General features: G+C 43.6%; 1 protein-coding gene across 20 annotated transcripts; it reads left to right on the forward strand.

The window, feature by feature from the left end:
- The first annotated feature begins 37,911 nt into the window (after window positions 1–37,911).
- On the forward strand, window positions 37,912–58,730 carry LOC103714320 (uncharacterized). 20 transcript variants are annotated; one of them, XM_089925873.1, is made up of 8 exons: window positions 37,912–41,516; window positions 41,612–41,691; window positions 53,346–53,427; window positions 54,006–54,110; window positions 54,281–54,334; window positions 54,909–55,174; window positions 56,137–56,223; window positions 56,296–56,557. In XM_089925873.1, the coding sequence occupies exons 1-6, from the start codon at window positions 41,285–41,287 to the stop codon at window positions 54,998–55,000; spliced, it is 645 nt and encodes a 214-aa protein (XP_089781999.1). In that variant the 5' UTR covers window positions 37,912–41,284; the 3' UTR covers window positions 55,001–55,174; window positions 56,137–56,223; window positions 56,296–56,557. The 20 variants fall into 20 exon arrangements, 10 of the variants coding, with proteins under 10 accessions (XP_089781999.1, XP_089782014.1, XP_089782018.1 ...); XM_089925872.1 differs by having other exon boundaries at window positions 39,217–41,516; window positions 54,281–54,388; XM_089925888.1 differs by lacking the exon at window positions 54,281–54,334.
- The last annotated feature ends 2,218 nt before the right edge of the window (window positions 58,731–60,948 follow it).

The raw sequence follows: 60,948 nt of genomic DNA on the forward strand, positions 1-60,948 counted from the left end.
AAAAGCATGAGTCGACTCCCGCTACAGCCGAGTCGACTCCAGATCGCGCGAGTCGACTCCGACCCCAACGGACATATTGTCAGGATGTGCAGAGTGTGCAAGGTAGAGAAGCACTATTCCACTCAAAGAAATCAAGCATCCTATCTCTGCCAACTGGTTTTCAACAGAAAAGAAGGAAGAGCGCCATTAACTCCATCCAGCTACCTCTTCCCAGCATTTAAAGAAGTCTCCTCCTGCCTTCAAGTGGACCAGACATTCAAGAGGAGACTCACAGTTCAAGAAGCCCTACTCTACTCCAACTCAAACGTGTTTGAGGGCTCTTAACTTCTCTCTAGTTTATATTGCTGTATATCTATTTTTTAGAAGCTCTGTTTTTCTGTTTGTCCTTGTTCTTTCCATCTTGTCTTTGCTTGATTCAATCAGGGGATTGAATCAAGAGTGTAGAGGTTGGTTGGTGAGCCGAGGGTAAAACCAACGTGTAAGGGTTCGATTGTGATCCCGGGAAAACAATCGGGGTGATTCTAGTCGGTGAGCCTGGGAAAACCGACCGAGTTCGTTGTGAGCTCGTAAAACAACAAGTTGGGTTGTGAGCTTGTAAAACAACCGGCTGTAATCTAAGGGGTTATAGTGAATTCCCAAGTGAGACTTGGGGAGTGGACGTAGGAGCAAGGGTTAGCTCCGAACCACTATAAACATTGTGTTTGTGATTGCTTGTGTCTCTCTCTCTCACTCTCATTTCACTCACAGCACATAGCAACTAATTAATCATCTTGCAAAAGTATTAATTAGTCATCCACAAACGTTTTAATTGCAAAATTATTTTTAAACCCAATTCACCCCCCTCTTGGGTTGTCTATCTGGGCAACAGTTGCTGTGCTGTGATGTTGCAGTTACCGCTTGGGTACTCGAAGGGGAGATGATGGGATGGGATTTTTATTAGTTAGATGGAGTGAATTTCTTATAATGCCCCTTTACCTTGACCATGAAGTGCCATGGGATAACCTATTCCTATTCTGCTCTTGTGCTGTGATGTTGCAATTGCTGCTTGGGTACTCGAAAAGATAATAGTGATGACAATGACCTTGAAGAAGAGAAAAGATTGATGCAGAAATAAAATTGTTCTCCCAAGTGCAGGAGAATCGCACAAGTAGTAAATTCTCGGGAGTCCGAGGTCGAATCCTCAGGGAACGATCTATAGATTATTAGCGTAATTTTTAGATGTAATTTTCAGTTGAATAAATATGTGGATTAAAATGATGTTTTGATTTTCAGAAATTAAATGCAAAAAATAATATATCAATAAACAAAGTTCTATGAAATAAAGATGGTAGGGATCTGGAATCCCCCTTGATGATATTGCATCCAAGGAATAAACTTTATGGTTCTTGATTAAAGATTAAATGTAGGATAGATCTAATCATGGTATATGTTTCATGAACATATGAACTCAATTTCTAAGCATCCGTCGTGCTTTCTACGTCTACGACGAATCAAATACTAAAGCAATCCATATATCAATAATCATAATCCATTAAAGATCTATCTATGAAATAACTACACATGAATCAAGAACATATCAATAAATATAAACCATTGAAAGCAAAAGTTTAGAGTTTACTTCAAAAAGCAATACATCAAAGGTTCCTCCATCTCCCTCCCTAAGAAATCAGCCCTCCATTAACATAAAAGAAAACTCCTTTTTTTTTCTTTTCTTTTTTTTTTCGGAAACAGGGGCTCCCCTGTTTCCCTAACAGGGGCTCCCCTGTTTCCCTCTCTTCTTTTCTCTAATGACAGGAGGAGCTCCTCTGTTTTTTTTTTTCAATGAAGGATGGTTCCTCCCAGCCGAGAAAAAACCTATATATGCCGCGATGGATCCTTTCTTCAAACGGCTGGGATTGGGGAGATTACACGCGGACGGTTGAAGATGAAGCGCGTGAGATGCGTGGGATCCTGATCTTCTTCAAATGGATGCACAGAGCGCTCGGGAGCTGGGATTTGGATGATTGCGAATCCGGGAGAGGTTAACGCGGAACGATCCTAGTGCCTTGGATGCGGGATCTTCGAACGCGGACGGCTGGCTTGCAGACGCGGCAAGGATCCGACGCTGGGAGGTTACACGGACACGGGAGATGCGCTGGATGGTTGCCGCGGACGTGAACAGATGCTGAGATACGGGATGCTGGGAACTCGGCTGAACACGTGGACTCGGAATGGATTGGGAGAAGCTGGATCGTTGGAGATCTGAGAGGAGCTGGAGCGTGGAAACTTTGCGGGAGGAGCGGACTTGGATGGAAGTTGGGAGCAGGGCTTTGGAATCGTGTGACGGGCTCGGCTGAAGATGCTTGCAGACGGCTGCACTGGATGAGGTCGGGGCGCAGGGAGAAGGCTGGCCAGCGAGTTGCTCGCAGAGGCTTGAATCTGGGTTCTGTTGGGATGACGGCTGGGATCTCGGGAGAGCTGAAATCGCTGGGGAATCCAATGCTTGAGATCTGGACGCGGAGGATGCTTCGTGGGAGGAGCGGACTCGGATGGATGAAATCTGGAGATACTTGCAGACGGCTGCAATGCTTCACGGGTCCTGGGATCACGGTTGGATGCTTGAAGGAAGCTGGGACGTGGTGGAATCGCCAAGGACGGCCGAATGTTGGGCTCGGGACGCTGAGATTCGTATGATGCCAAGGTGACGGCGTGGACGGCTGGGAGCTGATCACACGCGCTGGGAGAAGTGGATGGGCTGCACGAGGGCTCTATCGGGAGAAGCTGATCGCAGGACAATGTAGAAATCATGGGATGCTGGGACCTGTGACACGAAGGGTGAATCACGGACGCCTGCGGGATTCCTTCAAATGGACGCACGAAATGGAGAGGACATGCTGCTGCTGGATGTGGCTGCACCTAGTCGGCTAATGCTCCTTCTAGTGTGCAACTGGGACTGACCCCTGCATATTTTTAGACCCGATGCGCAATAACTTTGATTTACGATCACCTGCACCCCACAAAAATATAATATTAATGCAGCACTTTTATCATTTTTTTGTTAGCAATAATACTAATTTAAATGATGTGTAGATCGCACTTTTGTGCTCTCATCAAAGATCTTCCATCTTTAGATAGGTACAGGTTATTTCACCTTGAATTATAGTTTAGTATGAAGTGAGATCTAAGGTTAGAGCACTATTGCTATCAACCATAAATAGATGGAAACTGTTATTGGAATTTGGACTTGAGGGCGACCGTCGGCTGAGGAGGGGGAGCTCCGGCGAGACTCGACGAACGGCGGTCCGGCTGGCGCGCGACGTCCTCTGGAAAACTTGCAAGAAGCCGGTGGCCGGGGTTTCCGGCGGCGGCCCTCCGATACTTAAGTTAGAGGGAGCAAGTGTATGAACGAGAGTAGTCAATGTTCAGAGTTTTTTCTCCTCCCTCCCTGATAAGTGCTAAATAATGTATATATTTAACTATTTTACACAATACTTATCATTATTTTCTTTGCACATATTGTAAATTTAATATAAGAAAATGTGTTCCCCTCCATCATTGCATTATTAAAAATAATTCGATTTTGCTTGATTTTATTGGTCGAATTTAATCTATGCAGGTCGAGTCGAACTCATTTGGGATGATTTCTGAACCCAAATCGCAGGCACCCCATGAATCAAATCCTCTCATATCTCGATTCAGTCCAATTCTTTTATTTCTTTCCCAACATTGAGCTCAACAACTCAGCCTCCCTCCGGATCACGACATTCACCCAAAATCATTTCCCCTGTTCTATGTCATCCCACCTTTTATGTGATTCACCCCAGCTTCAAAACAGAACTTATTTCCAGCCGTCCGCATACAAACCTCAGGTTCTCATCCAATTTCTCCCATTCGTTAACCAAATTCTTCCCACGTCTCTCTACCAAACACAGCCTATCTACATCTCCCAGCCATTTCCTTCTTTCCGTGAACCAATCCATATCTTTCCCAACTCATCCCGCGATGCATACCTTCTTCCGCATTCCATCAGCGTGTCCTCCCTCCCGTCCGCATGAACCTAGCAACATCATTCCTGATTCTTCCTTACGCCCGTCGTCATCTCAGTCAACGGCAACACCTCCGAATCCCCTGCATCCTCATCCCAATCCTCTCAACGTTCCAGTTCCCTCCGCATATCTTCCCAGCCGAATCAAGCCAACCTCCTTCGGATTCGTTTCATCCATATCCCGATGCCAGCCAGGAAAACTCCCGGATTAATTCCAGCATCCTCATCTTCTTTCCGTTTCTTCCCAAGTTTATCCTCCCGCGATAGAGCCATAATATTCTCCCGGATTCGTTCTAGAGAGCTCCCAAACATCCGCAGCCAATCCCATTCAAATCAAGCCTCCCCTGCATCCCAGAACAGAGCTTATCCTCTCCGAAAATCAAGCATCTTAAGCTTCTCTTCCTACTCATCCACGACCTTAAACAGAGTCCAGCTCCTCCTCGAGTCCGTGTTCATCTTCCCATCGTATCTTCATCACTGATCCATGTCCAAGTCTCTTCCACATCGTTCCATCCTTATCTAAACAAATTACCATGCATCTGCCACGGAAAACGGAATTCCCAAGGCTCGCGATAAGCTTCCTTGCTTCCGCAACTGCTCAACGCGTTCACAACTTCTTCCGCATCGTCCACGCAAGCCAACTGCAAGTAATCTCCCAGGATCCACAAACCGAGCCATATCCAAGCTCCTCCGCATCTCCTCCGCGATGAAGAAGCGTCGGCCTCTTCCGGATCATGTCCAGATCTCCCGTGGCCAACAAATCGCAACTCCATCCTTATCCCGCATCCAAGCGTATCCTTCTACCCATGTGAAGAAACAGAGGAGGATGGAGGGGGAGCTTGCGGCCTATAAAAGGAGAAGGCTTTCCTTCTTCGGGGAATCAATTCTTCTTCCCCACCGGGGGGGGGCTTCTCCCAACTCTCTTCACAGGCCGAGTCCCATAGAAATAAAAAAATAGGAGGAGAGAAGTTTGGGTATTTTGGGAATGATCTCCCAAAGAAAAAAATAATAAAGCCCTAGAGGGAGGAAGAGAGGAAGCTGATTGTGATACCGATGGGAGCCCGCTGCTGTGCCACTGCTGCTGTCGTCCACGACTCCACGGAAGGCTGATCTCCTCTCCAGGGCCGGATGCAGTCCTAACAAAAGGATAAGGGTTTTGTATTTTTTTTATTTCTATTCTTGGGGTTGTATGAACTTATTATTTTCAATAGATATCTTCTTTTATCTCACGTTTAATTTCTGTGATTTTAAATGTGAAGTTTATACAATTGTTCTTCATGATCACTAAGTAAATATAAGATAATCCATGCTTAAGGAAGATGAGGTGTGCTACCACTTTAGATTAGGGTAGACATTTCATGCCAACTGAAGATGGATTATTCCCAAATTGCTTTTGTGAATTTCTATTTAAATGCTTATTAGGCTTGTAGCCAATTTGCATGTTAATCCAAGAATAAATTAAAATATAAATAATTCTTGTTCCGATGTTAGTGGTGAATTCCTTGTCCTAGGTTCTTCCAAACTGATATCCTTTTAATTGCATATTTTTTATTAAATTTCTTAGTTTAATTTTCTTCACAAACTTTCTTTTTAAATATTTTTAAGAAAACAACTATACCCAAATTCCTGTGGATCGATATCCGTAATCACTATCCTACTAGATACGTGCTATTGTGTGGTCTTTAAAGTTGACTATCAATTTTTGGCGTCGTTGCCGGGGATTGTTAGCATAGTTGTTTTTCTTTTCATAAAAATAAATAAAAAAAACCTCTTTAAAATGGGTTAGTTTCCTTTTTATAGAGGGGGTTGGGTTACCTGTAATGTGACAGGGCAAATAGTCTGTAGTACGATTGGGCATGCAGTAGAAATCAATGCTCGATCGTGTGAATCAATACCGTTACTGTAGGAGATTAGGCCGAAGCTCTCAAGTCATCATGGAGTCATACCATCATTCATAGCCAAGCAGATTTTTTGTAAGAGGCTTGATGTCCGTAGACAACAGAAGCCATACGCTTTAATTGCTGAGTAAGCTGAGTGCCTGCAGGAGCCATACGCTTTGATTATCGAGTAAGCTGAGTGCCTGCAGGAGCCATACGCTTTGATTATTGACGAAAGCAAAGCGTGGTTTTTCGGTCGCGCTGCGGGGGGATGTGACCACAGCGCGAGTCGGGCGTCTCTGGGTCAGTAGGGCTGCTCGGGCGCTTCCGGGTCAGGGGGTCTGCTCAACACCGACAGGTCAGAGGGTCTGCTCGGCGCCTCCGGATCGGAGGGTCTGCTCGGCGCCTCCAGGTTGGAGGGTCTCGCAGTCGTGACGACTTATATTTTTTCCCTAACACTCCCCCCCGACTTCCGAGCTCGAGCTGCTCGCAGGCTCGAGCGCGGAAAGTAACTTCGGTCGTATTAACGTTAACTAGGAAAATTTTGAATTATCGCGCGCTTCAAGGCGCTTTTAATGGGCGGCGTCTCCTTTTTCGGAAACGTTTCATCAGGGGATACCTTTTCATTTTTCGAAGCGTCCTCGCGTCGTGGGCTCATGATGGGGCCACACGACCCGACGAGGCGCTTCCATACTCGAAGCGTCAGCTCGAATTGAATGCATCACTTTAATTTTCGAGGTCGACACATGTCGTGATCTGGACGGAGAGCAGTGCTCCGCCTCGCAGATCTGGGCCGTCAGAGGGATTTATATATGAATCCATACTTGGCCGTCTCTGACTTCTTTCCCATCGTCTTTCTCTATCTTCTTCCTAGTCCGAAGCGGTCGATCCTCCGTTACCTCCGACAAACTCCCAAAGGTATCCTTCTCTTCGTTTGCTCGGAACCCCTTCTTTCTCCCCTTCTCTCTTTCTTTTCTTTTCCTAATGGGTCTTGGTCCGGACGAAATCGGGTCCACAATGAGTGAGGTGGAGGTTGAGATGGCCGAGGAATGGTTTTTTCCTCGGCGAGGGTTCCGTTTGGAACCTGCTGAGTTGGGGGATCGGGTAACGAACCCTCCTATGGGTCGGATCGGAGTGTATTTGGAGGCACTCTGGGCCGGCCTACGATTTTCCCTCCATGGGTTCGTGAATGAGTTGCTCGAGGAGTACCAACTCGTCCCGACGCAACTTGCTCCGAACGCATGGAGGACGATTATCGGATTCCTGTCCTTGTGCATTGCATACGGGATCCCGTCTTCCGTGAATGTCTTCCGGCGGCTCTTCATGTTGAAATCCAACCCGGGAGATGGAGAGTGGCTCTATATCGCCCTTTGGGGGGAGGGGGTCGGCCACTCTTCCAGGGCGCTCCGACGTCCATTCACGACTGGAAGAAAAAAAATTTCTTTTTGGGTTCCGAGCGGTCATGGGGGTTCCACCCTAGGTGGAGGCAAAGCCGGCTCAAGACCGCCAACAAACTCCCTAGGCTTTCCATGCGCGAGCAGGGGATCCTTAACGCCGTTCGCGGCCTCGCGGATGGTATTCTTTTGAGCGGCCTCGTGAGCGAGGACGCTCTAGTCAATGTCGGTCTGAGCTCGGCGCGCCCTCAGGGTAAGGGTAATAGTAACTTAAAAAATTTTCTTTCTTTTTCCTTAAAAAATAGTAACTTATTTTGCTCGTCCTTGCAGACATTGCGAAGATGGTGACCAAGAGCGGAGCTTTGTACGCTCGGTTCCGAAAGAGGGCAGCCGAGCTCGGAGGAGTCCTGCCCGAGCCAAAGAAGAAGGCCAAGGTCTCGGCCGATGGGGCCGCCGAGAGGAGCGCTCCCCGAGTTGAGCCCTCCGAAGCTGCTCGGAGGGGGGGCTCGAGCTCCGAGCCTGGGAGCTCAGCAGGAGCCACTATGGCGCTCAGATGCCCGGTGCCAATCTCGCAGGTCCCTAGTCGGCTGCCCGTCCGACCCGAGGGCTCGGCATCCGAGCCGAGCAGCAGCCGAGGAGTCGCGAGGCCGCCTTCACCGAAGGCGACAAGGCCCAGCCTCCCCGAGCCACCGGAGGATGAGGGCCAACAAGAAAGGCGGCCCTACATTCCAGAATGGGCAGTGTTCGAGGGCGACTCAGCCCTCGAGAACGTTGAGATGGCGCGGTAGATCTTCCGCGTCGCACTTCTTCTAGACGATAGGGCAAAAATTCAGGCCATGAACCTGAACAATTTTTTGGAGTCAACTCGCCTCTCTGCTATTCGGTTAAGTCTTCATTAGTTACTATTATTTATTCTTTACGCTTTTAGCTTTTATGCCCTAATTCTATCCTCGGCATAATTTCTCTATCTTGCTTACAGCATCTCTACGAGATCGAGACACTGATCTCGATCGGTGCGGACTACAAAGAACGAGCTCGTCGGTGTTTACGGGCACAAGAGGAGGCCGAGAAAAAGCTGGCGGAGCTCGAGCTCCACAAGAAGGAGCTTTTGCTTAGAGTGGGGGCCACCGAGGACGAAGTCTGAATTCTGACCGCGGTGCTCGAAGAAGAGAAGGCCGCTCATGCTCTGACGAGATCAGAGTTGCGGGCCGCCGAGGCTTGCTTGGCCGAGGCGCGGTCCTTGCTCGTCGTGCGCGAGCAGAAAATAAAAAATGCGGAGCTGAAGGCCGAGCAACTCGAAGCTCAACTCGGAGCTCGGGAGAAGGAGGCCCAGGAGCAGGCCCAGAGCGCCGTTCAACTCTTCTGTGAATTGGAAGAGTTCCACGACCTACTCGAAGAAGAAGCCATGAACAGGCTCATCCAGGGCTTCAACGACTTCCACAATCAACTGAAGCGGCTCTGCCCCGACTTCAACCTCGACCTGCTTCAACCGGGAGCGGGGGTCGAGGAGTTCGAGGCGGATGACTCGGTTGAGGCGGGGACCCGGGCGGTTGAAGAAATCGCTCAAGAGGTCGAGGCCGCTGCTGAGAAAGGTCCGGCGGGAGCACCCGAGGCTGCTCCCAAGGTTGCTGAGGACGGCCGGGCCGAGACCGCCATGGAGGAATCAGTCGCTGCCGAGGAAGGTTCGGTGGGAGTTCCTGAAGCTGCCCCCGAAGCTACTGAGGACAGTGGGGCCGAAGGGATCCCAGCTGCTGGTGCCACGCTCGCCCCCTAGGCTTCCCTTTTTTGTTTTGTTATTTTTGTAAAGGAGGATGGCCTTCGTCTGTTATACGGCCGAGCCTCGATTTTGTACTCAGCCTTCGAGCTTTTCTTCTAAATGAAATTCCTTTTCTAAATTCGTGTAAATTGATTTAGGTCGCGCCTCTCAGTAGATCTGGGGTTCTTCGAGTCCACTCAAGTCCATGGACTTGGGCTCTGCGGTTTCAACCACGTTCGCTACGTAGTCAGACTTAGGTCTGGCATATTTGCCAAGTCCCTAAATTCGGGTTCAAAGTTCCCGCTGCTCGGACCCTCGACCAGCGATCTCGTCAAGCCTTCGAGCTTGGCACTGAATCCTGCCGAGCCCTAGAACCTGAGGTCGCTAACCTGACTCAAATTTCATGAACTCCGTGAGCTCGGAGCTCTAGTTGCCGAAGCGAATTGTCGGACCCTCCCCCCAACCTAAACAAGTCTAGGTACAGGCCCGATACAAGTCCCCAAGCTCGGGATCAAATTTCACCGAGCTACCGGTATCAATCGAACTAGGGTTCACTGACGAGTGGTGCGCGCGGGGTCGATGAGGTCGGCCCGTGATTGATCCGGCAAAGTGCTATCTAAGCATTCAACCGGTGCAGAAATGAATGAAACAACGTAAGTACTGATTAAAATGTACCTTTTGTACTGTTGGAGTCGAGCGTCTCACGCCGAGATCGGCAGCTTTGCTCCTCGGCTAGCTTTTGAGGACGCTCTTTTGCTCGGGGTCCGTTTTCTGGGGACGTCGGCAAATTAGGAGAAAGTTGCCATTGAAGATCTTTGTGGGCATTGCTTTGTGGTCATCCACGAATATTTTGGGGGCGCTTTGTTGTCAATCATGAATATTTGTTGCCAACCACGAACGTTTATTTTCGGAGGACCGCGAAGGTACTACCCCGTCATCCTGAGATCGAGGGAGCTCGGGCTCACTGTCGACTCATCGGAGCATCTCGACCTTAGTCGAGGAGGCGTTACGGGGGGCCGTGAAGGTACTATCCCGTTATTGATGTTGAGCGCCACGGGGGGCCGCGAAGGTACTACCCCATCTTTCCAAAGTGTCGAGGGGTCTGGGCACGCACTGTCAACACTCGGAGCATCCCGAACTTTGCCGGGGAGGCGTTACGGGGGGCCGCGAAGGTACTACCCCATCGTCTCGAAGTGTCGAGGGGTCTGGGCATGCACTGTCAACACTCAGGGCATTCCGAATTTTGTAGGAGAGGCGCTACAGGGGGCCGCAAAAGTACTACCCCATCGTCCCGAAGTATCGAGGGGTTTGGGCACGCATTGTCGACACTCGGGGCATCCCGAACTTTGTCGGAAGATCGTACGCAGGTCGAGAGGTCTGGGAACGCACTGTCAACCTGCGACGCTTTCTGAGGTCGAGGGGTTTGGGAACGCACTGTCGACCTGCGACATTTTTCGAGGTCGAGGGGTCTGGGAACGCACTATCGACCTCGGGGCATCTCGGCCTTAGCAGAGGTATTTGAGGAAGATCGAGACCGAGCTCGACATTGGCACCTCGAACCTTTCGCCAGGGCGTCCGGCTTCGCCCGGTGCTAATTGTAGTATCCGAGCGGGATCGTGTATATGAGCTGAGCCGGGTCGTCTGGGAATCACGAAACATTTAGACATCAGGAGAAATGCAGCACAATTAAACAATTACAAATAAGCTATTGTAAAAAGGTGAGACTTATGTTCCGATCAGAGAGAACCCCTTGGGGTCCTACTGGTAATACACCCGGAGATTTTCAGAGCTCCAGCTTCTTGGAATGGGGGTCCCCTCGAGAGACTCCAGCTTGTACGCCCCGGGTCGCTGGGCGCGCGTGACCCGATAAGGTCCTTCCCAATTCGGAGCCAACTTTTCTTGCTCGGTCGGCTGAGAAGCTTCAACTCTTCTGAGGACGAGGTCTCCCACTTTGAAGGATTTGACTTTGACTCTGGCGTTGTAGTATTGCGCCGTCTTTTGCTGGTATCTCGCCATGCGGACTCGGGCGGCTTCCCTTGTCTCCTCGAATAGGTTCAGGTTATTTCTGAGCTGCGAAGAGCTGGAATTGGCGTCATAATGCTCTACCCTCGGAGAAGGGAGCCCGATCTCCAATGGGATGACGGCTTCCGTTCCATACGTCAAAATGAAGGGAGTTTCGCCGGTGGGTACATGGAACGTGGTCCGATGAGCCCACAGGACATTGCATAGGTCTTTGACCCACTGTCCCTTAGACTGGTCGAGCCTAGCTTTGAGCCCCTGCAAAATAGTACGATTCGTTACCTCGGTTTCTCTATTTGTCTGAGGATGCGCGACCGAGGTGAAGCGGTGGTCGATGCCGAGCTCGGAGCAGAACTCCCTACAGCAAGCGTTATCGAACTGGTGGTCGTTGTCTGATATGAGGATGCGGGAAAGTTCGAATCTGCAGATTATCAACTTCCAAACGAAATCCCGCATCTTTTGCTTGATCATCCGGGATACTGGCTCGGCCTCAACCCATTTAGTAAAATAGTCAATAGAGACGACCAAAAATTTTCTTTGCCCGATTGCCAGAGAGAATGGTCCTAGGATATCAATTCTCCATTGGGCGAATGGTCAAGGAGAACTGATCGAGGTCAACGGGGCCGAGGGTCGGCGTTGAATATTGGCATTCCTCTGGCATCAGTCGCATCTCCGGATGAAGTCTAGCGTATCCTTCTGGAGTGTCGGCCAATAATATCCCTGGCGTAGAATCTTATGCGCCAGTGCTCGGCCTCCCAGATGATTTTCATAAATTCCTTCATGGACTTCACGCATCGCATAATCCGCCTCCGACGGACGGAGGCATCTGAGGAGGGGGGAGGTAAAAGACCTCCGATAAAGTTTGCCCTCATACATTATGTACCGAGAGGCTAAGCGCTTGACTCGGCGAGCTTCGCGCTCATCACTGGGAAGGACATCATCCTGCAGGTAGCTGACGAGCTCGTCCATCCAGCTTGGCTCAACCTCGATGCAAAGGGCCGGCTCGGGTTTCTTCGTGCTGGGCATCTGAAGATACTCCAGTGCTGCTATTTTGGGAAGCTTGCTCATGCGAGAGGACGCCAACTTTGACAGTTGATCTGCTTTGAGGTTCTCCGACCTAGCAATGTGTTGGATGTGGAAAGAGCTCAGAGTCGAGGTGAGATCCCGCACTTTTCGGAGATACTCCTGCATCGTGGGCTCTCTGGCTTCAAAGTCACCCAAGATTTGGTTCACCACCAACTGGGAGTCGCTGAAGACCCTTAGGTCCTTCACTTCCAGCTTTCTTGCCAACTTGAGCCCGACGATGAGTGCCTCGTATTTCACCACTGTGGAGTGATTGATTAAAACCCCATTTGATTTTGATGAGCTCAAAGCATTTGAGTATATCTTGTGATTACTAATGAATTCAATTGAGTGTTTCAGTGAAAATCCTGTCCAAGTGTCTCTAGACTTGGTTCATAGTATTTTGGATAAGTTAAGAAGGCTGCATGAACCAAAGTTTGAGACTCGAGTCGACTCCCGAGTATCACGAGTCGACTCCAAGCGTATCAAGTTCACTGGTGATGAGAGCACAAAAGTGCGACCTATATGTTACTAAAATTATTGTTATTGTTAACCGATAATAATAAATTCACTAGATTAATATTATATTTGGATTTAACATAGATTAGTATAAATTATAGATAAAATGCTCATTGACTACAAATTTGACTTCAAATCGGGTCCGAGTCGGGTTCGGGTTCGAATCGGATCCATTTCTTTTGAGCCTTTGGAAAATAATTTTTGGCAAATCTAAATTTGCCATAAGGTGCTGGGTGACCCATGACTTGAAAGAATTGCACTTGACCTCTAGCCAGAATAGATGACCCGTCCGTCTACAAGCAAAATTTCATATCATACTATATGACTAATCGGATGGAACTTGATGTCTTCCATATCCTCCCAGCCGTCCGCACGCATCACAAAGCTCCCGGCTCTTCCCTCCTTCCGCGTTCAAGATCCACCGCATCCGTGACCCGCCTCTGCACCCACGGATCCATCTCATCCCGTGATCCCGTTCTTCTCGCGATCAGCCCAGAAGCAACCTTCCATCCGCGACCCAGCCGCTCGTGAAGCCCGTGATCAGCGTCTCCTTCGTGATCCAAGCTCCCAGAAGCTTCACAGCATCCAGCGCCTCCTTCCTTCCGCATCAGCCCGCCATCTTCGAGCATCCACCGGCTTCCTCTGTTGGCAAGCCATTGACCGGATCCGCCTCCCAAATCACCGGAAGAAGGAAATAGGAAGCAAATCCCATCGATCCCGCTTCCAATCAAAGAAGGGAAGATCAGCGACTCCCCTCACGCGTCCGTGATCTTCTCCTCCGCATCCAAGCATCCGTGCCAGCAGCACCCTCGGATCAGCCCCTCCTCCCAGCGCCCGGATCCATCTCCTTCCTCTACGCCATCAAAATCCCAGCATCACGCAGCCATCTCCCTCTTCCGCAATCACCGGCGATCCCGCATCCCCAGCCGATCCCACTGATCCCGCCTCTTCCACATCTCCAAGCCTATAAGAAGAGGGGAGAGGCCATCGGCTGGAGGGTGTGCTCAGTTGGGGTGGGAACCAAAGGAGGAGCTCGGCTGGGATCGGGTCCAAAGAAGAAGAAGGAAAGAGGCCATCGGCTGGTTCGGGGAAGAAGAAAAGAGTGTTCATGCTCTGTTTTCAAACAGAGCATAGTGTTTTGTTTTGTTTTTTTTTTATTCCTTTTCTTTTTCTTTTCATGTTTAGTTTTATTTTTAAGAGCAATGTTTATTGTTTAGTTTTATTTTAATTACGAGCAATGTGTTGTTTGATTCTGAATTTTAATTGAGAGCAATGTGTTTTGAGTTTGTATTGAGAACAATGTTTTAAGTTTTAAATTTAGAGAATTTTATTTTGGTAGAGAATTTTACTTTTAAGATTTTATTTATGCTGAAATTTTAATTTCTTTTATGCAATACATTAAATCTTCTTTTATGAAATTTATGTTTGCTTCAATCCTCTTAGTTTCATCCTTTTCAATTCATGCCAAAATTTCCCTTTGAATAGTTAAACATTTCATGAATTTATAAATGTTCTTTGATTTCTAAATACTTGTCTTTTTATTATTTTTAAATAAAGAAAATTCTTCGGTAGACTAGAGAATCCATCAACATCCTCATAATAATGTTTTTCTTTATCATTCAAAAATCGATTTCAAATCCGAGTGAACGTTCTGATTTTTATGCAACTCCAATCGCCTCCCTGTGGATCGACCTCTTACAACCACTATTCTTCGAGTAGGAAAGGTAAGAGTAAAATTAAATTAACTTTTGTTCGTCGGTTCTAACAACGATCTGTCTAGCGTATTTTTAGGTAGACAGGAAAGGACGAACAGAATTTTGGCGCCGTTGCCGGGGAGGCAAATCGAGAAGCAAGAACGATCACGAAGATCAAATTAGATTTTGGATGCCCGGAGTGAACGCACTCCGGTAGTAAGTTTTTATTTTTATTAATTTTCCTTATTTTGATTATTTTAGTTAGTAATTTCGTAGTTATTAAATTCTGAAATTTGAAATTCGTAATTAAAGTTTTCTAAAAAAGAAAGTAAAAATTTTTTTAAAAAAAAATTTTAAAAAAAAATTCAAGAATTCAAAAATTTAAATTCAAAATTTGAATTCTGTGATTCGAAATTTGAAATTTAAATTTAAAAAAAAAGTAAAAAAAAATTAATTAAATTCAAAAAAAATATTATTTTTGCTAGTAATTGATAGGGTGCAATCCTCCGGGGTGATCATACCTCTATTGGGACTCCTCACGGAGTAATCTCCAGAGCTTATTCAACGGGCATTCGGAGATTGACTGACGCATAAGGACTAGTTTTAGTTTACATTCAAGTTATTCCTATATTAAAAAAAAACATAAAATTAAAAAAAATTAAGAAAAATAAAAAATAAAAAAAAAATTGCTTGCTCATTTAATCAATACAACCTAATGACATTGCATAAACTTTAAAAAATATATTGATTATTTGCTGCATTTAGTATTAAGCATTTGCATAAAGTAATTAAGGGCAAAACCCACTAAAAAGATAAGGTCGGGAAGTCATTACCTGTCCTTAGCCCAAAAATCACCACCTTGCATACTTATCCTAAGCCAAATTAAATTAAAATCAAATTAGACGTTGGCCTTAGGGTTTTCGAGCTCAATTAGGCTCTTGGAAAGAAGCGGCTGAAAGCCACTCCAGTGAGAATTTAGTAATTGGTGATGTCTAGGAAAGTTTTACAACAGTGAGAACTGTTACGGGTATTGTGGTATCGGTGTATCCCTTCTGGCACCACTGCACACCCCGGGACTTTCCTGGTCACTGGTTACTGGATCACTTAACTGGTAAGCTCAAGCTTAATCTGAAAGGGAGATTAGGAGCTGTCTAATCTAGAGAGAATTTCAGGAACTTTTTTAACCTGATAAGTCTCTATGCAACTAGATTTAAAAAGCTACTAAACCTCACTTAGCTCTAAAATTTATAGGGTCAAATTATTGCGTGGTGTTGATTGTGGTCATCTTGGTCTAGCCCTTCTTCTTATCTTTTAGGATTTCGTTTAAAAAAAAAAAAAAATTGAGTCTAATTAAGTTGTGGAAAATGTATGCATGGTAGAAGGTCATTAAGGGATAAGTTAACCCCATTTGATCCTGAGATTGACAGAACTTTTCATCATAACTTGCGAACTGTAAACCAACTGTCAATTTCTACAATGGGTGAACATATTAGAACCCTGAATGAATTATTCGCTCCTGCATCCGCTAGTCCACCTACATGTATAGTATTGCCAATAAATAATGCAGCCCAATTTGAAATTCGGGCTGCAACAATAAACATGTTACCCAAGTTTCATGGGTTCGAGAGTGAACAACCCTACATTCATCTAAACAAATTTTTGACAATCTGTCAAACGTTTAGAAATCAAAATTTAGATGAAGAGGGTATTAAATTAAGGTTATTTCCCATGACTTTAGAGGATCGTGCTGCTGCATGGCTGTATTCCCTAGCTTCAAATTCCATCACATCATGGGAACAACTATCTAGGAAGTTCATGGCTAAGTTCTATCCCATGGTGAAGACTGAAAAAATTAAGGATGCCATCAGAACTTTTAGAGGAAAATCTGAGGAGGAATTTTCTCAACTTTGGGAAAGATTCCATGATCTTTTGGTCAAGTGCCCGCACCATGGGCTTGACAAGGCTGATCTAGTACATTTCTTTTACAAAGGACTACCTCCAGCACATAGAAACATGATCGAATCCATGCACAAGGGTAGGTTCATGAACCAAACCCCGGATCAAGCCTATGAATTTCTTGTTGACTTAGCCGAGAACGCCCAAAATTGGAGTAGCTATGGTGAGGAAATAAATAGAGATGAGTTCGGGTCTAGAAAATTAGGTAATTATGAAATGAAGGCAGACCCAGAACTCAAAAATGTCATGTCCAATCTGGTGACTGGAATGAACAACTTAAGCAAAAAGTTTGATGCTTTCACTGTTTCCACAAGCTCGAGTTCATACAAAGAGTTAAATCCCATCATGAAAGTGGATCACGAGCCACATAGTTTATGTATCTTGTGTAATAGTTCTGAGCATCTAGTGGAGTGCTGTCCTAGTTTACCCAACATTAAGGCTGAGCAGGCAAATGCTCTAAACTCATATAGTGCCTTCAAGAAGCCCACTCCCAATTCATTCAGCCCAGTTTACCACCCTGATAATAGGTTCCATCCAAATTTCTCATACAAGCAAAATGAACCTATTCAGCATCAAGGTGGTCCACCAGGTTTTCAGAAGAATTTTTCCAGGATAGGTCTATCACAAATAAACCAATCATTGGCTCCACCTATCCCTACTTATAGTGCCCCTATCCCTCAGCAAACTACATCATTGGAAGCCATGATGGCTAACATGATGAAGCAGCAACAAGACTTCATCTAACAACAACAACAGACCAACATGGCTCAAACCCAGACTAACCAATTCCATGCGCAAGCGATTGCAAAACTTGAGGTTAGTCTGAGCCAAATAGCCAACTCTCTAGGGGATAGGAAGAAAGGTGAATTGCCCAGTCAGCCAGTGCCTAACCCTAGTAGGCAACAGAATCAAGGGCCGAGAGGCCAGTTTCATATTGATTCTAATGGAAACCCTACCCATGAAGTCCAGGCAATTACCACCTTACGGTCTGGCAAGCAAGTGGACAACAAGGTCCAACTTCCTGTGCAAGAAAAAGAAGAAAAGCATGAGCCAAACCCCACCCAGAAAAAGACACAAGAACAGGGAACACAAGGAATAGAGGAGAAACCAATAGAAACTTACACACCTAAGGCTCCCTTTCCTAGTAGACTACAAGACTCAAAGAAAAAATCTCAGTACGATGAAATCATGGAAGTCTTTAAAAATGTCCAGATAAATTTACCCTTCCTAGATGCCATCAGACAGATCCCCTCCTATACAAAATTTTTAAAAGACCTAACCACGGTAAAAAGGAAAACCAGTATTCCTAGGCAAGCTGTGATGGCTGCACAAGCCTCATCTCTTATTCAACAGCAGATTGCCCCAAAATACAAGGACCCTGGTTGCCCCACTGTTGAAATTAAAATAGGAGAAACCATCATTCGGAGAGCCCTATTAGACTTAGGAGCAAGTGTAAACCTATTACCCTATTCTGTCTACACCGAACTAGGTTTGGGGGAATTAAAACCCACAAACATTACCTTGTCATTAGCAGATAGGACTGTGAAGTATCCCAAAGGAATTGTAGAGGATGTAATTGTAAAAGTTAATGAATTCTACTACCCTGTGGATTTTGTAGTCCTTAAAACTGAACCAGTAAAAAATCCAGAAAGTCACATCCCGGTGATCCTAGGTAGACCATTTTTGGCCACTTCAAATGCTGTGATTAGTTGCCGAAATGGAATAATGACTCTAGCCTTTGGGAACATGACTGTCCAGCTCAATGTTTTTCATAGTAGTAGTCAGTCAACTGAGATGGACGATTTGGAAGAAATTCACATGATTGAGAATATAATTAGCAGTTCTTTTGAAGAATCGAGTTATTCTGACCCATTAGAAAGATGTTTGGCTAATTTTGGTCAAGATTGTGTGTCAAGTCAAGAGGTTAATGCATTGTTAGATTCCATTCCAGTGATGGATACTAGCAGATGGGCCACCAAGTTTGAATCATTGCCTATTTCGGAATCTCAGCTAGTGTCATCCAATGTCAAACCTCCACAACTAGAACTTAAAGACCTTCCCGAAAACTTGAAGTATGCATTTCTTGGAGAAAACAAGACCTTACCTGTTATAATTGCATCGAATCTAACTAAAGAACAGGAAGAGAAGCTGTTAAGTATCCTTCGGAAGAATCAGGAAGCTATCGGTTGGTCTATAGCTGATATTAAGGGGATTAGTCCTTCTGTGGTCCAACATAAAATCCATCTAGAAGAAGATGCAAAAATTTCTAGAGAACCACAAAGGCGACTTAATCCAATCATGAAGGACGTAGTTCGAGCCGAGGTCATCAAGCTTTTAGATGCAGGAATTATATATCCTATTTCTGATAGTCAGTGGGTAAGCCCAGTTCAAGTCGTACCTAAAAAGTCTGGCATCACTGTGGTGAAAAATGATCACAATGAGTTAGTCCCTACTCGAGTCCAGACGGGATGGCGAGTATGCATCGACTATAGGAAGCTTAATGCCATGACTAGGAAAGACCACTTTCCTCTACCCTTCATCGATCAAATGCTAGAACGGCTAGCTGGCCACTCCCATTACTGTTTCCTCGATGGTTATTCTGGATATAACCAAGTCCCTATCGCACGTGAGGATCAAGAGAAAACCACATTCACCTATCCTTATGGTACTTTTGCCTATCGTCGCATGCCTTTTGGGCTATGCAATGCACCAGCTACATTCCAACGGTGTATGATGAGTATTTTCTCCGACATGGTGGAGAAATTTTTAGAAGTTTTCATGGATGATTTTTCTGTATTTGGATCCAATTTTGAGGAATGCCTACACCACTTGACACTTGTTGTAGAACGCTGTAAACAGAAAAACTTAGTTCTTAACTGGGAGAAGTGTCATTTCATGGTAGAATCAGGTATTGTTTTAGGACATATTGTGTCACAAAGGGGAATTGAGGTGGATAAGGCCAAAGTAGAATTAATTGCTAAATTGCCACCTCCCAAAACTGTTAGGGAAGTCAGATCCTTTTTAGGGCATGCGGGTTTTTACCGCCGCTTTATCAAGGATTTCAGTAAATTGTCGAAACCCTTATGCGATTTGTTGGCGAAAGATGCTACTTTTAATTTTTCGCCAATTTGTATAACTGCTTTCGAAAGACTAAAGTCTGAACTAACTTCAGCACCCATCATAAGGAGTCCTGATTGGAATCGTCCTTTTGAAATCATGTGTGATGCATCCGATTATGCCATAGGTGCTGTCTTAGGTCAGCGAGTAGAGAAGCTTCCCCATGTGATTCATTATGCGAGTAAAACTCTGAATGACGCCCAACTTAACTATTCTACCACTGAAAAAGAATTGTTGGCAGTGGTTTTTGCCCTAGATAAATTTCGTCCCTACCTGATAGGATCTAAGGTTCTTGTTTATTCCGATCATGCCGCCCTTAAGTACCTTCTCACAAAGAAGGATGCTAAGGCAAGGCTCATTCGTTGGATCCTATTGCTCCAGGAATTTGATCTCGAAATTCGAGATAAAAAGGGATCTGAAAATGTTGTAGCTGACCACTTGTCCAGATTAATTGTTGAATCATCTGGAGAATCCATGCCTGTGTCCGAGACCTTCCCTGATGAACAATTAATGATGATTTCCCATACCAATGTTCCATGGTATGCTGATGTAGTCAACTACCTTGTTACTGAACAAATGCCCAGCTCTTGGACCAAACAAGAGAAATTTCGCTTCCTAGCTCGTGTAAAATGGTATTTTTGGGATGAACCATACCTGTTCAAATACTGTCCTGATCAAATCATCAGACGATGCATCCCTGAACACGATCAAAGGAATGTCCTTTCCTTTTGTCATGACCACGCTTGTGGTGGTCATTTCAGTGGTAAAAAGACGGCTGCAAAGGTCTTGCAGTGCGGATTCTATTGGCCCACACTATTTCACGACTCACACGAGTATTGCAAATCATGTGATCGATGTCAAAGACTAGGAAAAATTTCAAGAAAAAATGAGATGCCCCTGAACCCAATCTTAATTGTAGAAATCTTTGATGTTTGGGGTATTGATTTTATGGGTCCTTTTCCTATGTCATTTGGGCACCAGTACATACTCCTAGCTGTTGACTATGTATCTAAGTGGATTGAGGCTATCGCGTGTAAGACCAATGATCACAAAGTAGTGATCAAGTTTCTTAAGGAGTCTGTCTTCGCTCGCTTTGGCACCCCTCGTGCTATCATTAGTGATGGGGGGAAACATTTTTGCAATAGAATTTTTAAAGCCCTTGCTAGGAAGTACAACATCACCCATAAGGTCGGTACACCATATCATCCACAAACGAGTGGACAAGTTGAGATTTCCAACAGAGAAATCAAGACCATCCTTGAGAAAACTGTCAATCCATCTCGAAAGGATTGGTCCCTTAGGTTAACAGATGCATTGTGGGCATATCGTACGGCCTACAAAACACCAATTGGAATGTCTCCATATAGGATTGTCTATGGCAAGGCTTGCCATTTACCTGTCGAGTTAGAACACAAGGCCTATTGGGCAATCAAACGCTTAAATTTCGATCTCGACAAGGCGGAAGAACATAGAAAGCTTCAGCTTGACGAGCTTGAAGAAATTAGGAACGATGCTTACGAGTGTGTTAAGAAGTACAAGGATCGCATGAAAGTCATGCATGATAAAATGATTACTCGTAAAGAGTTTTACCAAGGACAAAAAGTTCTCTTATATGATTCTCGATTACATCTATTCCCTGGAAAACTTAAATCCCGCTGGACTGGCCCATACACGGTAGAGAAAGTACATCCGCATGGTGCGGTAGTAATATGCAATACTAAAGATGGTAGGTTATTTCAAGTTAATGGACATCGTTTAAAACCATACCTTGAGTATTTGAGTCCAGAAGTCGAGGAGACACTTCTCACCGACCCTGTGTATCATGAATGAATTATAATTGTCTGGCTGAAGACATAAAACTTAGCGCTCTTGGGAGGCAACCCAACATATGAATATCTTCTATAAAAAAAAAAAAAAAATTACTAACATGCAGGTTTGGGGAATTTTGTCCAAATTTTCAATTTACCTACCCATATCAGGTAACTTCTCCTCTGTCCTCTTACTGCTTTAATTTTTCTTTAACATTGAGGACAATGTTAGATTTAAGTTTGGGGGTATTTTTAAGCATTTGGAATTTTTTTTTTAAAAAAAAAAATTAATTAAATTTTTTTTTTTGAAATTAAAAAAAATAAAAAAAAAATTACAACACACAAGGTATATAAAATCTAAGAGCCCAATGACTAGTTGGAAGTAGTGCAAAGTGAGTTCTTTTTATTAAGTTCCTTTTAGTGAGTTGTAAGCTAATTAGTGCTTTGAATTTCACAACACATCTGGCCTGCATTTTCTAAGGTATAGGTTCGACATTGTGTTGAGAATATGGTAGCAACCTCGAATCCTGATGAACCATCTTTTTCTGATCCAAAAAAAAAAAAAAACTAATTGGTGGATTTAGTCAGGTACATCGAAAAGGGCTACCTATTGTCAAAGGCCAGCGGGCTTGTGATGAGGAACCCGAGCATAGGTCCGTAGGGGAGTCTTGATGCCCGACACCTCATGCCAACTGGTGTGAGAATTGTCGACTAATTGCTCGCTACATGGAGGAATCATCACAGGAGTAAAAGTGCACAATATATACATTATCATTTCCCTTTAATGCAAAAAAAAAAAACAAAAAAAAAAACAAAAAAAAAACACCAAAAAAAAAATCTGAAAAAAAAAAATGTATATTGACCTTAAGAAAGACAATAGTGTGAAAGCCGTCGTTGTAAAAATTCGAGTAAACTGGAATATTACAGATAAAGCCCATGAGGTATTAAAGTAAACATCCACAGCTCTCGAAATCCTGCAGAAAAGATGATTTTGAATCAGCAAATAGGTCTTGTCCGACCAATTCTTGGAAACTACTAATATTAGCGATATTTTGGAGATCCAAAACCTTAGCTTGTGCATGGTCCAAACTTCACTGAGCACTCAAGAATAAATAAGTCTTACAACTTCCTAACGGAAAACTTAATGACTTCAACTTAAATTGCATACTAACCTAGAATTTGGGCTACTTAGTAATTAAAACCTTGTGTGCTTTTGAAATTCTTATCAGTTATGAAATAAGACTTTCATTTCACAAATCAAATTTTTTTTGGGATTGAAGTTTGTGGGTAACTTCACTGCAAACCCTCACGAGACAACACTCGTCCGCTAGGGTAACCTAGGGGTTTAACGGCTTGTTGCACATGCTAAGTGCAATCGTAATGCTCTACGAAAGTGAGTATTTATCTTAGGATATTTATATAATAAATAACACTTTTGCTCTCTCATTTTATCATTTTCGCACTGAATTGCTAGAGACTAGCAATAAGCTAGTTGGGGGGTATGATGAGAGCACAAAAGTGCGACCTATATGTTACTAAAATTATTGTTATTGTTAACCGATAATAATAAATTCACTAGATTAATATTATATTTGGATTTAACATAGATTAGTATAAATTATAGATAAAATGCTCATTGACTACAAATTTGACTTCAAATCGGGTCCGAGTCGGGTTCGGGTTCGAATCGGATCCATTTCTTTTGAGCCTTTGGAAAATAATTTTTGGCAAATCTAAATTTGCCATAAGGTGCTGGGTGACCCATGACTTGAAAGAATTGCACTTGACCTCTAGCCAGAATAGATGACCCGTCCGTCTACAAGCAAAATTTCATATCATACTATATGACTAATCGGATGGAACTTGATGTCTTCCATATCCTCCCAGCCGTCCGCACGCATCACAAAGCTCCCGGCTCTTCCCTCCTTCCGCGTTCAAGATCCACCGCATCCGTGACCCGCCTCTGCACCCACGGATCCATCTCATCCCGTGATCCCGTTCTTCTCGCGATCAGCCCAGAAGCAACCTTCCATCCGCGACCCAGCCGCTCGTGAAGCCCGTGATCAGCGTCTCCTCCGTGATCCAAGCTCCCAGAAGCTTCACAGCATCCAGCGCCTCCTTCCTTCCGCATCAGCCCGCCATCTTCGAGCATCCACCGGCTCCCTCTGTTGGCAAGCCATTGACCGGATCCGCCTCCCAAATCACCGGAAGAAGGAAATAGGAAGCAAATCCCATCGATCCCGCTTCCAATCAAAGAAGGGAAGATCAGCGACTCCCCTCATGCGTCCGTGATCTTCTCCTCCGCATCCAAGCATCCGTGCCAGCAGCACCCTCGGATCAGCCCCTCCTCCCAGCGCCCGGATCCATCTCCTTCCTCTACGCCATCAAAATCCCAGCATCACGCAGCCATCTCCCTCTTCCGCAATCACCGGCGATCCCGCATCCCCAGCCGATCCCACTGATCCCGCCTCTTCCACATCTCCAAGCCTATAAGAAGAGGGGAGAGGCCATCGGCTGGAGGGTGTGCTCAGTTGGGGTGGGAACCAAAGGAGGAGCTCGGCTGGGATCGGGTCCAAAGAAGAAGAAGGAAAGAGGCCATTGGCTGGTTCGGGGAAGAAGAAAAGAGTGTTCATGCTCTGTTTTCAAACAGAGCATAGTGTTTTGTTTTGTTTTTTTTTTTATTCCTTTTCTTTTTCTTTTCATGTTTAGTTTTATTTTTAAGAGCAATGTTTATTGTTTAGTTTTATTTTAATTACGAGCAATGTGTTGTTTGATTCTGAATTTTAATTGAGAGCAATGTGTTTTGAGTTTGTATTGAGAACAATGTTTTAAGTTTTAAATTTAGAGAATTTTATTTTGGTAGAGAATTTTACTTTTAAGATTTTATTTATGCTGAAATTTTAATTTCTTTTATGCAATACATTAAATCTTCTTTTATGAAATTTATGTTTGCTTCAATCCTCTTAGTTTCATCCTTTTCAATTCATGCCAAAATTTCCCTTTGAATAGTTAAACATTTCATGAATTTATAAATGTTCTTTGATTTCTAAATACTTGTCTTTTTATTATTTTTAAATAAAGAAAATTCTTCGGTAGACTAGAGAATCCATCAACATCCTCATAATAATGTTTTTCTTTATCATTCAAAAATCGATTTCAAATCCGAGTGAACGTTCTGATTTTTATGCAACTCCAATCGCCTCCCTGTGGATCGACCTCTTACAACCACTATTCTTCGAGTAGGAAAAGTAAGAGTAAAATTAAATTAACTTTTGTTCGTCGGTTCTAACAACGATCTGTCTAGCGTATTTTTAGGTAGACAGGAAAGGACGAACAACTGGCACGAGCTCGAGTCAACTTCAGACTAGTATGAGTCGACTCCGACTGAGAACAGAAAGAAGAACAGAAAGCCTCATCTCAGAACCTGTCAACGAGTCGACTCCTGAAGTGCGCGAGTCGACTCCAATGTTCAACGAGTCGACTCCAGGGTAGTAAGAGTCGACTCCAAGAGGTACACAAAGAAAAGTCAGAGAGCAGTTTTTCGGGTCTGAGATTCGAGTCGACTCCAGTGGAACGCGAGTCGACTCCGATGGTTGGCAGGTCGACTCCAAAGAAAGCATGAGTCGACTCTCAGCGGAACACAAGGAAAAAGTCAGAGAGCATTTTTGGGACTCTGAGATTCGAGTCGACTCCCGCATTGCACGAGTCGACTCCGAGACTCCGCGACCATCGACAGACAGAAAACCATGTTACTGCCTCTGAGATTCGAGTCGACTCCCAGACAGCTCGAGTCGACTCCAAGACAAGCTTCACGTCTAAAGGCAGAAGACCAACTTTCGGAAACTGAGAGCCGAGTCGACTCCAAGGAAGTTCGAGTCGACTCCAAGGAAGTTCGAGTCGACTCCAAGACTGGATGAGCCAAAAGACAGAGGATCGGGAGTTCGGGCTCTGAGATTCGAGTCGACTCCAAGGACAGTCGAGTCGACTCGAGTGGACAAAATTCAAAATTGGATCCACGGACTTCTGTGGATGAGCCGACTCCAAAATTGCCAGGTCAGCTCCAGAAGTTGGCGAGTCGACTCCGGGTCAAGACGAGTCGACTCCCAGTCGTGACGGCAACTTTAATTCAAATTTGGAACAGTTGCCGAGTCGACTCCGGAAAAGCTTGAGTCGACTCCCGCTACAGCCGAGTCGACTCCTGATCGCGCGAGTCGACTCCAACCCACCAACGGTCATATTGTCAGGCTGCGCAGAGTGTGCAGAACGGACAGAAAAAGCAGTGTAACGGCTAGTTTCCGTGGGGGTTGGCTTAAATAGCCACAGAAGACTGTAGCAAGGCAGAGAACAACTATTCCACTCCAAGCATTCAAGTTTTCAAGCTCTGCAACGTGCTCTTCAACGAAAAAGGGGAAGATCAGCATTTACTACAACCAACTACATCTTCCCAGCAATTAAAGCCTCCTCCTCCTGCATTCAAGTCGACTACTCATTCGAGAGGAGATCGGAGTTCAAGAAGCCATTCCTCTACTTCAGCTTAAAAGCGTTTGAGGGCTTCTAAACTCCTCTTTTGATTATATTGTTTTATATCTGCTTTTGAGAAGCTTATTTTCCTTTCTTTCTATAACTTGTATTTACTTGGTTCAATCGGAGGATTGAATCAAGGAGACTAAGGTTGGTTGGTGAGCCAAGTTAAAAACCAACGTGTGTAAGGGTTTGATTGTGAGCCCGGGAAAACAATCGGGGTTGGTTCTAGTCGGTGAGCCTGGGAAAACCGACCGAGTTCGTTGTGAGCTCGTAAAACAACAAGTTTGGTTGTGAGCTTGCAAAACAACCGGCTGTAATCCAAGGGGGTTATAGTGAAATTCCCAAGTGAGACTTGGGGAGTGGACGTAGGAGCAAGGGTTAGCTCCGAACCACTATAAAACCTTGTGTTTGTGATTGATTGGCTCTTTTCTTCTTACTCTCACATCACTCACAGCACTTAGGATTAATTAAATAACTTGCAATAGTTTTTAATTAATCATCCATAACGTTTTAAATATCTAAATTAATTTTAAAACCCAATTCACCCCCCCCCCCCTCTTGGGTTGTCTATCTGGGCAACAAGTGGTATCAGAGCCAAAAACTCTTCCACTCAAGAGTTAAAAGATCAAAATGACAACCCCATTTGGATCTTCTCACATTGAGGGTCAGTCCACCCAAAGACCCCCTTTCTTCAATGGATCCGACTACTCATACTGGAAGGCTAGGATGAGAATATTCATCCAAGCCCAAGACTATGAGATGTGGACCATTGTAGTGAATGGCCCATACATCCCATCCACATATGTAGAGGGTGTTAAGGTACCCAAATTAGAAAAGGACTGGGATGAACATGACATGAGGAAGGCACAATTAAACTCTAAAGCTATGAATGTGTTTTATTGTGCCTTAGACCGTAATGAATTCAATAGGGTTTCAACTTGTAATTCTGCAAAAGAAATTTGGGACAGACTTGAAGTGACCCATGAGGGCACGAATCAAGTCAAGGAATCCAAAATAAACATCTTGGTTCATAAATATGAACTATTTAAAATGGATTCAAATGAAACAATCACATGCATGTTCACTAGGTTTACTGATATTGTCAATGGCCTAAAAAGCCTTGGCAAGAACTATACTAACAGTGAGCTTGTCAGAAAAATCCTTCGGTGTCTACCAAGGTCGTGGGAAGCTAAAGTGACGGCAATCCAAGAAGCCAAGGACTTGAACAAGCTACCACTTGAGGAGCTTCTTGGATCCCTTATGACGCACGAGCTCACCATGAAACAACACAACGAGGAAGAGTCCTCCCATAAGAAAAAGGTAATAGCTTTAAAATCTACTTCATCTAACAAAGACTTATCTTGCAGTAGCAGTAGTGAAGAAGAAGAAGATGAGGAAGATGGTGGTGAGGCACTTCTTGTGCGCAAGTTCAAGAAATTCATTAACCACAAGAAGTCCTATCATCAAAGGAGAGGCCCCTCAAATTCCTACCGCAAGGACAAAGGCAAGAAAAGAGAAAATGAGGGGATTGGGTGCTATGAGTGCAAAAAGCCGGGACACATCAGAGCTGAGTGTCCCTTACTAAAGAAGGGCAGCAAGTACAAGAAGAAGAAGAAAGCCCTTGTCACCACCCTATTGGACTCCGACGCATCATCTTCATCATCGGATGAAGAACAAGAAGAGAAGGCCAATTTCTGCTTCATGGCCAACGAAAACGAGGTAACTTTCGATACGCATTTTGATTTTACATTTGATGAACTTTATGATGCGTTTAATGAATTAATGATTGAATATAAGAATATAAATGTTAAAAACAGAGAACTAAAAGTAACTAACCAAACTTACATTCATAAGCATGATTCATTAATTAAGGATAAAGATAATCTTACCAAAGAAAATCTAGAACTTAAGACAAGCAACCAACTCTTAATTAAGAAGACTAACAACTTAACGAAAGATAATAAAAAACTAACTAAGGAACTTTCAGAACTTAAAAACCATAAACAAATCTTAAACAAGGATCTCACAAAAGAACTAAATGATTTAAAAGCAGAAAATCAAACATTAACTAAAGAACTTGGAAGATACAAACCTTTAGTTGAAAGGTTTACATATAGTTCTGAAAAGTTAAATATGATACTTAATAATCAACGAGCCGTATTTAATAAAGCGGGTTTAGGATATAAACCAAGAAATAAACAAAAATTTCTCAGTAACTTCTTTGTTAAAGCTGGGAAAACTAAAATTAAGAAAATAACTTGCTTTTGTTGTGGTACAGTAGGTCATAAAGCAAATGTGTGTAATTTTAGGAAAAGTAAAACTAAAAGAAAAATTAAAAAGGTATGGGTTCCAAAAGGAACCAACTTGACTAACCATGAAGGACCCAAGAAAACTTGGGTACCTAAGATGACATGATTTGCTTGTGTAGGAGTGTCTTGCAGCCAAAGTCAACAAAAACTGCTGGTATTTGGATAGTGGCTGCTCAAGGCACATGACGGGTGATAAAGATCAATTTTTCACCCTTGAAGCTAAGAAGGAAGGTGCTGTGACGTTTGGAGACAACAACCAAGGTCACATCATTGGTATTGGTAAAGTTCAAATCACCCCTTCTACTTTTATAGATAATGTTAGATATGTTGATGGTCTTAAGCATAACTTGTTAAGCATTAGTCAATTATGTGATAAAGGATATGATGTTATGTTTAAACCATCACTATGCATTATAACAAATCCTAATGATAATAGTTTAGTTTTTAAAGGAATTAGACGTGGAAATGTATATGTTGTAGACCTAGAAGATCTTGCAAAACATAACCAATGTCTAGTTGTAAATGAAACTAAAGATAATGATGCTAGTTGGTTATGGCACCGTAAGTTAGGTCATGCAAGCATGGACACAATAACTAAACTAGTTAAAAGAGACTCCGTGATAGGTTTGCCAAAATTAAAATTTGAAAAGAACAAAATATGTGAAGCATGTCAATTTGGCAAACAATCTAGGAACTCTTTTAAATCCATAAAATGTGTCTCTACTTCTAGGCCTCTAGAATTACTACATATGGACCTATTTGGTCCAACTAGAACAACAAGCCTAGGTGGAAATAAATATGGTCTAGTTATAGTAGATGATTACTCTAGGTACACATGGGTCATGTTTCTAGCGCATAAGGATCAAGCATTTTCTATGTTTAAGAAGTTCCATAAGGAAGTAACAAATGCTAGAGAGTCTTCAGTCATAGCCATTAGAAGTGACCATGGTACCGAATTCGAAAATCAATTATTTGACGAATTTTGTAGTAAAAAGGGGATAACCCATAATTTTTCTGCACCTAGGACACCACAACAAAATGGAGTTGTGGAAAGGAAGAATAGAACACTAGAGGAAATGGCTAGGACTATGTTATGTGAAAGTAACCTCCCTAAGTACTTTTGGGGAGAAGCCATTAATACCTCTTGTCACATATTAAATAGAGTTTTATTAAGACCCATTATAAAGAAAACACCTTATGAACTTTGGAAAAACAGAAAACCAAAAGTTAATTACTTTCATGCCTTTGGATGTAGGTGTTTTGTACATAATAATGGAAAAGATAATCTAGGAAAATTTGATCCTAAATCTGATGAAGGAATATTCTTAGGTTATTCTACAACTAGTAAAGCCTATAGAGTCTTTAATAAAAGAACCCTAGTTATAGAAGAATTTATACATGTTGTTTTTGATGACTCTAGTGACATCTCATCTAGTAAGAAGGTTAATTTTGATGATGATGTTGAAATACTTGAAGAAAAGATAGATGAGATGGGATTACAAGATGATAATCAAAAATTGATTGAAGAAGCATCATCAAGCCAAGAGCCTATTGTGGATCATGGGCTAACAAAAGCTTGGAGGTATGCTCACGGGCATCCTAAGGAACTCATTCTAGATGATCCATCTCAACCGGTTAGGACTAGAGCTTCACTTAGAAATTTGAATAACCATCTAGCTTTTGTTTCACACTTTGAGCCCAAACATATGGAAGAAGCCAAAAATAATGTAAATTGGATAAATGCAATGCAAGAAGAACTAAACCAATTTACTAGAAACAAAGTGTGGGATCTAGTAGAGAGGCCTTCTGAATATCCAATTATAGGTACAAAATGGATATATAAAAATAAGCTAGATGAAAATGGAATTGTTATAAGGAATAAGGCTAGACTAGTGGCAAAGGGTTATAATCAAGAAGAAGGCATAGATTTTGATGAAACCTTTGCTCCCGTAGCTAGACTTGAGGCTATTAGACTATTATTAGCATATGCATGCTCTAAGGATTTCAAACTATTTCAAATGGATGTAAAAAGTGCATTTTTAAATGGGTATATTAATGAGGAAGTGTATGTAGAACAACCTCCTGGTTTTGAAAATCATCAATACCCTAATCATGTGTATAAACTGAACAAAGCACTTTATGGATTAAAACAAGCACCTAGAGCATGGTATGAGAGACTTAGTAAATTTCTATTAGAACATGAATTCTCTAGGGGAAATGTAGACACAACATTATTTCTGAAAAAGCAAAACAAAGATATGTTATTAGTACAGATTTATGTTGATGATATCATTTTCGGTGCTACTAACAATCGCCTCTGCGAAGAGTTTGCTGATTTGATGCAGAGTGAGTTTGAGATGAGCATGATGGGAGAGCTGAACTACTTCCTAGGGCTTCAAATCAAACAATCTGAAGGAGGAATCTTCATCAATAAAGCAAAATATATCAAGGAGATGCTCAAGAAGTTTGATATGGAGGGAAACAAGTCAATCAGCACCCCCATGAGCTCATCATGCAAATTAAATCAAGATGAATCAGGTAAATCTGTAGATCAAAAACTTTATAGAGGTATGATAGGATCTTTACTGTATCTTACTGCAAGTAGACCTGATATTATGTTTAGTGTGTGCATGTGTGCTAGATATCAGGCTAATCCTAAAGAATCACACCTAGCTGCAGTTAAGAGAATTTTTAAATACTTAATAGGAACTAAGAACATAGGGCTATGGTACTCTAAAGAATCTAGCCTAAACTTAATAGGATACACAGATTCAGACTTCGCTGGATGTAAGCTTGATAGAAAAAGTACCAGCGGGTCTTGTCAATTTCTAGGAAAAAACCTTATCTCATGGTTTAGCAAGAAACAAAACTCGGTTGCATTATCCACTGCTGAAGCTGAATATGTGGCAGCCGGGAGTTGTTGTGCTCAAATCTTGTGGATTAAACAACAATTAGAAGATTATGGCATTAAACAAGATAAAATTCCCATTAATTGTGATAATACAAGTGCCATAAATCTAACTAAAAATCCAATTCAACATTCAAGAACTAAACACATTGAGATAAGACATCACTTCATAAGAGATCATGTATTGAATGGTGATGTGACACTCCAATTTGTTTGTACTGATAATCAATTAGCAGATATTTTTACAAAACCCCTAAGTGAAGAGAGGTTTAGTGTGCTTAGGAGGGGATTAGGAGTGATTGATCCATCCTAGTGGTGGTTTTCACTAGAATAATTGATTTTGATGATTACAATGTGGTTAAAATAGAGTTTCTTTTCAATGATCATCAAATCAGATCATAATTAGGTGATTTTCCCTCATTTGGCACGATTATAGCATGAGTTTTAGGCGCGTGCCAAAGTTAGAGACGACTCGAGTAAGTTTCAGAGCCGGCTCCTAAGGGGGAGTCGACTCGCGCATTTGCGGGAGTCGACTCGCAAAGATGGCAGCTGAGGGGGAGTCGACTCGCACATTGTCGGGAGTCGACTCGAAGTCTACAGGCGCATAAGGAGAGTCGACTCGCGCATATTCTGGAGTCGACTCGAGGTCGAGTCGACTCGCGACTCAGGAGAGTCGACTCGCAGTCGGGATCCGACTTTTTAACCCTAGGTTTGTCGTTTCGCAAACACTTTTCTTTCAAGCCGCCACTGTTCAAAAAGCCCTAGAGCCGACTCCTAGGTCGTCCCCGATCGTCTCCAACCTCTGTTCGGTCGATTTTTCACCGGTTCTTAGGGTTTTCGTCCGTTCCTAGGTCGTCTCCGGTCCGTCCCGAGTCTCCTCCATCGACCTTTCTCCGTCCTTTAGGTGTTTCTTCCCGTTTAGGTCAAGATGCCTCGTAAGACCGTGGTTAGGAAGAGGTCCCGTCCCGAGGCCGGTCCCGAGCGGCGCTCCAAGGCGCGGCACGATCCCGCGAGGCAACCACCTCCGGCTCGTTCCCCGCCTAGGGCGGTTCCCGCAAGGCCATTGGCCGGGAAGGCCGTCACCACCGGGAGGTATGTCGACTTTGACTATCTCTCTCGGGAAGGGTTCACCATAGGTGATAGGCTTAGAGCCCAGGGCCTAGAGTACTTCCTCACTTTGGACCTTCCCACTTACCCTGGCCTTGTTCAAGAGTTTTATAGTACCGTCCATCGGGGAGATGGAGGTATCGAGGGCACAGTAGTAGGTGTCCCTGTGCGTGTCACGGAGGATCTCATTGCCCACATCCTCCACCTTCCATTAGTAGGGGTGGCTCCCGCACACCCTGAGGATAGAGTTGAGGCCCTTACGGTCATCTTAGGGCATCCACCTCAGTCCCCCCTAGACGAGGTATCTGCTAGCTCACTTCCTATTGAAGTGAGAATCCTTTTGAGTATTCTGTCCAGGTCCATCTTCCCTAAGACAGGAAGATTTGATTTTGTAAATGAGAGGGACCTAGCTATTATGTCTTACATTCTTCAGGACACCCCGGTCAACTTCCCCAAACTCATCTATAGGTATATGTGTGAGCCCCTAGATAGACCTAGGCTCAACCTCCCATACGGCATGATTTTTACTCTTCTCTTTAGGGAGTACGAGATTTCCATTCCTGAGAGGGAACCCTCTCGTGCATTGCGATGGACAGATCGCTTGTGTACGGGGACCATGCACAGGATGGGGTTTCGGAAGAGAGAGGGGGTATGGGTTAGGAAGTCTACCCTCACCGCTCAGACCACCAGACCTTCACCCAGTCCTGAGCCCGATTCAGACTACCCAGACCTTCCAGACCATCCAGACCTTCCATCCACTCCTCCTGCTCCTACCACCTCCGCCGGACCTTCCTCCTCGGCACCACCCTCTATGGCGGTCCGGATTGATCCTGAGCAGCTCCGGGAGCTGCGACAGGAGATAGTCAGAGAGGTGAGGGATGAGCTGCTTCGGGAGCTCCGAGGTGCGGTGCCTGCTCCCACTCCTGCACCCGTATCTTCTCAGTTGGTCCCTTCCTTGACAGCCGTGACTGACATGACGGCTCATGTACGGAAAGAGATCTACAATGTCCGGAGTTTGGTCCAGGCCCAGTTCCACAGCATGAGTGAGGTCACGAGCTCCACTCGACAGATGCGAGAGGAGATAGGTCGTGACATGCACACCACCACCGAGGGGGCCGAGCGCTTGTCGAATGTACTCATCGACAAGCTGGACGCACTTCAGACATCGGTGACTAGGCTTCAGGCGTCGGTGACAGAGCTCTCCACTACACATAGCAGAGCCACCACGTCTATCATCACACAGCTTGGCCATGTCACAGATGCAGTCACCCTCCTCATGGAGCAGAGCCGATTGAGAGGAGGAGCACCATCCTCGAGAGGAGGAGCCACATCCTCCAGAGGAGGAGATGCATCCTCGAGAGGGGGAGCTTCATCCTCGAGGAGGACATAGATGTGTTTGAGTTTTGTTTTGTATTGTTTTACTTTACTTATTGTATGCTCAAATCTACTTCAATTCATATCAATACAATGAGTAGACATCTTATCTTCAATTATGTGCCATTTGATGATTGGTTGTGCCATTGATTGTGGTTGATTTCCTCCTTTTTGGTATGATGACAAAAAGGGGAAGAAATATGTATAAAATGTGTAAAAGGGGAGAAATATAAAAAAATATGTAAAAGAAATCAATGGAAATAAATAAAAAGATAAACTCTTAAAAACACACACAAATTTGTTCTAAGTGGATTCGGTACCTCGAGGCTCATTATCTCTCTTTTGGGGCTCCTAATGGAGTAATCTCCAGAATCTATTCAAGGGATATTTGGAGATTAGCTGAATCCTACTCAAGAACAAATTGACAGATTTTCCCTCTAAAAACAAAAAATTCAGTTCAAAAACTTCAAAGCATTGAAAGGAAATTCAGAGAATCAAAACATAGTTGAATGCATATGTTGAGGGGGAGAATCTGAATTTTAATCAAGCTAAATCATTAATGACATATAAGCCAAACAATTGATTGCATAATATGAAGGCTTATATAATTCCAAATGAAAGGGGGAGCTTTAACTCCGAAATTTGTTGTTTCACTCCTTTCAAACTTGGATAAATTAAATTATCAGACATTTGAATTCATTTATGGATTTTATTTCATTATTTATTGAGCAAGTCATTTTACAGATACTCAAAGTTTTGTCATCATCAAAAAGGGGGAGATTGTGGAGTGATTGATTAAAACCCCATTTGATTTTGATGAGCTCAAAGCATTTGAGTATATCTTGTGATTACTAATGAATTCAATTGAGTGTTTCAGTGAAAATCCTGTCCAAGTGTCTCTAGACTTGGTTCATAGTATTTTGGATAAGTTAAGAAGGCTGCATGAACCAAAGTCTGAGACTCGAGTCGACTCCCGAGTATCACGAGTCGACTCCAAGCGTATCAAGTTCACTGGCACGAGCTCGAGTCGACTCCAGACTAGTACGAGTCGACTCCGACTGAGAACAGAAAGAAGAACAGAAAGCCTCATCTCAGAACCTGTCAACGAGTCGACTCCTGAAGTGCGCGAGTCGACTCCAATGTTCAACGAGTCGACTCCAGGGTAGTAAGAGTCGACTCCAAGAGGTACACAAAGAAAAGTCAGAGAGCAGTTTTTCGGGTCTGAGATTCGAGTCGACTCCAGTGGAACGCGAGTCGACTCCGATGGTTGGCAGGTCGACTCCAAAGAAAGCATGAGTCGACTCTCAGCGGAACACAAGGAAAAAGTCAGAGAGCATTTTTGGGACTCTGAGATTCGAGTCGACTCCCGCATTGCACGAGTCGACTCCGAGACTCCGCGACCATCGACAGACAGAAAACCATGTTACTGCCTCTGAGATTCGAGTCGACTCCCAGACAGCTCGAGTCGACTCCAAGACAAGCTTCACGTCTAAAGGCAGAAGACCAACTTTCGGAAACTGAGAGCCGAGTCGACTCCAAGGAAGTTCGAGTCGACTCCAAGACTGGATGAGCCAAAAGACAGAGGATCGGGAGTTCGGGCTCTGAGATTCGAGTCGACTCCAAGGACAGTCGAGTCGACTCGAGTGGACAAAATTCAAAATTGGATCCACGGACTTCTGTGGATGAGCCGACTCCAAAATTGCCAGGTCAGCTCCAGAAGTTGGCGAGTCGACTCCGGGTCAAGACGAGTCGACTCCCAGTCGTGACGGCAACTTTAATTCAAATTTGGAACAGTTGCCGAGTCGACTCCGGAAAAGCTTGAGTCGACTCCCGCTACAGCCGAGTCGACTCCTGATCGCGCGAGTCGACTCCAACCCACCAACGGTCATATTGTCAGGCTGCGCAGAGTGTGCAGAACGGACAGAAAAAGCAGTGTAACGGCTAGTTTCCGTGGGGGTTGGCTTAAATAGCCACAGAAGACTGTAGCAAGGCAGAGAACAACTATTCCACTCCAAGCATTCAAGTTTTCAAGCTCTGCAACGTGCTCTTCAACGAAAAAGGGGAAGATCAGCATTTACTACAACCAACTACATCTTCCCAGCAATTAAAGCCTCCTCCTCCTGCATTCAAGTCGACTACTCATTCGAGAGGAGATCGGAGTTTAAGAAGCCATTCCTCTACTTCAGCTTAAAAGCGTTTGAGGGCTTCTAAACTCCTCTTTTGATTATATTGTTTTACATCTGCTTTTGAGAAGCTTATTTTCCTTTCTTTCTATAACTTGTATTTACTTGGTTCAATCGGGGGATTGAATCAAGGGGACTAAGGTTGGTTGGTGAGCCAAGTTAAAAACCAACGTGTGTAAGGGTTTGATTGTGAGCCCGGGAAAACAATCGGAGTTGGTTCTAGTCGGTGAGCCTGGGAAAACCGACCGAGTTCGTTGTGAGCTCGTAAAACAACAAGTTTGGTTGTGAGCTTGCAAAACAACCGGCTGTAATCCAAGGGGGTTATAGTGAAATTCCCAAGTGAGACTTGGGGAGTGGACGTAGGAGCAAGGGTTAGCTCCGAACCACTATAAAACCTTGTGTTTGTGATTGATTGGCTCTTTTCTTCTTACTCTCACATCACTCACAGCACTTAGGATTAATTAAATAACTTGCAATAGTTTTTAATTAATCATCCATAACGTTTTAAATATCTAAATTAATTTTAAAACCCAATTCACCCCCCCCTCTTGGGTTGTCTATCTGGGCAACAACCACATTGCTAGAGGCGGAAAACTCGAGGCGTAGAGCCTGCTCGACAACCACTCCATCTGGACTGGTAAGGATGAGGCCCGCTCCACTACCCTCCGAGTTCGAGGAACCATCGACGTGCAGAGTCCACGTCGACATCGGGGTCTGCTCTGTTGTTGCAGGCTCGAGCTCGGCCTCGTCTGGCACAGTGCACTCGACTATAAAGTCGGCGAGTGCCTGTGCCTTAATTGCCGGTCTGGGTCGGTACTCGAGGTCGAACTCCCCGAGCTCGACGGCCCACTTTGTAATTCTTCCAGCACGATCTGATCGTTGCAGGATTTGCTTCATCGGCTGGTCGGTCAACACGGCCACTGTGTAGGCTTGGAAGTAGGGTCAGAGCCTCCGAGCCAAAATGACCAGGGCAAAAATCATCTTTTCCAGCTTTGAATATTGGGTCTCGACATCCCTCAAGACCCGGCTAGTGAAGTATACCGGTCTCTGAAGCCTGTTCTCCTCTCGGACCAGGACCGAGCTCACTGCAACTGGAAAAACAGCCAAGTACAAATAAAGGAGCTCATCCTGCTGAGGCTTCGTAAGCAAAGGAGGAGAAGCGAGAAGACGCTTAAGCTCTTCAAAGGCTTGCTGGCATTCTGCCGACCACAAAAAGTTCTTCGGCCTCTTGAGAGCTGCGAAGAATGGAAGACAGCGCTCGACAGATCGGAAAACAAATCTCCCGAGAGCTGCGACTCGTCCCGTGAGCCGCTGTACCTCTTTAACTGTCCTCGGAGGCACCATCTCTTGGAGCGCTCGAATCTTCTCGGGATTGGCTTCAATTTTTCGTTGGGTGATCACGAAGCCAAGAAACTTGCCCGAGGTGACTCCGAATGCACATTTTGCGGGATTGAGTTTCATCCAGTACTTTCGAAGCGTGAAGAATGCTTCGTCGAGGTCAGCCACATGATCCTTCGCCATTCGACTCTTCACCAACATGTCATCGACATAGACCTCCATGTTTCGTCCTATTTGGTCTTTAAAGATTCGGCTGACCAGCTTTTGATAAGTTGCTCCAGCATTCTTTAAGCCGAAGGGCATCACTTTGTAGCAATAGGTGCCCCCGTCAGTAATGAAGGCCGTCTTTTCTTCATCTTCTGGCGCCATCCGGATCTGGTTGTACCCTGAGAAGGCGTCCAGGAATGTCAACAGCTCATGTCCTGAGGTGGAGTCCACGAGCTGGTCGATGCTGGGAAGTGGAAAGCTGTCCTTCGAGCAGGCCTTGTTGAGGTCGGTGTAGTCCACGCACATGCGCCATTTTTCGCTAGCTTTTCTGACGAGGACCACATTGGCGAGCCACTCCGGATAGGATATCTTCCGGATGAAGCCGGCCATGAGGAGTTTGTCGACTTCCTCGGCCGCTGCTCATTGTTGCTCTGGAGCGGCACTTCGCTTCTTTTGTCGCACAGACTTACAGGTTGGCTTTACTTGGAGTTGGTGGACCGCGACCTCCGGATCTATCCCCGGCATGTTGGCGGGCGATCAGACGAAGACGTCTATGTTGGCCCGTAGGAAGTTGATAAGGCGATCCCTCTCGCGGGCATCAAGGTCAGAGCCGACCTGCACGGTTAGCTCAGGGCAATTTTCTCGTAAGAAAATTTGGGTGAGTAGCTCACCAGGCTCTACCCGCTTCTTCTGAGGGCCAACCAAGGGCTTATCATCTGGTGTCGAAGTTGGCACCTTGGCCGGTTGTTTTGCTTCGTGGGTCGCCATGTAGCATCGCTTTGCTACCGCCTGGTCCCCACGGACTTTGCCGACTCCTTGGCTGGTGGGGAACCGCATAAACAGGTGGCAGGTTGAGACCCCGGCTCGAAGAGCGTTGAGCCCTGGTTGTCCAAGGATGGCGTTATAGGCCGAGGGCAAGCGCACCACGAGGAAACCCATCCCCACGATACTCTCTCGGGGGGCGAGCCCGACCATAACCAGAAGATCGACCTCGCCCTCCACTGGAATTGAGTCTCCAGTAAATCCGACCAGTGGGGCGTTCATCCTCCGTAACTGCTTTTCTATCACCCCCATTCTAGAATAGGCATCAAATTACAAAACATTCGCCGAACTTCTATTATCAACTAGGATGCGTTTTACATCAAACTTGTTTACGACCATAGAGATGACCACATCGTCATCGTGGGGAGTTTCAACTCCCTTGAGGTCCTCATTCGAGAAAGAGATGACTTTAGAGGTGCGGGGGCGCTTTGGAAGAAGTCTTTCCCCAGCTGGTTCTCCGGCTGGGGCCCCCCGATCTATGGTGTTGATAGTGCCAGCAATGGGTTTGTTAGCATTCGGCTCTCCATGCTGCACGACGTCTTCCACTGGTATTTTTCTTCACGCCGGTTCCGCACGAACCGGTTGAGCACCCCTCGGCGGATGAGTGCCTCGATCTCGTCTCGGAGCTGGAAGCAGTCCTCCGTATCATGGCCGTGGTCTCGGTGGAAGCGGTAGTACTTCTTGGGATTGCGCCAGGCCTCGGAATCCCGCATCGGGGGTGGAGGTCGAAAATAATCCCGACCCTCGATCTTCATGAGGATCTCAGTCCGAGGAGCGTTAAGGGGAGTGTAATTTTCGTACCTCCCGTTGGATATATGGGGCCGTGGTGGAGATCTCGGACGAGGCGGGAATCTTGGTCGGAGCGGTCTCCGCTGCCGGGGTGGACTCTTTAGACGAGGCGGGTTCTTAGCTCGATGCGGAGATGGGCTTCTAGGACGGCCGCGCTCCTCACGACGCCTCTTTTGCTTTTTGGATGTCTGCTCGGCCCCACCCCATCTAGAGACGACGACTTCCTCGGCTTTCGCGTACTTCCGCGCCCGGGCCAGCATCTCGGTGAAGTCAGCTGGAAAATTTTTCTCGACGGAGAAGAGAAACCTATAAGACCGAGCTCCAGTCTTGAGAACCGACATGGCTATTGACTGGTCGAGTTCGCGGACCTCCCAAGTTGCGGCAGTGAAACGGTCCAGATATTCTCTGAGCGACTCTCCCTCCCTTTGCTTTATATCGAGGAGGGAATCTGAAGTCCGTAGCCGGGGTCGGCTGGCAGCAAAGTTGGTGGCGAACTGCCTGCCGAGCTGTTCGAAAGAGGAGACCGTGCCGGGTTTCAGCCCGGCAAACCAAAACCGAGCTGCTCCTCGAAGCGTTGCTGGGAAGGCCTTGCAGAGCATGGCCTCTGAGGATCCTTGTAGCGCCATCAAGGCTCGGTAACTCTTCAGGTGATCGAGGGGGTCGGTCATGCCATTGTAGGGCTCCACCTAAGGCATCTTGAACCTCGGCGGGACCGGCCCATCCTCGATTTGTTGGAAGAAAGGGGACTTCGTGGTAAACTCGAAGTCGCCCTCGTGTCTCGCCCTCCTGCCGTGGAGCGCCTCGATCTGGCGCTCCAGGTTCTCTACTTTCTTGTCGAGTTCATCACTCTGGAGGATCGCCACGGCGGTTTGCTCGGGCGCAGGTTGCCTTGGGACTGACACGACCTCTTACGGTTGTGGCCAGTCGCCTGGACCCCTCACTGGGGGTTCTCTCCAAGAAGATGCTCGGGTGTGGATATCTTGGCCTTGGGGGGCCGGTCCACTTGGAGGGGGGACCGGCTGACTGGGGCCTGAGGAAACGGCGCTGTCGGGACGCCCCTAGGTTGCAGGCTTTGGACAGCAGCAGCCAGGGCCTGAACCTGCTGCACCAAGGCATCAAACTGTTCCGGCCGAACTTGAGGAGTCGAATCAGCCGGAGGTGGTGAGTTCTGGACAGAGTGTCCAGGGCTAGGTGGAAGACGTCGGGAGGTATTAGAAGCTCCCTTGCTTCTCAGCTTCATGGCCGCGACTCGGTCCCTTCCTCTAGCGCCAACTGTTGCTGAAATTTGGACCCGGGGGCGACCGTCGGCTGAGGAGGGGGGAGCTCCGGCGAGACTCGACGAACGGCGGTCCGGCTGGCGCGCGACGTCCTCTGGGAAACCTGCAAGAAGCCGGTGGCCGGGGTTTCCGGCGCCGGCCCTCCGATGCTTAAGTTAGAGGGGCAAGTGTATGAACTGGAGTAGTCAATGTTCAGAGTTTTTTCTCCTCCCTCCCTCTTTAAAATGGAGAAGTTTTTCTTTTATAGAGGGGGCTGGGTTACCTATGATGTGACGGGGCAAACGGTCTGTAGTATGATTGGGCATGTAGTAGAAATCAATGCTCGATCGTGTGAATCAATGCCGTTACTGTAAGAGATTAGGCCGAAGCTCTCAAGTCGTCATGGAGTCATACCATCATTCATAGCCAAGCAGGTTTTCTGTAAGAGGCTTGATGTCCGTGGACAACAGAAGCCATACGCTTTAATTGTTGAGTAAGCTGAGTGCCTGCAGGAGCCATACGCTTTGATTATTGAGTAAGCTGAGTGTCTGCAGGAGCCATACGCTTTGATTGTTGACGAAAACAAGACGCCTCCAGGGGGTCTGCTCAGGCGCTTTCGGGTCAGGGGGTCTGCTCGGCGCCTCCAGGTCGGAGGGTCTGCTCGGCGCCTCCAGATCGGAGGGTTTGCTCGGCGCCTCCAGGTCGGAGGGTCTCGCAGTCGTGACGACTTATATTTTTCCCCTAACATAAACAATGCTAAAGATCTATAGTAAATTTTATTAGCATGAATGGTCGTCAAAGAATCAAAAAGAAATTTTTTACAGGGGAATAAGCAAAAGAAACTTATTAAGTGCTACTAAAAGTAGAATATGTGATAAAATTATGGAGCTATCATAGGAATTAGCATATTGACTTACATTTTTGATTTATGAGAATTAAAAATATAAAAAAAATCTATCTAAGATATATCAGGGGTATTTGTGGTATTATGTGGTCGGTGATCTTGGATCCCCGTACTATATTTAATAAGTTACCCATGGATACTCAGGAACTTTTAATCACTGGATCATGGCCAACCAAATACTGTGATCTTAGATCATTGAGGATCAAATCACCTCAGTATTCGAATCACTGGAATCTTAAATTACTGTGGTGATCGTGTGGAGGTTACCAAACGCCCCATACAGGGATGGAGGATCATACGCCGGTAGCATCATAGATGAAGTAACGTTCAGTGTTAGATGGTAGAATCTCAGCCATCCATCTATGGCCACGTGCACTCAATGTCCCCAAAACGTGCTTCTAATAACATACGCCGCGCGCTCCCCTGCTCCCCCCACCGACTTTCCCTTGGTTTCAAACCCTCGGGTGGCGCCATGCTCGCCTCCAGAGCCCTCCTCGTCCTCTCCGTCTCCGGCGGCTTCTCCCCTATCCCCGTCCGGCGAGGGATCTCGCGGCGCGGACTCCATCGAGGTTCTTGATCCCATCTGTCAGCTAAAAACCGTATAAGTCGATGCCCAAAATCACATTCCCCTTATTGATCTCTCCTGGAACATTTTTGTTCCAAGATCGTTCGGAAAAGAGAGAGGCGGCGTCCAGTTTCATTTGTCCCACTGCTGTTGTCCATCCCGATGCTTTTCCTGGGAAGGTTCTCTCTGATTTTCCCTCCTCTTTGCGTTGTTTGATTCAAGTTTTTTGTATGTTCCTAATTATATTCAGTCATGCCCGTTTGATTTACTCAACTAGCAGTAATGGCATTCGATTTCGTTTCTATATCTCTTGTTGTATTGTCCGATAAATTTCCCTTATTTGGGAAATCTCCTATTGTGTGAAAATGATCGGGTTGATCATCAGGGACACTGAGTCTTATCTTGATGGCCTAGGTTTGAAAGCCTGTTAAGGTGGCTTATCTCGTAGATGCCCCAGTAAAGGTCGTCCATCATTGCCTTATGGCTAAACCAAAAGATGAAACAGTGGGAGATAAATATGTCTTATGTTGGTTTAATGAAAACTCATTAATTTTCCAAAAGGAAACATTTCATAGTAAAGAACTTGGTCGCTGTTTAGTTCTTCGTGTTCACAGGGTGTTTCCATTGGTCCTTTTCATACAATGGGATCTGCCATAAAGATTGGTAATGCTTGCCAATTGCACCTAGGGAGCCATATCCTGGGAAATACAGAGTTTGGAGAATATAGATAGACTCTAGAACTAGTGTTACACTCAGTTAGGCTTTGAATGCGGTCTCTTCTGGCTGGATGACTCAATATAAGAAAAGGAGACTATAAAATGGAAAATAATTTTGTATGTAGAGGCCCTTTATTTATCTTTGAGAGGTTTTTTTTTTTGTTCACTTAATCATTGTTTGGTACGGTGAAAATTATGTATAATTATGTTCTTAATTGTGCGAGGAAAAAATATATGAAGTGGCCGGTCAAATTGAGCATGTTATCAGTTTTCAGCTGTCTTTTGTTGGTTTGCCCAAAAAAAAAAAAATCTGGAGTTTTTATTTTTCTTGAATTGGGCTAGAGTACAGTTTTGGCTGGGTTAGGCCAGGTGCAGTCATACAATGCTGTTTGTCCCGTACAATACTGGCTTCTAGCAAGCAAATGTGAACTTTGTTTTCTTTTTACATCTCGAATCAACTCTGCATTACACATCACTTTGAAATGATTATGTCTGATGCTTCCAATGTAGTATTTTTATGTAGTCAAATTGACGTTCGAAACTATTAGGCATTGGTGCTATTGTTGGTACAGATATACCAAGTTGAGCAATCATCCGGTGTAACAATATTATTGGACACTATGCAGTGGTTGGATAAAGTGCCAATATTTGAGATATAAGGTGCTCCCACTGGCCCAAGTCATGCCATGTGATGCTTGGATACAATTTCATTCTCTGCAGTACATTTTCTTATCTTAGACTACATTTCAAAGTTTTGATTACTTTGTTTCTAGTGAGAAAGGCCTTAATATTGCAAGGTAGTTTGTTTGAAATCTTCGCATCAAGTCATTTCTTCATTATGTTGAGTTTAAAGTTTCTAAATCTGAATTGAATGTCCACCAGGGGGTACCCTTTTGCTTGCAAAGGAGCACATAGAAGCTTGTAAAACATAAGTTTTTCAGCAAGTCATTTCATAATAGTGACTATCGAGCCTCAACCATTTAGCCATAACTAACAATTCTCAACCAATGATAAGTAGACCTGTGCATCATCCGAGCTAAGCGGGGTTCAAGCTGGGCCTAGGCATAGGTATCAACTATCAAGAGTTTAGGTCCTAGCTTAACTCAACCTTAGGTCTAAAAAATCTATAACCTGAACTACCCCGATCCTAGGACTCAAGCCCGAGACCCACTTGACTTTGCCTAATTAGCAATGGGCTAGGGCATGCCCATTGTCGATGGCTAGGAGTGAGACAGGTGGAGAGAACGGTGACCCATGGAGGCGGTGATCCATGGTGAAAAATCTAGCTTGACGCACTTGATCCCTAGGACCTAGGCCCAAGATCCACTTGGCCCTACCTGTCGGGATCACTGGGCACAAGAATGAGTCTTCCTGGCTTACCAATTAATAGTTATTCTCATTCAGGCATTTCACCAAACATATCACAGGCATAAATAGACAAGCACAGAGAGACAAGATTTACGTAGTTCGGCAGCAAATGCCTACATCCACGGGGAGAAGGAGCAATCCACTATGTCAATCGTTCCAATAGGGTACAAACAAAGCCGCATAAAAGCCCAAAACATGGGCTGTCGAATGATCACAAGAGGAGGCAACAGTAAACCAAATATAAGGCAAAATAACCGATCGGACCAACCTTTCTGCAGCCACAATGGTAGATCAAAAGAGTAGTATGCAAGGCAACCTTTCTACGGCTTCAATGGCAGATCAAGAGAATATCAAAATATCTTACCTTCTCTTCTTTCTTAGACTGTAAACAGCAAGAACAGGGACTCACGGAAACGAGAAGCCAGAAAGGAGTTACGGCAGAAGAAGGAAGGTCTCCTGCGAGCGGAAGATCAAAAATAGATGCCTGCTGTTGCCGGGAGACCGAGAGCACAAGAGAGAAAGAGGGGATAGAGGGCGGTGATCGGGATGCCCTTCTCACAAAAAATCCTTACCGAAATACGAGAATTGGTTGCCTTATATAATGGGGTGTTAATCTTGCAAAAAAGTCTCTCTCAAAACAGTGATTTGGAGCAAAGTCTAAAATAATCAACAATCCTCCTTCTTGCGACAAATCATGTACCTAGTATCAAATATGGATTGATAAAAATAACCTCCTGTAGTCAAACACTCTTTTATTCGTGTATTTCTTGCTTTAGTTGTTTCTCAGGATTTAGAACTGGAACAGCTAGATGTTAAAACAGCTTTTCTTCACGATGATATAGAGGAACAGATTTATATGTAACAGCCACCTGGTTTTGAGGTTCCAAACAAAGAAGATCATGTATGTTTGCTCAAAAGATCATTATATGGTCTTAAGCAGTCTCCAAGACAGTGGTATCACAAATTTGATAGGTTTATGGTCGACCATGGATACAACAGATCTCCATATGATAGTTGCGTATATCACCAGCAGTTTTCAGATGGATCCTTTTGTTATTTATTGCTGTATGTGGATGATATGATGATAGCAGCTAAGGATATATCAGTCATCCAAAATTCGAAAGCTGAGCTCAATACTGCATTTGAGATGAAGGATCTTGGACCGGCAAAGAAGATACTTGGAATGGAGATCAGTCGTGACAGGCAGTTGGGTAGACTTTTTCTTTCTCAACATGGATATATTAAGAAAGTCTTGGATAGATTTGGTATGTCTATAGTCAAGCAAGTCACTACTCCCTTTGCCAGTCATTTCAAATTATCTGCCAGACTCTGTCCTCAGACTGAGGATGAGGAGAGATATATGTCTAGAGTGCCATATGCAAGTGCAGTAGGCAGCATCATGTATGCGATGGTCTGCACTCGACCTGATATTTCACAGGCAGTAAGTGTAGTAAGCAAATACATGGATAAGCCTGGAAAGGCTCACTGGTTAGCTGTGAAATGGATACTTAGATATCTGAAAGGCACTTCTAATTTGGGATTGGTATTCTCCGCATAGAGTAATTGCACTGTTACAGGATTTTCTGATTCAGATTATGCTAGTGACTTGGACAGAAGAAAGTCATTAACCGGATATGTATTTACTCTCTCTGGTTGTGCAGTCAGTTGGAAGGCTACTTTGCAGCCTACAGTTGCTTTGTCTACTACAGAAGCAGAGTGTATGGCGTTGACAGAGGCAGCAAAGGAAGCTATTTGGCTAAGAGGGTTGGTACAGGATTTGGATCTTGAGCAGGACTGTTTGGATATTCATTGTGACAATCAGAGTACTTTGCATTTTGCCTGAGACCAGATGTATCACGAACGCACTAAGCATGTGGATGTCAGGTATCACTTCATCAGAGACTTGGTGGAGAATGGTGATGTCCGGCTTCAGAAAATTTATACTGCTCATAATCCGGCTGATATGCTCACTAAACCAATCACATCAATTAAGTTCAAGATTTTCCTGAATTTGATTGGTGTGAGCACTTGTTAATGCCTTTCCGGGCTTGTGGTGAGGAGAAGGTTATTTTTATCAATCGATATTTGATACTAGGTACATGATTTGTCGCATTGTTGATTATTTTGGACTTTGCTCCAAATCACTGTTTTGAGAGGAATTTTTTTGCAAGATTAACACCCCATTATATAAGGCAGCCAATTCTCTTATTTCGGTAAGGTTTTTTTGTGAGAAGGGGATCCCGATCGCCGCCCTCTATCCCCTCTCGTTCTCTCTTATGCTCTCGGTCTTTCGGCAACAGCAGACATCTGTTTTTGATCTTCCGCTCGCAAGAGACCTTCTTTCTTCTGCCGTGACTCCTCTCTGTGGCTTTTTATTTCTGTGAGTCCCTGTTGTTGCTGTTCACAGTCTAAGAAAGAAGGAAAGCTAAGATATTTTGATATTCTCTTGATCTGCCATTGAAGCCATAGAAAGGTTGCCTTGCATACTACTCTTTTGATCTACCATGATGGCTGTAGAAAGGTTGGTCCGATCGGTTATTTTGCCTTATATTTGGTTTAATGTTGCCTCCTTTTGTGATCATTCGGCAGCCCATGTTTTGGGCTTTTATGTAGCTTTGTTTGTACCCTATTGGGACGATTGACATAGTGGATTGCTCCTCCTCCCCATGGATGTAGGCACTTGCTGCCGAACCACGTAAATCTTGTTTCTCTGTGCTTGTCTATTTATGCCTGTGATGTATTTGGTGAAATGCCTGAATGAGAATAACTATTAATTGGTATGCCGGAAAGACTCATTCTTGTGCCCATGATCCCAACAATTGGTATCAGAGCTATGGCTACTGACGAGCAATAAAGTTCCTCTAGGGCTAACAATTCGGCTTCTGTTTCTCATTCCACTACCATGAGGCATGAAGTGGCTGTATTTGATGGCACAGGGGATTTCTCACTATGGAAGGTAAGAATGAAATACTTGTTGGTTAAAGAGAGTGTAGCAAAGGCCCTCAAGGGTAACCACCAAGGTGGTAGCCCAGTTGGAACGGGGCGTTTGCTTCTAACCAAGTGGTTCCAGGTTCGAAACGCACGGGCGTCGATTAAATCTGGGGACCGAATGCCCCGCGCCTGGACACGGGGTCTGGAAGTGCTACTGGTCGGCTGGTAGCCTGGGTGGTGCCAGGTGTGACGTACTCACACGGGGTACTCGTGCCAGGGCCCAGTGGGGTAACTGAGCCGGGGCCACGGGTGGGGAGGGTATGAGTAAAATATGGCTGGGGTCTGGTGAGCTGGGCCTATACCAAACGGTCATTCTGCCCGCATCGAACATGCTCCTGGCGGGGTGGGGGCCCAGTGTGGGGCTGCTACGCGGGGTGGGCTTGCCCTTCCCCCCTCTTCCCCTTTTTTATTAGCAAAAAAAAAAAAAGGCCCTCAAGGGTATGGATGCAATCCCAGGAGATAATGAGGCTGTCAAAGAAAAGATTAGTGAGAGAGCACTAGGAACTCTGTTTTCAAGCTTGAGTGATAAAGTCCTACTGTTGTGGATCTTGATACAACTAAGGAAGTATGGAAAAAATTGGAGAGTCTATATATGGCAAAATCCCTTACTAATAGATTGTATTTGAGGGGAAAGATGCACACATTTCATATGGCAGAAGGGACTTCACTCAAAGATCACTTGGATGAGTATAATAAGCTCTTGCTTGATTTAGCAAATATTGGTGTTGAAGTAGATGAAGAAGACAAGGCTTTGATCCTGATCTACTCACTGTCTAAGTCCTTTGAGCATATTACTACTACTATGCCCTATGGAAAAGAGACAATAAGCCTTGAAAAGGTAGAAGCTACTTTGTTATCCAATGAGCTTAAGATTGAAAGTACAGCTATAGCATCAGGTTCAGACTCCAGCTCAAGGACTTATAGTTAGAGGTAGAGATGAACAGAAGAAAGGTGGACAAGGTAGAAGCAAATCCAAAACCAGATCAAAGTTTAGGTCTAAAAGACCAAGTGTTTGTCACTATTGCAAGAAGCCAGGCCACTGGAAATCAGAATATAGACTTTTACAGTCTAAGAAAGAGAGGGAACAAAAGGATAAAGGAACCGTCTCAGATTCGGCAACAGTTATAGTTTCATCAGCAGGTCACAACAGTAATGAAAATGATGCAGTATTTACAGCTGCTTGCAGTGTTAGTCATCCTGATACTTGGATTGTGGACTCTGGAGCATCTTTCCACATGACACCCCATAGGGAATGGTTCTCTTCTTTTAGATCATGTGAGGGGGGCACCGTTTTTCTTGGAGATGACATTTGCAAAGTGGAAGGTGTTGGTACAGTTTAAATTAAATCTAATGAAAACACTGTGGTGACTTTGGACGATATCGGATATGTTTCTTAACTAAAGAGAAACCTTCTCTCATTATATGCTTTCAATAGTGCAGGTTTCGAGGGCAGATGGGGTAGAGGATCAATAACTATCAATAAAGGAGTATTGACTTTATTAAAAGAAAAAATTGTGTAGGACCTTTTACTATTTGGATGATAGTACAGTAGTTGGACAGGCTTCAGCAGTACAGTCTTCTATTGAGCAGTTGACACACCTATGGCACCAGAGATTGGGCCACATCTCAGACAAAGGTTTACAGGAGCTGAGCAGACGTGGTTTGCTAAATGGTCAGAAGGTTGGTGCACTTGGATTCTGTGAGCATTGTGTGTTCGGAAAACAACACAGGGTCAGCTTTTCTACAGGCGTGCACATGACAGCTGGTATATTAGATTATATTCATTCTGATCTATGGAGGCCTACCCCAATTACATCCAAAGGTGGATCTAGGTATTTACTCACTTTTATTGATGATTACTCCCGCAAAGTCTGGATATACACTATCAGAAATAAGAGTGATGTGTTTGACACGTTCAAGAAGTGGAAGGCTATGGTCGAGAGGCAAAATGATAGGAAGGTGAAAACCTTCCGAACTAACAATGGATTAGAATTTTGTTCTACTGAGTTTGATGACTTTTGCAAATCAGAGGGCATTGTTAGACATAAAACCACAGTGGGTACACCTCAACAAAATGGTGTGGCAGAACGCATGAACCGCACACTAATAGAGAGAGTCAGATCTATGCTATCTAGTTCTGGATTAAGTAGAGACTTTTGGGCAGAGGCCACACACAGCCTGCTACATTATAAACTGATCTCCAGCATCAGCATTGGGTATGAAAACTCCGGAAGAGATGTGGACAGGAAGACCTGCAGACTATTCAGTATTCAGAGTCTTTGGGTGTCCAGCTTATGCACATGTAAGAGATGGAAAGTTGGACCCCAGGGCTAAGAAGTGCGTATTTCTTGGATATACATATGGTGTAAAGGGCTACAGACTATTGTGCACAGAGCCTGGATCCCAAGGATTTCTAGTCAGTAGGGATGTGACATTTCATGAGATAGCCACTCCTTTAAGGCAGCTACAACCTACTTCTTCTCAGAGAGATCAGGGTCAGGATCAGATGGATAGGACTGTTATGAATATTGATCAGACTATCAGATCACAGCAGCAGCAAGCAAATGAAGATATTTTTATTCTGAAGGAGCAGCAACAGCAGACAGATGCAGAGATACAGACTTAGGATGAGGTTACCATGCAAGGTCAGGATCAGATTGATAGCATTGCCACTCGTAGATCCAGACTTTAGATCAGAACACCACAAATGTATGGCTTTGAGGATTCAGCTTGTGCTGGGTTAGTTTATTATGCTCTGAGCATTGCAGACACTATTGGTGATGAGCTGACCACATATCAGGAGGCTATTAGTAGTTCACAGGCTGAACAATGGACTATGACTATGGTTGGAGAACTACAATCTTTAGAGAAGAATCAGACTTGGGAATTAATTAGATGACCAGAGGGCAAGAAGGTAATTGCATATGGATCTTCAAGAAGGAAAAGGGTGCCAGTCCTCAGGATTTTAGATATAAGGACAGGTTGGTAGCTAAGGGCTATAGTCAACGGGAGGGAATTGACTATAAGGAGATATTTTCTCCTGTAGTCAAACACTCTTCTATCCGTGTATTGCTTGCTTTAGTTGTTTCTCAGGATTTAGAGTTGGAACAGCCAGATGTTAAAGCAGCTTTTCTTCACGGTGATTTAGAGGAACAGATTTATATGCAACAACTACTTGGTTTTGAGGTTCTAGACAAAGAAGATCATGTATGTTTGCTCAAGAGATCATTATATGGTCTCAAGCAGTCTCCAAGACAATGGTATCACAAATTTGATAGGTTTATGGTCGACCATGGATACAACAGATCTCCATATGACAGTTGCGTATATCACCAGCGGTTTTCAGATGGATCCTTTTGTTATTTATTGCTATATGTGGATAATATGATGATAGCAGCCAAGGATATATCAGTCATCCAAAATCTGAAAGCTGAGCTCAACACTGCATTTGAGATGAAGGATCTTGGACCGACAAAGAAGATACTTGGGATGGAGATCAGTCGTGACAGGCAGTTGAGTAGACTTTTTCTTACTCAGCATGGATATATTAAGAAAGTCTTGGATAGATTTGGTATGTCAAGCCAGTCACTACTACCTTTGCCAGTCATTTCAAATTATCTGCTAGACTCTGTCCTCAGACTGAGGATGAGGAGAGATATATATCCAGAGTGCCATATGCAAGTGCAGTAGGCAGCATCATGTATGCGATGGTCTGCACTCGACCTGATATTTCACAGGCAGTAAGCGTAATAAGCAAATACATGGATAAGCCTGTAAAGGCTCACTGGTTAGCTATGAAATGAATACTTAGATATCTGAAAGGCACTTCTAATTTGGGATTGGTATTCTCCGCACAGAGTAATTGCACTGTTATAGGATTTTCTGATTCAGATTATGCTAGTGACTTGGACAGAAGAAAGTCATTAACCGGATATGTATTTACTCTCTCTGGTTGTGCAGTCAGTTGGAAAGGTACTTTGCAGCCTACAATTGCTTTGTCTACTACAGAAGCAGAGTATATGGCGTTGACAGAGGCAGCAAAGGAAGCTATTTGGCTAAGAGGGTTGGTACAGAATTTGGGTCTTGAGCAGGACCGTTTGGATATTCATTGCAACAATCAGAGTACTTTGCATCTTGCCAGAGACCAGATGTATCACGAACGCACTAAGCATGTGGATGTCAGGTATCACTTCATCAGAGACTTGGTGGAGAATGGTGATGTCCGGCTTCAGAAAATTTACACTGCTCATAATCCGGCTGATATGCTCACTAAACCAATCACATCGGTTAAGTTCAGGACTTTCCTGAACTTGATTAGTGTGAGCACTTGTTAATGCCTTTTCGGGCTTGTGGTGAGGAGAAGGTTATTTTTATCAATCAATATTTGATACTAGGTACATGATTTGTCGCATTGTTGATTATTTTGGACTTTGCTCCAAATCACTGTTTTGAGAGGATTTTTTTTGCAAGATTAACACCCCATTATATAAGGCAGCCAATTCTCTTATTTCGGTAAGGGTTTTTTGTGAGAAGGGGATCCCGATCGCCGCCCTCTATCCCCTCTCGTTCTCTCTTGTGCTCTCGGTCTTCCGGCAACAGCAGGCATCTGTTTTTGATCTTCCGCTCGCAGGAGATCTTCCTTCTTCTGCCGTGACTCCTCTCTGTGGCTTCTCGTTTCCGTGAGTCCCTGTTCTTGCTGTTCACAGTCTAAGAAAGAGGGGAAGGTAAGATATTTTGATATTCTCTTGATCTGCCATTGAAGTTGTAGAAAGGTTGCCTTGCATACTACTCTTTTGATCTACCATTGTGGCTGCAGAAAAGTTGGTTCGGTCGGTTATTTTGCCTTATATTTGGTTTACTGTTGCCTCCTCTTGTGATCATTCGGCAACCCATGTTTTAGGCTTTTATGTAGCTTTGTTTGTATCCTATTGGGACGATTGACATAGTGGATTGCTCCTCCTCCCCGTGGATGTAGGCATTTGCTGCCGAACCATGTAAATCTTGTCTCTCTGTGCTTGTCTATCTATGCCTGTGATGTGTTTGGTGAAATGCCTGAATGAGAATAACTATTAATTGGTAAGCCGGAAAGACTCATTCTTGTGCCCAGTGATCCCAACACTACCCAATTAGAAAGGGGCAAGGGCTTGCCCATGGCTGGGATTGAGATTGGGGGCAAGAAGGGCAACAACCTGTGGAGCGGTGATCCATAGTTGAGGTGCCAACAGTAAGAGAGAGGGAGAGGATCCAAGAGGCGGTTTTGGTTCGAGGGAGAGAGAGAGTGGTGAGGGGAGTAGGAGGGAGAGTTTGAAAGGAGGATGTTAATGTGATAGGAAAATGGAGCTTTTGGCTGGGGGTAGGGGTAGAGGGGGAGAGAGGCAAAGAAAGAGATAGAGAGCACAAGTTGGATGAAAGAAGAGCTTGGTTGTGGGGGGAGAGGAGAGAGAGGCGTGGTGGGTGATGGAGGTGGAAGGGAGGGGTGTGGTGGGCAGTTGTAGTGGAGGTGAGGGAGGAATTCATTAGGGTTTCTTTGTATTTTTCTATTTATGTTTTATAAATATTATTTTGTAAAATAGACAAAGTTTCTGGTCTGGCTGAGTCAAGAGAAGGGCACACTACATCAATTCTAGTTGTGCTTGAAAATTTGACGTCCAATCTAGCCCGGGGATGAAAATCTAAGCCAGATATTAGTAAAACTTGGTCGGAGCCGGGCCTGGTTAGGTGGGCAGCGCTGATTTTACTCAGGTCTAGTGATAAGCATTCTAGTTGGCAAGTCAAAAATGCTAGTTATACTTCCTAAAATGATCGACATAAGTCTGTTATTGGCATCTTATTTAGCACATTTCGCTTGTTTCTTAAGTGCTAATCAAATTCAGGTCCTATTAGATATTATCTCAAGCACCGAGATTAGAGGGTTTTTTTTTTCATGCACCATGACATAAGTAACTTCAAGCGAGGGAAAAAAGTGATTCACATAAGCGTGTACATTGAGGCAATGCGTATGAAGGTGAGAAGTGAGAACTAAGGTTGGTGTTAGGTGTCATATGCCTATTATATAACCATGCAGACACTGTTCATGCAGTGGCGTAAGATGATATACTTCCAAAAGATACTTGATTATCACATTATGGTACATTAATATACCTCCTATTCCCCTTCTCTGTATCTAAGCTTCTTTTAGTTGCTTAGATTGGAAAGTAGGCATGTCTTGAACACTTTAAAATGACTGTTAATGAATAAAGTCAAATCTAACATTCTAGGTCATATGGAAGGCCTGTAACCCTGCCATTTTACGGATACATAAGCCCTAAATGTGCTATGCTATACATCTCTATATTGATTGAAGCTATACAGGGACTAGCATGAATTAGAATGACATGAAACCAACAAACAGTACCAGATACAAGGGAAAAACCACTTAAAAGCATGTAGCTACTTGAGATGCTAAAATATGGTTTAAGATATTCATCTATTTGCAAGAATGATCCACCCAATAATTGAACAATATAAAGAAGGATGAGCACAAAATGCACTTCTGTCACTATTTAGCATAGTGTATTTCACTGTTATGTTCTGACCAAGGCCAACATTGCGCAATATCCATCCATATTTTTATAATTCTATGTGCACTTGCTTTATTATTTTTGACTCTTCATGGACACAATATATACAGCAACCTAGAAGGACCAAGTCCAGGCAAAACTCATATATCTGAATAGCAATGATATTGACTCTTCATGTATTATCCTTGTATCTGTCAGGGCTTAGCTTGGTACTTAATGGTGTGTGCTACTTTGTCAACATTTGGCGTGGATGAGCATGAACAGTACACAACTCTATCATGTAAACTCCAAATATATGCTAGAAAAAATTGCTTAATTTCTAATATAGACTACTTAGTTTGGCTCGTAATGATGATAGATGGAACAATAAAATAATTCTAATACATACTAGTGGATTAAATTTTCTCGGATATGTATTGTTTCTATTGGTAAACATAACTATAGCTCCACACATGATGCCATTATGCTTGCTAAACATGCATGTTAAAGTAATATAAAAGTATTTAGGATAGCAAGACTTATATGAAAATCACAGTGTTGAGGATTTGAGTCCAACAGGACTCGACTATAGCTTGACATTTACCCCTATAGTTCTTTGTGTAGCAGAATACACCATCAGTAAACCAGATGATTGAGGTATACCTTCAATACTAGGTTGATATGTACCTCTAGGATATGACGTGTATATCATGCTAGCAAGGTCTTTATTGAATCATCATATGATGCTTAATGTGCCTTTGTGCGTTGACCTTGGTTTGAATATCAATTGTCAACATGCTCTGAAATTATTCATAGGGTGGTAATTACTTGCATACTAAAGTTTTTGTGCTATTTATTAATTCAATTTTGTGCAGACAGATTGCACAAGATGCACCAAAATACATGATGGCTTCTGGCGATCAAGCAGAGCTTCGTGGTTTGAATCTGGAGTGGCTTCAACGTCATTGATTCGCAAGCATGGAGGTTAGTGATATGTAGAGCTTATTGATCTCCGTTATTTTTAGAACTTATTTGGATTTATATTATTAAAAAAAAGAGTCATTAACTTATTTCAATTTACATTAGTTAAAAAAATAAGGGTCATTGCTTGGTACAATGATAAAAGGCTTGAGCTGATAAGTGTAATGGTGCAGGTTCGAGTCTTGGGGCAGCTACTTTGTGCAAACAGAGAAAAAGCCAAAGATTAGGTTTGTTCCTAGTTTGCCCCTCCCAGGACTCTGGATTGGCAGGATCATATCTGGGTAATGTCCTTTTATTAGTTAAAAAATTATGAACTTTACAAATCCAGTTGCATATGTGCCGGGCTTTAGTCCAGACAGGCTGTGGCCAACTTTCTATCTCAACCCAAGCTCTTGCAGCTTTGATTTTTCTCTAGCTTAAATTGCAATTCTAAGCAGAACTTGTACCCAGAGGATAAGCCTATATTAAGTCCTATCTGACTCATAATTGCTTGGGAGTAGTTGCATGTGTCTGTGTGTGCGCGCGTGAGAGAGAGAGAGAGAGGCGCACAGAGAGAGAGAGAGAGAGAGTGAGAGAGAGAGGCTAGAAAATACTGTCATCACCCAAGGACAACAATATTCTAAATTCCACTGGTTTGCTGTTCTGTTATATTTAAGTGGTTTAGCCTAGTTAAAATTAGAAGAAACAAATGTCTTCATGAAGGAAGAAGTATATATCGTAATAAACTTTGGAAAATGCTTTGGTGCCTGTTAGTGTGCAAGAAAAGTTCCTTGGGCTGACCTGATGCTTGCTTGGTGACAGTGTTCAACCACCATACGCAAATTTCACCAATTCATGGAAGCTACACCAATGCCCTTCTACCATGTGGCAGGAAACTCTTATGGTGTGCATGAAATGGGTGCCCTCTAGCATTACTCGTAAATTTTATATTTCTTCTGTCAAAGAAAGATCAAGACCTGGTTGCTGATCCATGTGAGAAGGAATCAATGTGCATCCGTGATGGATGATAGACATAGGAATTTTTCAGGGCATTCGGTTCAAAGACATCAGGGTAGCAGTGATCTATGGTATGACTTTCTATATGAGTTTGGGTTTACAAGTGCTTAAGATGGGTTTTGCTTCATTTCAAAATAGTCCATGTACAGAGCAATTTGACTTTGTATCTCTCTCTAATATACCTACTAAGCAATCACATGCACGCGCAGATATCCTACTAGGTGTTTTCGAGTACTACATTTTCTGGCCATTTCTTGAATAATACTTCAATTAGGGAAAGCTCTCATACATCTTTCTTCAGTAAGGTATCAGCTCATGTAGTGTTACAGTACAACCCATGGTATGCCATTATCATACCGAACCGAGCGGTATAGGGTGTATCATACTATACCGGTAATAGTACAGGGGCCGTATCAACACAGTAACAGGGTGGCATTAGTATGGGGCCCGGTACCGAGACGGTGTATCTTGGTACAACCTCTAGCATATTCTCTTAAAGATTTTACATACAAATGCCATTTCGAAAAAAGTCATGAGAATATTTGCTATGATTAGGCAGCCAGATATGTTGCAGACTGGGAGACTCAGGTAACATGTCATATCAAGCTTTCAAACATGGTAACTTTCTGTCGACTTACTAACTTCCCACCTTAATTTCCATATTAGTATGACAGGATTTTTATGTCTGCTAGTGTAGTTCCTGAACAATTGATTATCAAGTTTGCTTTAGTTAACCAGAAAATGAACTTAGTCATGTTATGGATATCATTGGGCTGGGATTATTTGTTAAGTCACCTATTAGGAATTGACAGTTACAATGAATTCACATAGTAAACCACATTTTCTTATCCTTGTTTTCTTAAACTTGATGTCGTACTATTAGAGATATGATGTTGGGTAGTACTGGATCTCATTTGATGGCCAGATTATCTGTTAGTTTGATTCAAGTATGACTACTCATTCTTGTTTCTGATTGAACCCATCTTCTCCAATTTTATCTTATTTTTAATTCTGCTTCTTTGGCAAATTAAAGGTTAGAGGAATGAGAAGAGCTTACCAAAAGATATTCATGTCCAGCGATATGAATCCAGGAGGCCTGGAGGACTGACTTGTTGAAGTGGTAAGGACACTCTTATTGCCATTCTATTTAATCCTCAGTATATCTTATAATAAAAATGATCTAACTTGACAGGAAAAAAACAAAGAATTAGCTGAATTTCCTGCCGTGTCTTCTATGGTGCAATCTATCCGCAATTCATTTGAGTAAAAGTTGCCGTGGAATATGCAAGTTCAGAAATAGGAGTCGTTCTTGATTTTGTTTCTCCCATGTCCTTTTGTTTGAAAGTTTTGTAATATCAGATGAAAGACAGCTTTGACTTTAATATCTACCTCTGGAGTACAGTTGAAAGCTTACACGTTAAATATTCAAATCACAACATGAATTTTTTAGCGTAGTCTTTTATGTACTTGCAATTCTGTCAATCCTGCATATTACCTTGTTTCAATCCTCATTCTTGCAACTGTTCCATCATGTACTTTGTTGCATTTCTAGTTGAAGCTTTGGTTTTTAGATTGTTTCCTTAAATGTCATAAAATAAGTTTATTTTACTTGATTATAAGAAGTCATGATTATGAGATTGCATCATGTGTAAAGTCATGATAATTTAGTGCATTATGCCTGAATGTATGTTCTTTTAATATTACCTTCATTCTTTTCCAGTCATCATGTCATTTTCCTCAAGTCTGTGTCCGTCTTTCTGCTTACATGGTTCTCCTGTATCCGTACACACTATATGCTTGCTGAGTTCTGTGTGAAATGACTTGTTTGAATTGGCAGTGGATGGTGCAGCTATCGTGCTCATTTTGTTTTATATCTGTTACAGTTATTCTCTTTTCAAGTATATGGATGCAAGTCCTGTTATCACCTCTTTTTCCTTCAAGTTTGTTGTAGTAAAGCATTGTTGAAAGCCTTAATTCTCATGTATGTAATAGTTCAAAATTCAAAATATAGAATGGATATCTTCTTTCTTTAGTCAATTTTGTGCTCAAATTGTCAACTCCCAAATATATGATCCTTCTTAATATTGAACTATATGTAATTAAGGAGCTTGACTTTATCTTCCTCTCATTTCTAAAGTGAAATCGACGAATACTGGATTGCATCAAATAAGTTTGTGTGGTTGATTTTTCATGCATGCCTAAATGCTGCTCTCGGTTCGAACCATTGCTGGTGTGTACAAAAAGTCTGGTACTGTGACAATAGGCTTTGGCTGTCTCTCCTAAGCTCACATTTCTTCCTGTAACATCAGGTGGGTGGATGTTAGGCCAGCATGTGTTGATATATTGAGATTTTGCATCAGTGCAAAGTGCTAATGTGTCAATATATTTAGGTAGGTGGCCGAAATTTGGTGTGGATGCTTGTTTCATTGTGTAGTTGGACTACATCTTTTAGTCATACTATTCTGTCTTACATTGAGGCCACTGATGAAGGATGAATCGTTGCCCAACGACCTAGCAACCTTTGAAAGACGTAAAGGCAAATATGGTTTTCTTCTCCCATATGGGCTTGGGTGCGCAATTTCGGAAGGAGGGCTACTGGACCTAGATAACAGGTATGTTCATAACAGGTGGCTTTAGTGATACATTGTGTTCAGCTAAAGACTTTTGGATCCTTCCTTATCCGGGTGAACTTGCTTGTATTTCTACAAGGAGGTGTCTGGTTGTCCAATAGAGAAAATTCAAAATTGGAGAAATTTGAAGATAAGAAAAGAAAACCATGATTTGGAAAATTTCTAGTCAACAATCAGCATGGAAATATTTAGTTAATTCTAGAATGTTTGAAATTTCATACCACAACTACACATTTCACATTACAGAATTATGATTAGTGAATGCATGTATTACAAAATCTAGATTGTTCTTAATTTTTTATTAATCAATTAAGAGTTTGGAGTATATGTGCATGGTTGTCTGGACATTTCATGCTTCAAATGAGATCCCTAGAACTGTGGGATTTGAAACTTCTAAAGTTGATTGAAGTTTCATTCTGTCCAACTGCATAGAAATCCAGTTCTCGCATCCTCCCATCATAATGGATATTGCCACTCATGGTTGTTTCTCTTAGTACTCGAACATAATAACCCATTTCATTTTTTTAATTCCCTGTTTTTTGTTTTTTTTTGTGTTTTAAAAAAAGGGAGAGGGGGAGGAAGGGACGAGCCTACCCCGCGTAGCAGCCCCTATTGGGCCTTCACCTCGCTAGAAGAATGTTTGATGCGGACAGAAATGACCGTATGTTGGGCACTCCGGCCAATTTTATTCATATCCTCTCCATCCATGGGCTCGGCTCGGATACCTTTCTGGGCTTGGCACGAATCCTCCGTGTAGTTTTGCGTCATGACTTTCAGGGGGATTGCATCTCTTTGCAGCAACAACTAAATAATATCCAACCATCCGTATACTCCTTGCAATTGTTGCATCGGAACTGCAGTTTTGTTTTCTGCTTTTGAACGCTTCCATTCATACATTCAAAGTTTGAAGCTATTGCCGATTGCGACTTGGCCCATAAATGTTTCCTCCCATGTTTATTTTGATAATGAAGGAAGAAGAATCCAATGCTTCCGTACAGCAACGTGACTTGCATCCACTTAATAAATAAGGGAGGGTTGGTGTTGTATCTTATAGTGTATACCATACGCTGCAAGTGTTTGGTTTTGTCTTTGCCACGGAGAATGGGAAGCCAACGAGATTCGAGTGGGTGAGGTGTTGGAGAGTTGAATGCGACCCATGTGGTGATGCTCCCCATCAACACCAATCACGCGGTTATGATGTGATCCTTTCTACAATCATAAACAAATTGACTTGATTTGTTTTTTAAGCAAAACCTCTCTAGAAACTATGCAAGGGTTGGTTCTCCTTGTCATGCAGTAAATGAAGCAGTTGGTCCATGACCATCTAAATAACTTTATTATAGTGATCAATGGAAATTAACTATGCAATTCATGATGTAATCACTCGACTGCTTTGTTAGGTCGATGCTTAAAGTTGGTATGAACATGATTATTCAATTAAGGCTATGGCAATTGCTTTCAGTGGAGCAGAATTGTGACATTTTTTGATTTGTCGCGGTGCAATTGCTCGATGTGAAAGTAAAAGGTATTATTGGACTATCTTATGGGTTAAATAATACCTTGTGAGCTAATCGTGGCTTGATCCGAACTGGATTCTCGATAAGAATATTGCGTCAAGATTTGAAAGCATAATGATGTTCTCAACCCTTGGAGGAGAGGCTGGTGCTGCAATGCAAATTCTAGAGGATCTAGTGGTTTAAAAGCTGAAGCCCAGCGACTGACTGTAAGAGAATGTCAACTTCTCAGAATCTCGAGAAATTGGTGGATATTGTTTAGTTTAAGGACCAACCATGGATGGGTAAGGTTTATGTTTCTTTATTCAGTGCATTAACAAGCTCCAATGGCTTTGATTAAAAAAAAAATTAAACTTAAATGATACAGAGATGTCGTTACAAAGAGAGGAAGAATAAATACTGACTTGCTAATGAATCAAACAAATCAGGCTTACGACAATATTGGACAGTTAATGGAAGGATGATTTCTTTTTCCTGTTTCATAATAGATGTCAATAACGAAATGAGGCTTGTTCCTGTGTGGTTCCATGGTGCAACAACGCATGGAAGGCATTGGTTATGCTCAACAGATCTTAAACCGCATACCGACAAATTTTTACAATTTTTGGAATTTTCTATGTTTCGATCAAATTATCGGTTAATTTGCCTTCCATTTTACGACCAATTGATGTACAGGAAGTCCTAGAGATAGTTTCAGATTTTTTTTTCTTAAAATAAAGTGTAAAAAATGGGGCAGCTTGTCAATCATTCATTATGGAAAATGACGTGATCGCGTCCATAGTTTCACTCATTTGGATTACTGTTCATCATGATTTTAGATGGCCCACTGTGCACTTTGACACAAATGTTATTTAACGACTTAGTATTCTCAAAAAATTATTTAATGACCGAAATTCTCAGATAATTCAAGTTGCTCTGTTGTACAATTACATTTACGTAAAAAAACTTCAATCATCGTAGCAAAAATTCAGTCCTTGTTTTGGTTGCAAAGCATATATTGGGGGTAAACCTTTTTTTTGGGGGGGTTAAAATGAATATTTCATACATTATAAGTGTGGATACATACAAGTCATGGAGTGCTTTAGGTAACTATCTCTTTTCCGTCCATAAAGTGTCTCTGAATGGCTGGCTACATAAGCAGCCACCCAGTCCACAGTCCAGTTGGCCTCTCTAAATATATGTTTGGTCTGAAAGGCCACTCATCTCTCATCATCATCCAAATATTCTGAAGTGGTGTGAACCTTCCGCCGTCCAAATTGCTATGGGAATGGACACGACCATTCAAAGATTTGTACTAAAAATTATGCTGAAAATTACGTCGCAAGATATTTTCTTGTGAGATGTCGGACCGTACTGCTTTGGAGCCTTTGCAGCCTACCAAAACCTTATCCCTCTTTTCATCTACTTTGGATCTGAATGAAATGCTGTGTCCTACTTTGCCACCAAAGTTAAAAAGAAAGCAATGAGATGCCGCATGACCTATGGAAGAAGCAAAGCCATCAGATGAAGTTAATCAGCAAAGGATCAGGCGAGAAGACTTGATAGGAATCGACATGGTAGTATCTTCAAGGCTCCATATCCGATCACCTTATATTGGATTCCCTAATCTACTATATGATGGGATGTGGCCTTTTGATTGTTCTGCTCTTTGATTTCAAGTTTGAACGGTGCTTTTTTTTTTTTAATCTAGATAGGCAGTTT

Source organism: Phoenix dactylifera, chromosome 1 (genome assembly GCF_051530095.1).
Source record: "Phoenix dactylifera cultivar Ajwa chromosome 1, Ajwa_hap1_PhDact_Kaust_v1.1, whole genome shotgun sequence".
Lineage (NCBI taxonomy): Eukaryota > Viridiplantae > Streptophyta > Magnoliopsida > Arecales > Arecaceae > Phoenix > Phoenix dactylifera.

Bases quoted from the DNA above. Each gene is read 5' to 3' on its own strand.
- LOC103714320 (XM_089925872.1), top strand. From the start codon at position 41,285: ATGGTAGAATCTCAGCCATCCATCTATGGCCACGTGCACTCAATGTCC. The intron at 41,692-53,345 runs GTTCTCTCTGAT...TGTATCTGTCAG, and splicing joins CCGATGCTTTTCCTGGGAAG to GGCTTAGCTTGGTACTTAAT. The intron at 53,428-54,005 runs GTAAACTCCAAA...TTGTGCAGACAG, and splicing joins ACAGTACACAACTCTATCAT to ATTGCACAAGATGCACCAAA.